The 72,089-nt window shown below is 36.8% G+C and overlaps 2 protein-coding genes, 1 non-coding gene and 3 pseudogenes across 4 annotated transcripts; 3 read left to right on the top strand and 3 right to left on the bottom strand.

Moving 5' to 3' along the window:
* Positions 1-5,608: 5,608 nt before the first annotated feature.
* On the bottom strand, positions 5,609-7,668 carry LOC143549705 (aldehyde oxidase GLOX1 pseudogene; annotated as a pseudogene).
* A 19,119-nt stretch (positions 7,669-26,787) lies between these two features.
* LOC143549299 (aldehyde oxidase GLOX pseudogene) lies at positions 26,788-28,966 on the top strand (annotated as a pseudogene).
* An 8,633-nt stretch (positions 28,967-37,599) lies between these two features.
* TRNAP-AGG (transfer RNA proline (anticodon AGG)) lies at positions 37,600-37,671 on the top strand. Its single transcript has one exon. It is a non-coding gene; the product is annotated as a tRNA-Pro (tRNA).
* An 8,268-nt stretch (positions 37,672-45,939) lies between these two features.
* Positions 45,940-47,226, bottom strand: LOC143549696 (senescence-specific cysteine protease SAG39-like). Its single transcript, XM_077040547.1, has 2 exons — positions 46,739-47,226; positions 45,940-46,651 (listed from the first exon to the last, which is right to left on the bottom strand). Exons 1-2 carry the CDS (start codon positions 47,169-47,171, stop codon positions 46,059-46,061), a joined length of 1,026 nt encoding a protein of 341 aa, XP_076896662.1. The 5' UTR covers positions 47,172-47,226; the 3' UTR covers positions 45,940-46,058.
* A 6,678-nt stretch (positions 47,227-53,904) lies between these two features.
* On the top strand, positions 53,905-62,380 carry LOC143550157 (uncharacterized; annotated as a pseudogene). The gene is made up of 14 exons (XR_013138278.1): positions 53,905-54,045; positions 54,245-54,571; positions 55,801-56,039; positions 56,156-56,312; positions 56,378-56,455; positions 57,236-57,310; positions 57,375-57,493; positions 57,569-57,724; positions 58,518-59,034; positions 59,115-59,271; positions 59,961-60,070; positions 60,181-60,293; positions 61,407-61,764; positions 61,837-62,380. The product of XR_013138278.1 is annotated as an uncharacterized LOC143550157 (transcript).
* A 6,453-nt stretch (positions 62,381-68,833) lies between these two features.
* Positions 68,834-71,097, bottom strand: LOC143549686 (auxin response factor 18-like). The gene is made up of 2 exons (XM_077040540.1): positions 69,964-71,097; positions 68,834-69,864 (listed from the first exon to the last, which is right to left on the bottom strand). The coding sequence occupies exons 1-2, from the start codon at positions 71,035-71,037 to the stop codon at positions 68,995-68,997; spliced, it is 1,944 nt and encodes a 647-aa protein (XP_076896655.1). The 5' UTR covers positions 71,038-71,097; the 3' UTR covers positions 68,834-68,994.
* Positions 71,098-72,089: the final 992 nt, after the last annotated feature.

Here is a 72,089-nt window from a genome sequence, read left to right as displayed (position 1 = left end):
GGACATGATTTTGATATAAAAAATAAGGAGTCTGGTTGGTTATTAGAGATATTTTTCTTCTGTAGGTCTATGGTTTCCTTTCTAGGGTTTCATCTCTTATTCACTTGTGTATGTTTGTGATATTGTCTAGAGATTAATTCTTGACTGTAATTTGTTTTAGATCATCACAATGATGATCTAAATTAGATGTATTTAGATTCATCTTTGGTTTTCGGATCTGTGTAATTGATTGGTTGAAGGTTTAATTGTGTTCTTAGTTTAATCTGTTACAATAAAAGAATATTTGGATTTCTGACAATAAACTTCATGCATCCATCACTAACTCTTAACAATTATCTTATAACAATAAAGACCTTTTAGTTTATACTTATAAGATTTATCTTCTTTGTCCTTAAACTCTGTTCAATTCACCCGTTGAAATTCTCGGTTTTTCATACTTAACCGTCGTCCATACATGAAATTAAGAATATATCAAGCACCTTAAGTCACATAATAAATAATTAAAAACATATGTAAGAGAGAACCATATAACAAGGAATCATCCTCAGCATGTTATAATGAGACTTTTCTCATATTTAAGACATTTAAAATCATCATCAGATTGTAAAGGTGACAACATTAAGAAGCATGACAACAATCGTAGATGATAAACCTTCGCCTAGGTTTCCCTCTTGAGGCGCCTCACATTAGCACCCAAATCTCCACTAGCCCTATCAGCATGGGTTGGTTTTACCCTTACCCTCTATTTGAACCATAGATGGAACCTTTAAGGGGCGAGGAGGGGTTCCGGCCCCCATCGTTTTTGGGCTCAGAACTTTTAAATATAGCCCATATATTTTTGATAAATATTACACATATACTTCCAATAATATTTTGGGCTTAAAAATTGTAAATTTGTAATATATGAGTTTTTGATAGCTCATACACAACCAAAAGTATTAAATAGAATTTTAAATTGAAACAGAAAAATAACTAATAACTAAAATATTAACTCCGGTCAACATAAACAAGATACCAGACTTAATTAAAATAAAGAATAAAAACCAACACTAAAAATAAAAACTAATTGTTAATAGGGATGGCAAAAAACCCCGAGCCCGACGGGTATACCCGAAACCCGAAACAAATGGGACGGGTATACTTGAAACCCGATGGGTATGGGCCGGGTTTGGGATTAGGTTTTTAAAATATTTGCGGGTACGGGCCGGGTATGGAATAGATGATACCCGACCCGATTACCCGAAAACACATACCCATTTACCCGCACTACATACCCGAATTGTATTCCCAAAAAAATCTTTGTATGTCATTGGTTGTGAAGCACATATATAAAAATATATATAAAAGTTATAATGATATTATTTATTTATTGCCACACTTTTGTATATGGAGTACATTATATTTAAATTTGTAATAATTTTTGTATGAATAAAAGGTATAAAATAAATATAATGAGTAAAAAATTGTACTTGAAAGTCTTACGAGTATACCCAATACCCGCGGGTATGCCCGAAACCCGACGGGTAATGGGCCGAGTATGGGACACGGTTTTACAAACGGGTATGGGCATGGGCATGGGATTACTAATACCTGGCCCGAACCCGACCCGTTGCCATCCCTAATTGTTAAAAGATGTTTTTCTATGGTTATTTTGTGAGTTGTATCAATTTTTTATCCCCCTTACGCATTTCCACAAGTTCGCATGCGTCATTGTATTGTAGGGTCAAACTGTAAATCCATGTAAAGTTTCATTTTGATTATGTAAGTAGAACTAATTCATATCCTAGCCAAGTTAAAATACAATACAAACAAAAGATGGTGTCGCAATTAGAAACTAAAGGATATCAATAACGCATGTTTGGGATAACTTCTGATTGTAAAACTGTACCCCCATGCTCCTCCACATAACTGTCGTGTACTTGATTACTCACTTTGTGTTTTAGGGTTTCTTTACAAGTATCCGGATCCTTGTTATCGATCTTAGGTGGAATTAGGCGAGGCTTGTGAGGCCATTATTTACTAGCAAATCAGCCACCTTAATTAGAGTTACTCTCAATATAAAGAAGATATAATGAGTAAAGTAATCATGTGTGTCTAGATTCCTTTTGGGCCTTTTTGCACTAATGTACTTCAGGATTTCTACATACTTTCTTGTTGAACTTTATTGGTTCTCCATTCGATTTTTCATATGATCATGCATTTACCAACAACTGGTATATATATACACACGTAGATTGGTGATCTTATTCCATAATCAAAACATGAGCAACCCAGAGATATACAACTGGTGAACTCCGGAGTATAACCTTCACCAATTATACAACGGTTGATGTGTGTAAAAAAATGGTTCTATATTAACCGCTATGAAATACAAGGTGTTTTATTTTAATCGCTTTTAATGAAAGTTATTTATACCAAAACAGGTTTAACATCTTTAAGCCATATTTACACCGGTTGATCAGTATGATGGGTGTGATGCACGTATTACATTAAGTGGTTTTTTTGTGTTTTTTTTTTGGTTTCATGTATAACCGCTTTAAGATAAATTTTAAACCATTTCTATGGAGAGGGTTTTTTGTTTGTTTTTTTGTTTTTTTTAACAAAACAAGTAGAGAATAACTATCCCCTAAAGAGTTATGATGATTTGTAGACTTTGACATTCTTTCAATCAACTGATTCTTATACTAAAAAATTTTTTGAAATAGGAAAATTTTAAAGAGTAAAATGGTTTTTAGGAGATAGAAAAACTGTATTAATAAAATAGGAGATTCGTCATTTGAAATGACGGATGTCAACAAACAAGTGGGGCCTGTCAGATCTTGTCTGGTGACGTGGACGACTACCACGTGTTCCGCCATTTCAAATGGCGGATCACGAATATTTTATTGGTGTTCCGCCATTTGAAATGGCGGATGTCAACTTTGGTGATCCGCCAGTTTGACTGTCAGGTCACAATTTCCAAAGTAGGCTACCATTATGTGTAAAAGTGTATTTTAAAAGATATCTGTCATTTGAAATGGAAGATGTCATCTTAACATCCGCCATTTCAAATGGGCGGATGTGAATAGTATTTCTGGCTGATTTGACATACCTTTTTGACTAATTTACCACACCACCTTTGCAAATATTATTAATTTATTATTTATTTATTTTCTTAATAACGTTTTTTTAAATAATATTATTTAACAAATAAAAAGTGTATTAACAAATAATGTTTTTAAAATTTGTTTTCTCTTTTTTATTATTTATTAGTTTTGTAAATATCAGTATTTAAAAAAATACAAAAGTTAATATTAATTTTTTTTTAATATTAAATTTTGTATTTTTTAAAACATGGTGTTTTTATTAAAAAAAAACTTTTTAATATTAAATTTTGTATTTTTTTAAATACTGATATTTAGAAAACTAATAAATAATAAAAAAGAGAAAACAAATTTTAAAAACGTTATTTGTTAATACACTTTTTATTTGTTAAATAACCTTATTTAAAACCTTTAGCCATTAATGGAGGCCGCGTACGGAGTACCCGGCGTTACTTAATTGGTTGTTAAAAAAAACGTTATTAAGAAAATAAATAAATAATAATATTTGAAAAGGTGGTGTGTCAAATCAGTTAAAAAGTATGTCAAATCAGCCAGAAATACTATTCACATCCGCCCATTTGAAATGGCGGATGTCAAGATGACATCTTCCATTTCAAATGACGAAGGTCCATTAAAATACACTTTTACACATAGGGGTAGCCTACTTTGAAAATTGTGACCTGTCAGTCAAACTGGTGGATCACCAAAGTTGACATCTGTCATTTCAAATGGCGGAACACGAATAAAATATTTGTGATCCGCCATTTGAAATGACGGAACACGTGGTAGTTGTCCACCTCACCAGACAAGATCTGATAGGCCCCACTAATTTGTTGACATCCGTCATTTCAGATGATGGATCTCCTATTTTATTAATACAATTTTTCTCTCTCCTAAAACCACTTTACTCATTAAATTTTTCCTATTTCAAATATTTTTTCTTATTATACCGGATGCAAATAACTATCTCCCACAAAGGAAGTACATACCATATTAGTTAACATTTATTTATTTAGCTTTTATTTTGTTTATTGAGCCAATGAATAATGATTGGTGCAATGCCTGGAGGTCCTGGAACAAATCTAAAGATATCTAAACTAAATCGTTATAAGGAACAAGGCAAATAAATTATTATATACTTCATTCTCATGTTTGTACGTGAGCATCAACAAGATGCATGATCTTTTTCCCATTTTTCTTTTCTCTTTTTATTAATTTCTTCTGTCTACATGGATATATAAAAACCTAATGATTCTGCATGTGACAGCACAATGCAAGAGTTCTCATGTTGGACAAACACGGATCTCCACTGATGGGTCCTAGATCCAATAAGTCCACAAGGTAGGATACGGTTACTGCTATCACGATATGAATACAATTCCTAAAGTCCAGTGACGTGAATCCTGCAAAACAGAACACCGTGAGCTCATTACGGGAAGGACAAGGGGGGGGGGTCTTTCCGTAACCACCCTCCGGCGTGAGAATAAGTACCATTATTACGAAGAGATAAAGTACTTAAGTAAATTGAGAGATTACAGTGATAGTCGATGCCTACCTCATGATGATTGAGAGGGTATTTATAGCCGGAGGATGTAAGGAAGTGATTGGGCCAGCTGTCCCTTTAGAAGATACCTTATAACCGTCTGGACGCGTGTCCTCACATGATAGGTTTAGCTTACACGCTGCATGTGCATGTATAACAACCTGGACACCTGTCACTTTTTATTGGTTGATAAGGTAACATTGGCCATGTGCACGGTTATAACGGCCTTGTCGTGTCACTAGCTAATTGGCTAAAGGGTCACGTATTACCCAAGAAAGCATATTGGCAAGTCTTCTAGAAGGTAATTGGTTATTAACAACTGTCCCGAAGCATTACCATGTAGTTATTTACGTGGAAGTGTATTCCTTCATGCGGGTGACTTTTGAGGTTGCTGTGAGGCTTCCGCATATGTTATGAGGGTGTTTCTTCCTCAGATGTTTATGCGGATGGTTTATATGTCTCGCAGGTGCCTTATGAGGGACTTCCGATTGACCCGCGGGTATTTCTCAGATGTTTATCTAACCGTATCCTACCTTGTGGACTCATTGGATCTAGGACCCATCAGTGGAGAGTAGATCCGTGTTTCTTCACATATAATGTTCATTTGAATACCAAAAAGATTTCACATAAATATCCTAGAGTACATGCATCTCGCAGAGTTAAACAAAATACGGGGTAAGCAATACATTTTTGATTAGTAATACTTGAGATTGTTAAAGCATGTTTGCTCTTAAACAATTTATTTTAGAATTTTAGCTAGTTCTGATCAGTTGTACATATTAAATGATACAAAGTCAACATTTCTCAATGTAATGATATACGCATTAATAAATTGCTAATATGCCTTTGGTAGACAAGAGTTTAAAGCCTGACATTGGAGTTGATTTTCTTTTGAAGTAGTTTGAGCCTTTGAGGAGTATGTATAGGATAGATGGGTGTGTGTAGTTAAAAAAAAGTTGCTAATATGCTCAGATGTATATGAATTATTGGTAACCAAGTGCACATCTTAAATACAATTTGCAAATTTATTAGTTCATATGAACTAAAATGCAACTTATAGTAAACTTCTACACGGATCATGTTTTACATATTACACATAAATCCCTTAAATAAATGAGAATACAATAGAGTATGATGACCACACCAAAGCAGTGGTAACTCCCTGAATTTTCTTCATTGCATTTGAACCCAAATACCTGGACTTGGGATCTCCTTGTGAACAACAAACATAAGATAGTTCCCCGCGGGAGCAATGTTGCCTGAAGGCGGAGCCCTCACAACAACTTGGTATCTTGACCTCCCTATAATCTTGGAAGCGACGCCACCATCCAGTTCCAACAATGTTTGATTCATTGAAAAAGAATGTGTGTTGAATGAAGGTGCCACCATTGTCACTGATACCGAGCTTAGATCCACATCACCCGAAACATTAAACACAATAACCAATTGTTTTCCATATCGAATTTTAGTGTTTGTCACAGGCAGGATTATTGTTGGGCGTAACATAGATGAATTCGCTTCCAAGTAAGAAGGAGAAAATGTCTCCAAACTCAGCTCGGTTGGGTAAAGGACGTTTGTGAATTCATACTTATCATGTGGGTTACTTCCACCAACAAGAACACGTCCATCTCGTAATAGAACTGCGGTGGAATGGTAAACTCTAGGCTTGGTGCTTGGATTTTGCACCTCAAATCGAGACCCTACTTGGTTATTAGGTAGGTATGCTACTGGGCTTAGAACCGGGTTCCTCCCAAGCTCCCACCCGGCAACCCCTGCTGATGCTCCATTGATTATTAAAACATGACATGTCTCCCATGACGCGAGCCAAAGGCATGGTCTCCATGAACCATTGGGGTTCAGGGTCAGATATTTTGATTCGCCCGCAGGTATCCAGTGCCCTATCAAATATCCCCTTATTTGCGTTAACAAATGCTCCTTTTGGTGCGCCCCTACATACCAATGCTTCAAACTCTGTCACAGTTTCTCCTTTTATCTTCAAAGGGAGTAGCACCGCAGATCCTGTACTTGGATAATTCCTTGGTTGACCACCGGGCATTGTTGGGTATGTCTTCAATACTAGATTCTTGGAGTAGTCGAACAAAATAGCACGATTGTTTGCAAAAATGAAGAGATTCCCATCAGGATAGAGAAACACAAATGGGTATAAGTTATTCTCAATTTTAGGGTCATTAGTTTGAACCAAAAAGGGCAAACTAGGAGTGGCCTCAGTTGGTGACATCTTCGGATAGAACTCATAGCTAAACGCCTGACGACCACCAATGATAATTTGCCTACCATCAAGCAATATATGATTGGTAGCGTACCATCTTTGTTTATTCAAGCCGTTTTGCATCTCTTGCCAATCACATAAGTCACATGACTTATAGACTCGAACAACACGATAACCCCCATCAAACCCACCGGTTTGGACTAAGCTTCCATCGGGCATTAAAGTTCCTGAGGAACACCACACGTTGAAGAGCACCATTAGAGGGCGTACGGAGTTTGATGCAATGTCATACTCAACTGAGTGTGCAGAACAATCAGTTGAGTTGGGACGGCATTTGCCTTCAGGAAGAGAGATATTTGATATTCCAAAATCTGTACGGTCATACATGACTACCCGATCGTTGGGAAGCAGTTGCATGTGCATAGCTGAGATGCCTATGCTTGGTAGGAGGACAGACCACGAACCACCTGCTGCGAGGCATCGTTGGGCATGTAGGAATATGAGAAAGAACAAAATGAGGTGATGAGAGGGAATGTAAGTAGAAAGAGCCATTGGTTTGATTTTTTGTTTCTTATTGTTTGATTAGGTTTTGGTGTGTTTTCGAAGGTCGTAGTTGTGGCTTTAAATAGAAGTCGAAGTGGTCAAAAACATTCCCTTTGTCTTCTGAATATTAGTCAACCTCAATATTATATAAATTACACTTAATCAGTTAACAACCATGAAGTATCCTGTTTTAATTTTTAAACAATAGAACAAAAAAGAAGTGGATACATTATGTGATGATCTTGTTCCATATATTCTCATGTTAACCGTAACCAATAAAACAGAACAAGTACATAATGATATGCTTGATTGGTAGTGTTTGACATTCTTTCAATCAACTGATTGGTCCTAAATACAGAGAACAAACCCCTAGAAGGAGAATGAATATACCATATTAAAAACTTTGTTCGATCAATCAAGAAAATGATTAATGATAGGTGATGAAATCCAAAAAATAGTTGGAATTCGCCTTTAAGAACATTGTTATTAAGTTATTGTATTCTTCATCCTTGTTCGAGCCGGGGGCCTCACCGGAAGCAGCCTCTCTATCCTTATGGGGTTGAGTTAAGGCTGTCTACATCTTACCCTCCTCAGACCCTACCATAGCTTTGCTATTGGTGGGATATACTGAGTACGATGATGATGATGATTCTTCATCCTCGTGTAATTATATGGTGCACGTAGTGAGTAGGAAACTTTTTGTTACTGTTGTTCCAATGCCTCGGCAGTCATATCCACGAGAAGTATGATAAATATTTTTTTTGCCAGATCAGGTCACAAAGACTTTAAATACATGCTAAATGTATAATAACAATGGTAAGCATGAGCATAAAATATGTTTGGGTTCAAGTCATGCTAAATGTATAATAACAGCTTCAAAATACTACAAATAATGTTATTTTAATTACATTTACGGAATATCACTTGTTTTGTTGATTGAATCATATAATATTTTAGAAATAGCAAAACACCCAAACCGGCCGATTTCATAAAACGTGTTAACATATAAAGATGTAAACTTATATATAATACACACATAATAAGCACTCTGTAGAGCAACATATGACCTACACTTTATAGAAAACATAACTGAAAGGAACTGATCTTGATAAATATTTAATATGCTAGATGAATAATATATACAGAAAGATAGCAGCTATTGTGGAGTAAATTTCTCCTTTTACAAAAATAAGTTACAACAATCAAAGACTAGTCAATTGAGTTTGAATTTTGAATTAATCATGATCGGCTATTACCCCCCCCCCCCCTCTTCAAGCGAACAAGTAGGGGTCCAACGCGAAGCATCGTGCGGAAACGTTCGAATAGAGGTCGAGGTAGACTCTTTGTGAAGATATCGGCTACCTTGAGCGTGGTAGGAACAAATTTTGTGTGTAGACGACCTGCAGCAACTAGTTCCCGAATAAAATGATAATCGATATCAATATGTTTTGCTCGCTTGTGTGCCACGGGATTTTGACTTAAAAATAGTGCCCTTTTGTTATCACACAATAAGGTAGGGCGGTCGGGTGGAAGAGCATATAGTTCACGCAACAGGTGAGTTAGCCAAATGATCTCGGCATCAGTTTTTGCCATAGCTCTATACTCAGACTCACAACTTGAACGAGATACAGTTGGTTGCTTATTTGCGCTCCAAGAGACTAAGTTGCCACCAAGATAGATGGAGTAACCATATGTGGATCGTCTTTTTTCAATGCACCTTGCCCAATCAGCATCCGAGTATCCTACCAAGGAAGTTTTGATGGGTCAGTCGAAAGTTAAGCCAAAAGAGAGAGTGCCTTTAACGTACCGAAGGATTCGTTTGATGAGTTGAAAATGAGCGGTGGTTGGGTTTTGGAGATATTTACTGGCTTGATTAACGGCATAAGATAGGTCTGGTCTCGTTATTGTGAGGTATTGAAGAGCACCAACTAAGGAATGATAGAAAGTAGGATCGTGAAACGGGGAGCCGGTGGAGGTGAAAGTGTCGGTGGTGGTGGTGAGTGAAGTTGCCACGGGTTTGGTATCGAGTAAACCAGCTCTAGAAAGAATATCAAAAGCATATTTAGTTTGACTTAGAAAGAGACCGGGTGAATTTTGAGTGACTTCAAGACTAAGAAAATAGTTTAATTTACCAAGGTCTTTGATTTTAAACTCCTTGTGTAAACGAACAGTGAAGTCAATGATAACTTGTGCATTATTACCAGTAATTACGATACCATCGACATAAACAAGGAGGTAAATTAGGACGTTCTCAGTTTTATAAATGAAAAGTGATGGCCAGCTCTACTACATTTAAAACCGAGAGACGTAAGAAAGGTGCTCAAACGTTGAAACCAAGCATGTGGGGCTTGTTTAAGGCCATATAAAGCACGTTTGAGTCGACATACATGATTAGGGAATTTTGGATCGATGAAACCCGGTGGTTTCTCCATGTAAACAGTTTCTGTTAAATGTCTGTTTAAGAACGCATTGTTTACATCTAGTTGACGACGTTGCCAACCGTAGATGGTGGCAAGACTTAGCGCGACTTGAATGGTAGATGCCTTTACAACGGGACTGAACGTGTGAGAGAAATCAAGTCCTGGTACTTGAGTAAAACCTTGAGCAACTAAGCGGGCTTTGTAACGATCAAGAGAACCATCCGCTTTATATTTGATACGATATATCCAGTTTGAGCCAACGACATTAGAGTTGGCGGGACGGTTGACATGTTCCCATGTATGATTATTTTTTAAGGCATCAAGTTCATCATGCATGGCACTCACCCGGTGTTGACTTTTGGAGGCTGTTTTGACTTCTTTTGGAATGTTGGTAGCAAATAGAGCATGATGGAAGTTATTTTTGGAAAAATCCGTAAGATCAGCAAAATATTTTGTCTTGGAGATTCCGGATTTGGAACGGGTGTTCATAGGGTGAATGGAGGTTGTTGGAGGATTTATGGGTAGTGTATTTGTTGTTTATGTGGGAATTGAGAATGGTTGAGTGGGTAGGGTAGGAATGGTAGAATTGAGCTGAGATGGTAATTGGGCTAGAGATGTAGGTGTAGTGTTTGATGGAGAAGATGGACTGATGGGGGCTGGAGTGATTGGGACGGTTGTGATCAGGTCATTTTGGGTTGTGGATTGGGTGGGGTTTGGTGTTATGGTTGGAGTGGGATGATGTGGACAGATAGTGCACATGGGTTTTGTTTAAGTGGAAATATTGTTTTGAGTGTTATGAGACATGGGTTGGGTAATGTCTAAGTTAATAATTGGTTGACGTATGTTGTCATCAAAGTTTGATAACAAAAGTTTTTCTTCATCAACCATGGGAATAATCCCAGTAAATGGAAACGTGTCATCATCAAACTTTGCGTGTCGTGTTATATATACCCGCGAAGTGGATGGTTCAAGGCATCGATAGCCTTTATATTTAGGACTATAACCAATAAAGATGCACGGGGCACTTCGTGGAAGAAGCTTGTGCTTGGCGTAGTCTCTTAGATACGGATACACACGACAACCAAACACCCGAAATGTAGCAAAAGAAGGTGTTTGCTTGAAAAGTACTTCAAATGGAGATTTGTTATCAAGAATAGGGGTCGGGAGACGGTTAATAATGTATGTATCGGAAGAGAAAGCATCAAGCCAAAATTTAGCTGGTGCATGAGTTAAACATCATGGCTAATCCTGTTTCGGTTATATGACGGTGTCTGCATTCGGCTCGTCCGTTTTGTTGTGGTGTATGTGGGCATGAAAGCCTATGATGAATACCGTGTTGGTGAAAAAGATTTTGAACCCTTTGATTAGTGAATTCGGTACCACCGTCACTTTGAAAAACTTTGACATTGCATGCAAATTGGTTTTGCACAAAGTTTAGAAATATGGTGAGAATATTATAGAAATCAGATTTAAATTTTAGTGGATAGAGCCAAGTGAAACGAGAATAATCATCCACAAATATAACATAATACAAATAGCCATCCGTGGATGAAATGGGTGAGGGACCCCAAAGATCACAATGAACTAAATCCAAAACATGCGATGATCGTTTATTATTCTAAACAAAAGGTAAACGATGAGCCTTAGATAATTGGCAAGCTGAACATAAACCCGGTTTGGGCAACAAAGAAGTGACAACACATGTCCAAGTTTACTTAAAACAGAAATAACATCAAACGAAACATGGCCTAAACGGTTATGCCATTTATTGAAAGATGCTCGAAGATGAGGAGCAGCAAGAGCAGCAACAAACGACTTGTGAATTTGAGAGAGAACATAAAATCCGTTTTCACATGTGCCCCTAGCGAGGACCACCGCTGTTTTTCTGTCCTGAATGTGAAAAAAATTATTAGAAAAGTAGACACCGACAGGAGAATCATTTGTTAATCTACTAATAGAAAGTAGATTTTTTGTCAGATTTGGAACAACAAGTACGTTATGAAGAGGTATGCTATTTATTTTAGTTTTACTGATTTAAGTAACAGTTATAGATTGCCCATTACTGAATGTGACAAGCATATTACCCGAATCAGCATGGGATTGATCAAGACCATCAGTGGATTGAGTCATATGAGCGGTTGCTCCGGAGTCGGCGGTCCAGTCAGGGGTGCTCTGAGCCATGTTGCATTGAGCATGAAAAGCTTGAGCAAGATTTTCATCAAGTGGGACGGCTCGCTGTGCATAACTTGAGAGATTAGGGCATGCACTCGCATAATGGCCATCGGTTCTGCATAGTTGACAGTGTGGTGGTCGCCTAGGAGGATTATTGAACGACCACGGTGGGAAGAAGAGGATCCTCGAAACCGACCTCGGGATGCGGAATGACGAGATGATTTGGAGTGAGACGGGAATCGTTGAGTTTGAGCAGATAAAACGGCTTGTGGGGTGAAGGAACCGGCTAGGGTCTGGATAAAAAGCTCATGATTTTCAGCTTGAGCGAGAAGTTCACGAAACGGTGGAGGGGGTTTGATGTTTCGTTGAGAGGTTGAAAAGTTTTCAAATGAGGAGCCAAGACCACAAAGAAACCAATGTCGTTTATCTTCGTCGGTCACCGGATAAGCGATTGCGGCTAACTGTGTAACACCCCGACCAAAGGCGGATTATACATCGGGGCGCCACATATTTTTTCATTACTCGTGACACTATTGGGTGTCAATATTTAATAAATATATTCATTCAAGCACGCGCAACGTAAACACAAGATAACATAAATCATCATAAATCAATATATTATAAGGCAAAATATTCGAACAACAATAACTTGTCTTGATACATTTTAATCTAGGTCCAAAAGTAAAAAAAACGTCCTACGTGTCCACAAGCTCCAAATGTAGCTATAGCAAACCTGAACATGTGTTAAAATAAAACGTCAAACACTTGCGTGTTGGTGAGAAATCAAGTTTAATACAATACATAGATAACAATAAATCTGCGCGCAACACGTGTATGTCTGGTGTTTAACAAGGGTGCTATCAGATTGTGATCAAGCCTAAATAGATCATAGTTCATAGTTCAATCCGTGCTCCCAATTGAGCACAAAAACAAGAAAACATCTGTGCAAGTGTAAACAAAGAAAACCGTAAACGATAGGTCTCCCGTGTTCATCCAATGGATCCATGAAAACTTCGGAATAGGCCGAACAAAGCGGTTAATGATACACACATACAAATAAACAGCCAAGTAAACGTCCTCAACACATGGGATACTGCGCGACTAAAGTTCATAAACAAGTTTAAGACTCTAAGTTTGTATGAACACATGAACATCCCAAAACATTAAAAATAAAAAGGGATTAGGTACGAGATTACTCACTTGATAAACGATGCGGTGTAAGATAAAGCAAGAACCAACTTTAAACAAGCACAAGTTATCCTATAAATAAGATTATTGTTTTTAACGATTTGTTTTAAGTCTTGATTATAAGTTAGCATAATTAATAAGTAATTTAAACAAATTATTATATATAATATATATTACCGGAAAAGCAGGGCAGAACAGGGAGGAAGACGGAGGCAGAGAGGGAGGCGGCAGAGAGAGCAAGGAGGAGGTTAAATTAAGTGTTTGTGTGTGATGTGTTAGAAAGAAAATAAGATTATTATTTATAGAGAAACCCTAGGGAACACAATCCCTAGAAAGGGGGAAAAGATCTCAAAAAGCAAAAGATTTCAAAAGCAAAAGATATCAAAAGATATGGCAGCTGCAGGGGGCAAAGGAAAAGCTGACAGGTAACAGTAAACAGGCATGGGAGGGTCAGATAAAAGTACTGGTCAAGCATGGAAAAAGCAGATCTCAAAAGATAATGTCAGTCACTTTTTCTGCCAACCAATGGGGTTGGTGCGCATGCTGCGCCGAAAGTAGCTTTTCAGACATAAGGCAGGTTAGGTCAACAGCATAGAAGATAAGACATCACAAAAGCAAACGGCTAGATTAAACAGAATAAAACTCAAAGGGGTTTAGCGCGAGAAGGCATCGAGCGCACGCGCGAGGGCGAAGGCAGACAGAGAAACAGTTCTCAGCGCGCCGCGGGAAGAACTAAAATCCTTAGCGCGTCGCGGGAAGAACCACCATTCTTAGCGCGCTGCGAGAAGAACTACAATTCTTAACGCGTCGCGGGAAGAACTTCCGTTCTTAGCGCGCTGCGAGAAGAACTACAATTCTTGGCGCGTCGCGAGAACAGTTCGCCTCGCGTATCGCAGGAACGACTGGTCTTCGCGCAGGCTTCCTTGTAAGGAGTCTGGCGCGTGGAGCTGCGCAGACAACCTTAGGCGGGAAGAAACAAAGGACACAAAAATAAGAGAAGGGGTTCAAGGCTTAAGGGCGGGACGGCGACAAGAGAGAAATGAAGGCGGAAAGAGAGAAGAAGAGGGACGGGACGGCGGAAAGGAAAAGAGAGGAAGAGGCGGGAAGGAAAATATATTATTATAAAAAAAATAAAGTATAAGTATAAATAAATATTAAATCATAAAAGAAAGAGATCGGATCGGAGAAACGGGTACCTGGGTCGGGTCGGATCGGGTCAGATGTCACAGTCTCCCCTACTTTAAGAAATTTCGTCCCGAAATTTATCTCGAAGTAGGTTGCGCAGAGAACAGGTGCGGGTACTTGATCTTCATTTGATCTTCCCTTTCCCATGTAAACTCGGCTCCGCGCTTGGACTCCCAGCGAACTTTCACGATAGGGATACGACTGCGCTTGGTTTGCTTAACCTCGCGATCCATAATCTCAACAGGCTTCTCAACGAAATGCATGGATTCGTCAACTTGAACTTCATCAAGTGGAATGTGAAGGTTCTCGTCAGCTAAACACTTCTTGAGATTGGATACATGGAACGTTGGATGCACATTGCTGAGCGCGGGCGGCAGGTCAAGTCTGTAGGCAACTTTTCCCACACGCGCGAGAATCTTGAATGGACCAACATAACGAGGAGAAAGCTTACCTTTCTTCCCAAAGCGGACAACACCTTTCCAGGGCGACACTTTGAGGAGAACAAGATCACCAACTTGAAATTCGAGAGGCTTCCGCCTACGATCTGCGTAACTCTTCTGTCGGCTTCTGGCAGTCAGCAGATGATCACGGATCTTGGCGATTTTATCGGTTGTCTCTTGAACAAGTTCTGGTCCTGTGATTTGAGCTTCACCCACTTCGCTCCAACAAATCGGGGAGCGGCACTTACGACCGTAAAGTGCTTCAAATGGGGCCATACCAATACTGGAATGATAGCTGTTATTATAAGAGAACTCGATCAAAGGCAGGTGTGAATCCCAATTACCTCCAAAATCAAGAACACAAGATCGGAGCATATCCTCAAGAGTTTGAATAGTTCGCTCAGACTGTCCGTCAGTCTGAGGATGATATGCAGTACTCATGTCCAAGCGAGTTCCTAGCGCAGATTGGAGAGATTTCCAAAAGCGAGATATAAAACGGCCATCGCGATCGGATATGATGCTCAAAGGAGTACCATGGCGGCAGACAATTTCCTTGACATAAAGCTGCGCGAGTTGCTCAACACGGTAGTTTTCACGAATGGGCAGAAAGTGAGCAGACTTAGTCAAACGATCCACTATTACCCAAATGCTATCATGTTTGCTTGCTGTCAAAGGTAACTTGGTAATAAAGTCCATCGCTATACCTTCCCATTTCCACGTAGGAATTTCTGGTTGTTCGAGCAAACCAGATGGGCGTTGATGTTCAGCTTTTACCTTAGAACAAGTCAGGCATTTAGCTACGAACACAGCAATATCCTTTTTCATACCGGGCCACCAATAAGTAATGCGCAAATCTTTGTACATTTTATCAGCGCCGGGATGAATAGAATACCGAGATTTATGCGCTTCACTCAGGATATCAGCGCGAAGATTCTCATCAAAGGGAATCCAGATGCGATTGAGATAGCAGAGAATTCCACTCAGATTAGGGACAAAGTGCGCTTCCGCGCCACACGCTAACTCGGCGCGAAGCTTACCATTACCGATGGATGCGCGCTGCGCGTCACGAATGCGCGATTCAAGGTTGCTTTGGATCGGCGCGAAGTGAAGCTGCGTGCGCGGCAAGATACAGTTAAGCTGGCAGGGTTTTCGGCTGAGCGCATCGGCTACCACATTAGCCTTACCAGGATGATACCGGATCTCACAATCGTAATCGCTGATGAGTTCGTTCCATCGGCGTTGCCTCATGTTGAGTTCCTTTTGATCAAAGATATGCTGAAGGCTTTTATGGTCGGTGTAGAGGATACACTTAGTACCATAAAGGTAGTGTCTCCAGATCTTCAAGGCAAAAACAACTGCGCCTAGTTCGAGGTCGTGAGTTGTATAATTCTTCTCGTGAACCTTGAGTTGCCTCGATGCGTAAGCGATAACCTTGCCTCGTTGCATAAGAACACAACCGAGACCTTGGTTGGAGGCATCGCAGTACACGACAAAATCATCATTACCCTCAGGTAGCGCAAGGACAGGAGCTTCACACAACAAACGCTTGAGCGTCAGAAAGGCTTCTTCTTGCTTCGAGCCCCAAATATACGGTTTACCTTTGTGCGTTAGAGCTGTTAAAGGCAATGCGATCTTTGAGAAGTTCGAAATGAAGCGCCGGTAATAACCAGCTAAGCCCAGAAAGGAACGGATCTCAGTAGGAGTGGTCGGCGTAATCCAGTTCTTGATTGCTTCAATTTTGGATGGGTCGACATGAATCCCCATCTTGTTTACAACATGGCCAAGAAACTGTACTTCATCCGACCAAAATTCACACTTGGAGAGCTTGGCAAAGAGCTGCTCGGCTCTAAGCTTTTGCAACACCAACCGAAGATGTTGCTCATGCTCGGCCTTGGTCTTAGAATAAATCAGAACGTCATCGATAAACACAATCACGAATTTATCCAAGAAAGGCCTACACACCCGATTCATTAGATCCATGAAAACGGCGGGTGCGTTGGTTAAACCGAAGGACATGACCAAGAATTCAAAATGGCCATAACGAGTTCGAAAGGCAGTCTTCGGAACATCTTCATCGCAGATGCGCAACTGGTGATAGCCAGAGCGGAGATCGATCTTGGAGAAACAAGAGGCACCTTGGAGTTGATCAAAGAGGTCGTCAATACGCGGTAAGGGATACCGGTTCTTAATGGTGAGTTTGTTCAACTCGCGGTAATCAATACACATGCGAAACGTACCATCTTTCTTTTTAACGAACAACACCGGAGCACCCCAGGGCGAAGAGCTAGGGCGAATGAATCCTTTAGCGGTCAACTCTTGAAGTTGACTTGCCAATTCTTGCATTTCAGCGGGCGCAAGACGGTAAGGAGATTTGGCTACGGGGGAAGCACCAGGGACAAGATCAATACGGAACTCGACTTCACGAGCGGGAGGGATACCAGGAAGTTCATCAGGAAAAACTTCAGGGAAATCACGCACAACAGGGATATCGCGAAGCTTCTTCCTTCCTTCATCGGGTTTAACCACATGGGCTAAAAATGCAATATACTTCTTCCGCATGAGTCTTTGGGCTTCGGCGCAAGACATAAGCTTAAGACCACTGGAGGGTTTCTCGCCATAGATGTGAAGATCACCATTTTCTCGAGGAATGCGAATCAACTTCTTGGCGCAAATAACTTCGGCGCGATTATTCGAGAGCCAGTCCATGCCAATAATAATATCAAAGCTTCCAAGAGGCATGGGGATGAGGTCGATCAGAAAATCGTTTTCGTTAAGGTTAAGCGTGCAATCTTTAATCACGGAGTTAATTAAAACAGTTTCACCATTAGCCAATTCAACTGAAAAATTTTCTTTTAAGTCGCTGCGCGGTCGCGCAAGCTTCTGCTCAAACGCGCGAGAGATAAAACTTCGATCGGCACCAGTATCAAAAAGTACAGAAGCATAAAATCCGTTAAGCAAAAATGTACCATTAACTACGTCATTATTCGCTTGCGCTTGGTGCGCGGTTATGTTAAAAGCTCGTCCGCGCGTCACTTGGTTCGAAATCTGGTTCACCGGATTCGCTTGCGTAATCTGAACTTGTATTCTCGGGCACGCGTTCCGGAAATGACTGGGATCACCGCAGTTGAAGCACGATCTGGGTCGTGGGTTTTGGTAGGTTGGTTGTGGGTTCTGCGGGTAGACTGGTGGTGTTTGCGCAATTGGATTGGTGGAAGGGACTCTACAGTACTCGGCTGAGTGACCAACGCGGCCACATCGGTTACATTGTCGACATGGGACTTGAGGTGGGTGGTGAAATCTACAGGTTGGGCAGAAGGGTTGGGTTCCTGTGTAAGGTTTCTTAGGTTGCGGGGCAGGGAGTGCGGGATTGGTTAAGGCATAGTTGTGGACTACAGGTGTTGGGTAGGTTGACAGTGGGTTAGGCGCGTATACTAGAGGTTGGTAGGCGGGTTGCTGGACTATGGGCGGGCTGGTAAGCGCATAGGCTTTGCGCCTGCGCTTGAGGTTGTTACGGTTTGAGGGTTCTGGTTTGGTTTCTGCTGGTTCAGGGGCAGTCTGGGTGGGTTTGGTCTTCTCAGTTCCCCGCAAGAACAGGGTTCCTGCTCTGACATGGTTGTCGCTGAGCACAGCGGCCAATTCGATGGCGTCAGAGAGGGTTGCTGGGTTTCTGGCCCATACAGAATCTTGAATTTCCATGGGGAGACCCCCAAGGAATTTCTCTATGGCTCGGCGGGAAGGGTTAACAAGGTGAGGGACAAGCAGGCTTAGTTCATGGAAGCGCGTCGCGTACTCGCGCGCTTCGCCACTGTATTGCTTAAGATTCCAAAATTCCTCCTCCAGGCGCTTAACTTCGTTGGGAGGGCAGAATTCTCGCGTCAGAATTTCCTTGAATTCCTCCCATGTCATGCTAGAAGCAGCTTCTGCGCCACGCGCATGGGCTACTCCATTCCACCATGTAAGCGCTCTAGATTCCAGGACACTGGAAGCATATAGGGTTCGTCTGTCTGAGGGGCATTGGGTGTGGAGGAAAGTGTTTTCAATCTTCTCGAGCCATTGGAGCATCACGGTGGCTCCTTCAAGACCTGTGAACTTTGGAGGGTTACCCGCGTTAAAGGACTTAATGTTATAACTGGAGGTATTGTTTTGGCTCAAAGCTTGGGCTATTGCGGCGGCCATTTCCTGGGAACGTTGCTGTCTACGCCTGCGCGAGGCTTCTCTCCTCTGATGACGGCGAGATAGCGGAGGCATTCTATAAAAGTTTTAATTTTAGTTAATATCTTAGCGCCAAGTATAATCTTATAAAGCTTGGTTTCGCGGAGTCAGTTACTGTCAAAAGTTAAAGTAAAATAAATGACCCTAAATGCAGACTTAATAAAGGTAACAAATTCGAATCAAGAATCGACAATTCATGTATCACCATGACTTTCCGAATTCCCAATTTAAAATATACGAGTAAACGAGTATTTGAAGATTGACGATTCATGTATCACCATGACTTTTCAATCTTTCAATATAAAATATACAAGAAAATGAATATTGGAGGTTGACAATTCATGTATCACCATGACTTTTCAAGTCTCCAACCTCAGAACATAATCGTAAATGGAATTTGAAAATCAACTATTCATGTATCACCATGACTTTTTGGATTTTCAATCCCAACAAACGAATATGTAAGTAAAATAAAAAAAAATCGAAATTCAGCAAAAATCGAAATATCGCGAAATAAAACATAAAACCATACGCTGCGTCTGCGCAAGCATATTTATAAATAACGAGTAATTAACAATAAGCGCGCAAACATGAGATTTCTCTCATGCGCGAGAAGGGACTCTTAGGTATTCTAGGCCGTTACGTCTAACCACCTATCCTAAAGTCAACGAGCTCTGATACCAATCTGTAACACCCCGACCAAAGGCGGATTATACATCGGGGCGCCACATATTGTTTCATTACTCGTGACACTATTGGGTGTCAATATTTAATAAATATATTCATTCACGCACGCGCAACGTAAACACAAGATAACATAAATCATCATAAATCAATATATTATAAGGCAAAATATTCGAACAACAATAACTTGTCTTGATACATTTTAATCTAGGTCCAAAAGTAAAAAAAACGTCCTACGTGTCCACAAGCTCCAAATGTAGCTACAGCAAACCTGAACATGTGTTAAAATAAAACGTTAAACACTTGCGTGTTGGTGAGAAATCAAGTTTAATACAATACATAGATAACAATAAATCTGCGCGCAACACGTGTATGTCTGGTGTTTAACAAGGGTGCTATCATATTGTGATCAAGCCTAAATAGATCATAGTTCATAGTTCAATCCGTGCTCCCAATTGAGCACAAAAACAAGAAAACATCTGTGCAAGTGTAAACAAAGAAAACCGTAAACGATAGGTCTCCCGTGTTCATCCAATGGATCCATGAAAACTTCGGAATAGGCCGAACAAAGCGGTTAATGATACACACATACAAATAAACAGCCAAGTAAACGTCCTCAACACATGGGATACTGCGCGACTAAAGTTCATAAACAAGTTTAAGACTCTAAGTTTGTATGAACACATAAACATCCCAAAACATTAAAAATAAAAAGGGATTAGGTACGAGATTACTCACTTGATAAACGATGCGGTGTAAGATAAAGCAAGAACCAACTTTAAACAAGCACAAGTTATCCTATAAATAAGATTATTGTTTTTAACGATTTGTTTTAAGTCTTGATTATAAGTTAGCATAATTAATAAGTAATTTAAACAAATTATTATATATAATATATATTACCGGAAAAGCAGGGCAGAACAGGGAGGAAGACGGAGGCAGAGAGGGAGGCGGCAGAGAGAGCAAGGAGGAGGTTAAATTAAGTGTTTGTGTGTGATGTGTTAGAAAGAAAATAAAATTATTATTTATAGAGAAACCCTAGGGAACACAATCCCTAGAAAAGGGGAAAAGATCTCAAAAAGCAAAAGATTCCAAAAGCAAAAGATATCAAAAGATATGGCAGCTGCAGGGGGCAAAGGAAAAGCTGACAGGTAACAGTAAACAGGCATGGGAGGGTCAGATAAAGGTACTGGTCAAGCATGGAAAAAGCAGATCTCAAAAGATAATGTCAGTCACTTTTTCTGCCAACCAATGGGGTTGGTGCGCATGCTGCGCCGAAAGTAGCTTTTCAGACATAAGGCAGGTTAGGTCAACAGCACAGAAGATAAGACATCACAAAAGCAAACGGCTAGATTAAACAGAAGAAAACTCAAAGGGGTTTAGCGCGAGAAGGCATCGAGCGCACGCGCGAGGGCGAAGGCAGACAGAGAAACAGTTCTCAGCGCGCCGCGGGAAGAACTAAAATCCTTAGCGCGTCGCGGGAAGAACCACCATTCTTAGCGCGCTGCGAGAAGAACTACAATTCTTAACGCGTCGCGGGAAGAACTTCCGTTCTTAGCGCGCTGCGAGAAGAACTACAATTCTTAGCGCGTCGCGAGAACAGTTCGCCTCGCGTATCGCAGGAACGACTGGTCTTCGCGCAGGCTTCCTTGTAAGGAGTCTGGCGCGTGGAGCTGCGCAGACAACCTTAGGCGGGAAGAAACAAAGGACACAAAAATAAGAGAAGGGGTTCAAGGCTTAAGGGCGGGACGGCGACAAGAGAGAAAAGAAGGCGGAAAGAGAGAAGAAGAGGGACGGGACGGCGGAAAGGAAAAGAGAGGAAGAGGCGGGAAGGAAAATATATTATTATAAAAAAAATAAAGTATAAGTATAAATAAATATTAAATCATAAAAGAAAGAGATCGGATCGGAGAAACGGGTACCTGGGTCGGGTCGGATCGGGTCAGATGTCACAAACTGGTCACATAGAGATTTGAATTTGTGACCAAACTCGGCGACAGGTGATGTGCCTTTTTGTAACTGACGAAGGGTATCACGGAGTGTGTGCATCCATTCAACAGATTGATGGCTGTAGGCGTGCTCAAGTGCCTGCCAAACATGGAGGCAGAGGTATGGCCAATGGCCTCTTCCATGGCTTCTTCGGTTAAGGTGGAGTGAAGGAGGAGGAGAACTTGCTGGTCAGCCTCCTTCCAAGTGATAAAGTCAGGATCGGGGATGGTTTTATTATTATCGGGTGAGGGTTGCAGGAGGGGCAACGGAAGAACCGTCAACATGATTGAGGAGGTTAAGGTAAGAGAGCACTGGTTCAACTTGATTTTTCCATAGAAGGAAGTTTGTGGAAGAGAGTTTGATGGTTATGAGGTGTAAAAGAGTATGAAGCGGGGTGGTTGTCGGATCAGAGGAGGAGTTTGAGGAAGAGCCAGTCATGGTGAAGAAGAAAGAGAAAGGTAAAAATGCTCGATGGTTGCTAGACAAGGTATACCTAGTATGATACCATGAAAAGAATTGATCTTGAATAAATATATTCATATGCTATATGAATAATATATACAGAAAGATAGCAACTATTTTGGTGTAAATTTCTCCTTTTACAAAAATAAGTTACAACCAAAGACTAGTCAATTGAGTTTGAATTTTGAATTAATCATGATCGGCTATTAATAACAGGCACTCTATAAAGCAACACATATCAGACACTTCATACATCAACACATAGACACCCCTAGACTAACACATAAAGGCCACACCTTAGAGCTACAGACAGCATCGTGGAGCTACTTGTAGCAACCACTTGGTAGAGCAATACGTTACATATTGTAGTCCATAGAAAAATACCTAACACGCACTATGTAGAGTAACACATACGTACCAAGCATTGTGTATAGCAAAACATAACATGTACTCCGTGAATTTAAAATCGTGTATGTGTAAGTTGTAAACTCATAAACTCACAAACCTTGTAAGCATGTAATCTTGTAAACTTGTAACACATAAGCTTACAAGCGTAAATTCACACACTTATAAACTTATAAAACATGTAACATTTGTAAACTTTCAAAACGTGTAAAAACATGCTTGTATAACGATACTTCAAAAACGTATCTAAAAACACTTCTAAAGAGCTTTTAAAATAAACATTAAAACAAAATATCAAACTAGTTTTTATCCCCGTATTACGGGGGGTGTTTTATATTATTTGTTTTTAATATTTAATTATTTTTTGAATTTTTATTTTTTTTATTGTACGAAAGTTAATAATATACTTATGATTTGAAGATAAATTGTTTCACAAATAAATGAAATGTTATAACTCGGTTTAAAAGCAATATGGGTATGATGAGACCTAAGACCCGTTTATTTTTTTTACTATAAATCGGTTTTTTAATTATAAATTATATATATATATATATATATCTTTTTTTAAATAAAACATTTATTAATTTTTAGTATATCTTATTTTATATGATTTTCACATCAATAAGTTGGTGATATTAATGTATAATTTAATGAGATGTTATAACCCGTTTAATGAATATATGAGTTTGGTAAGACTCATACCTGTGAATTCGGGTCAAATGCATAAAAAATCTTCATTTAAAAATCAAGCAAATCTGGTGACTTCAAAAAAGGGGGAGCGACCATATCGCGACACCTAGGATTTTTGGGTTTTCGTTTATATATATTATAGATAGATATATAATATCATAGTGTCAGGAAGAAAAAAAAGTTATCAATAGATTAGATTATTCGTACAACAAAAGAACACGAACACATTTATATATATATCTCTTGTCCGAAGCTGGTTTGATGTTTAATTTGTGAGATCGTAATCTTCCATGCATTTATCTCTTTTTCTTCGGTTCTCTTTTCCATATTTGGAGGAGGGTAATTCCTCATCTCATGTATTTTCTCAATTTTTTCTTTCTCCAAAAACATAGAATTATGATTCGTGGTTGTTGACAGACAAGGTACAATGCGTGTAACAGAAAATATTATAATTTAATGATAGTGATCTATTACGATCGGATTTGATTAATTGTAGCTAGAACAACATCTAATCATTATCTTGAGGAACCCAACCAAAGTATTAAATTACAACTAGCCGAGTGCCCGCGCAATGCAGCTAGGTGTGCACACAACTCGACATTGAACGTATAGTATGTGTCAGTATATACGTCATCTGATAACAGTGTGTACGTAGCCCGAAATTTGACACGTAACTCATGCAAAGCCAGTTGCGTGTAATCGAAGATTGAACAAACGTAACTGGCCCGGAATGCACGTTACTGACATTAAAACATGCTTAACCAACACCACGCGTGTAATTCATAACGATTACCGATGCAGGGCGCTATGTTGAGCGCTTACCAAGATTTGGTTATGTGCGTTACGTGGTGCTAAACACACGTTTATCGGCCCCAGTACATGTAAACAACGATATTTGCGTAACCGGTGACGAAAATCAAGAAGCAAACCCGAAATATACAGTACTTTCAAATAAATCACTTTTGTAAACCAACCTGTTTTGGCCCTAAACCTGTTCTGACCCTAATCCACTTGTACAAATGACCCAAGCTCACCCGAATCGACATGTTACCAGTTCTACACGGTAATCGCGTAACATGTTAACTTTTTAAAACTAAAAGACTATAGCAATACCGCTCAAATTAAAGAGAATAAAATACTCGTTTTTATGATGTAGTTATTTTAAGAAAAATATTAACGTGTGAAAAGATATGACCGTTAAAAAGTCTATGGGTAGTTGGTTTTGAATTAGGTGGCATATGTGTAATTATTATCTAAATTTACAAGAAAAGTAGTGAAGTTGAGGGACCAAAGTTATAAGAATATTTTAAAGGAATGAAAAGACTTAATTACCATTAATTTTTATATTTTTGATGCATTGTGTGTTGTACATAAAGCATTGAGTTTGGTACCTCTTAAAATTTAAGAGGTCCCTAACTCATGCTTTATATATAATAATAATAATAATAATAATAATAATAATAATAATAATGCACGTTGATATGTTGTTGGTGAGACTCGAACTCACTAACTACATTGCTTTAAAAATGTTTGTGGTTTACCAACTCAACTATGATGAATTGATGTTAGTCTTTTTTCTTTAATTGGTATAGATTCACAACATTCCATTTTGATTTCTTTTAAAATACAAAATATTATTACTAATCTATGCATTTTAGAAAATTATTTAGATCTTATGAATTCATAAGATATGTTATTATGTATATTATTAACATTAACTTTTTTGTTTTATTTTTTTAACCACTCATGTATCACATGGGCTCTATCGTATTATATAATTATTTATGGAAAGGTTTTAAAACCCAAGTTAAAGCGTCATGACACGACACGACACTGCCACGTAGACAGTGAAACTTTAACAAGCAATTCCCTTTAAAATTCCGTTGTTTAACATCATTTCCTTGTTAAAGCCCCTCTTTACCACCCCCATTAAAGCCCCAGTGGTGTTTTAACACTACCATTTTTTATTTTTTTTGTTAAAGCCTCAAGGCTGGCCCCCATCTTTTTCTCCATTACCCGCCTGTGAATACATTACTGGTTCCCCGTTACCGTCCAACCTTTAACTGCTCAGCACAGTGTGTAGAGCGTTAAATTCAAGCCAATTCACTTTACAGCCCACAACCGGCCTTATATTATTCAGTGTATACATAAATTTTTCGTTTTCAATAATATTACTAGCAAATTAACCATTAGAATTTTAAACCACCGTTCCGAATGTCAAAACACAACCAAATTACTAATAAATCCTAAATAAACATGATCATGAAGTTGATTCCCTTAGATGGGAAATGCATCTGATTAAATTATATATCAGTTTTCAGTTAATATTTAAGACTTATGTCTAAAAACATTTAAACCAGAAAAATTCTTCATATATTAAAATACGCATAACTAAGCACAACTAGCTTATTAGCCTGCGAAGCATCTTAACTATATACATGTACATATCTTTACATATATTTTAAATTATTTTAAATTAGCAGAGCCTCTAATATCAAATCCTTTTAAAGCAACTTATATACTTCAAATATATAGTTTTATATATGTGAAAACATGGGCTTCTAATCATAATATTGGTTTATGGTGACACAAGAAGAAATAAATAATGTTAAATAAGATGTAAAAAAAACTAAATACATAATGGAAGAAATGTTATATAATACCATCAAAGCTATACTTTACACACTGCAAATCAAGTAATCAGCTTGTTTATATATATAGGCTGTTTTAGTAACCAAATTATTAAGTTTGATCAAATAATTAGTAACCGAATTATTAAGTTCTATCAAATAACAAACGTTTTATATAGATACTTAAATTAAATGAAAAAAAATAACATAACCCAATAACTAAGATGTTTTATTTTCTACAGTAACAAGATCATTTTTTTTTTCATTCCATATTAACCGAATGAGATGCACATTTGACATATCCTTTGTAAATTTTTTAGGGTAACTTTGCATAATATTAAAAGTAGGTTCTCTGTTAATAGCATTAATTGTAATGACTGAAACATGTAGAAAGAATTGGTTTCTGTTTTACCAGAAGTCTTATGGTCAAATTTTAAAACAAGTCCCATTTGCATTTGTTCATCTAAAGCCACCAAGCCACTCCGACGTACACTTCTTTACCATTGTTGAATTAGCATGTATAAAACGACCATTTTTCTAAATAAATTTAATTGCTTTTAATGAATACATCTCATCTTTCTTATGCATGCATGGTTCAAGAATGTTAACACCACCTAACAAATTCTGATATTATTCTTGTAGAATAAGCGGATGCTGTTAACAATATCAATTATACTAAAGTAAAGATGACTTTATACAAATCATTGCTCAAAATGATTAAGCTGAGATGAAGCCAACATCTTATATATTTAAATACTACACACCTACTTAAAACAACAAATTACAATGTTGAAAGAAACTATTATATTTACATTGAACTCATTGGCTTTGATGATTTGGGAGCCTGTGAACTAGTATTTAAAGCAATCTCCATGCACCACATCTAACACACACAATAACCTGACAATATCATGAGCTTCTCCAACACCCTCCTTTATCACAATCTTCTCCTCTTAGTTCTCTTAATTTGTACCCCACTTTGTCCTGCTGCAGCTGCTGGTGGATCATGGTCTTTCCTCCTGCCATGCATAGGCATCTCAGCCATGCACATGCAGCTACTTCCCAACGACCGTGTTGTAATGTATGATCGTACCGACTTTGGAACCTCCAACATCTCTCTTCCTATTGGCAAATGCCGACCTAACTCCACTGATTGCTCTGCCCACTCGGTCGAGTATGATGTTGGTTCCAATACCATACGTCCACTCATGGTGCTCACCAATGTGTGGTGTTCTTCGGGAACATTAATGCCTGACGGCAGCTTGGTCCAGACCGGGGGATGGGCTGATGGCTACCTTAGGGTTAGAATTTATAAGTCGTGTAACACATATGACTGGAAAGAAATACCAAATGGATTGAACCAACAAAGATGGTATGCAACCAATCACTTATTGCCTGACGGCCGACAAATTATCATTGGCGGTCGCCAGGCATTTAACTATGAGTTCTACCCCAAGATGTCGGCCACTGAGAACTCCCCAAGCTTTCCATTTTTGGTTCAAACGAATGATCCCAATGTTGAGAATAATTTATACCCATTTGTATTTCTCTATCCTGACGGAAATTTGTTCGTTTTTGCCAATAATCGTGCCATTTTGTTCAACTACTCTAAGAACCAAGTTGTCAAGACCTACCCAACAATGCCCGGTGGACAACCACGAAACTACCCAAGCACTGGCTCCGCGGTACTACTCCCTTTGCACATAAAAAAGGAAACCGTAGATGCTGTTGAAGAGGAGCGTTCATTAATGCGAATAATGGAAGATTTGACAAAGCTCTAGATACATGTGGGAGAATTAAAATATCATACCCGAATCCTCAATGGGTCATGGAAACAATGCCTTTAGCTCGAGTCATGGGTGACATGCTGTTGCTTCCTAATGGACATGTTTTGATCATTAATGGCGCATCGGCTGGGGTTGCAGGGTGGGAACCTGGGAGGAACCCGGTTCTCAGCCCTGTAACTTATAGACCCGATAACCAAATTGGGTCACGATTTGAAGTGCAAAATCCTAGCACAAAGCCAAGAGTGTATCATTCCACAGCGGTTTTACTACGAGATGGTCGGGTTCTTTTGTGGGTGGAAGCAACCCCCAGACAAATATGTGTTCACGAACGTGCTTTATCCAACCGAACTAAGCTTGGAGGCATTTTCTCCTTCTTATTTGGATTCAAGTTCGTCTCCTTTGCGCCCAAAGGATTATATCACCGAAGACTAAAACTGTGATGCGCTATGGAAAACGTGTTGCTATTACATTCACGGTATCAGGACGTGTAGATCTGAATTTGGTCACCGTGACAATGGTGTCACCTTCATTCAATACACACTCGTGTTGGGTTTCAACGGTGGTTCGGAACGAAAACGGTCAAACTATTTTAACCCGTTTTAGTAATTATTTCGTTTCGATAAATATTAATCAACATTAATATATAAACGAACTATAAAAACGCAGTGGATAAAACGAACCAAATAAACGAACCCGAAACCCGAACTCGGATCCGGTTACAACTAATACGAGCACGATATAACGAACTAATAATCAACCATAGATAAAGTTAAAGCTTTATACCTCGGTTATCAAAATCGGGTGAGACACCGAGAGCTAACGAACCGAGCTAGGTGTACGAGACAATCAACGAGATCCGAGCTATTCCGGTAGTGGTGTAAGGCAATAGTAGCAACAAAACACAGCAGAGACAAACAACACACAACAAGAGCAGCTAATGGCGGCAGCGGCGGTGCACAGAAGGCAGCGACGGTGCCGCTCGGGTGGTGGCTGCGATGGTGTGGTGGTAAGCTGCGGTGATGATGCGAGGTTGGCAGTGTACAACAACAGCAACAATGCTGCAGCAATTAGACGGCCGGAGCAGGGGCTGCCAGAAACCCAGATAGCCGGAAACCACCTCGCCGGAAAACCGGGTTCACCGGAAAAGGTAGTTGCGGCTGGTGGGTTATGCAAGCAAGACCACCGGCGGCCAGAGAAGGGCGGCGGAGGTGGTTGCAGTGGTGAGAGGATGGCGGCACAGGTAGGAGATCGGGAGCCGGAGGTCCGGTGGCCGGAAAAACGGCTGCCGGCAGTAGCTACGTGATGAAGATGATGATATTATTATTATGTAGGGTTTTTCTATATATATGTTTATATATATTAAATAATATATTATACATATATATATAGTAAAGCTTTAGGGTTTAAACAATTTAAAGCCATTGGGCTTTAAGCCCAATTACCAAAATAAAATCTAATCCACCATCCAATCTCGCTAATTGATTGTGTCGGCCCAGTTATCGTTTAAGTGAGCTAAAGGTTCGGTACCCTCGGTGTAACTCATACCGGGTCATATTCGGGTCGGTCCGTGTTGACTTGACCCGAACCGACCATTAAATCCAACAGTCTCCCACTTGGACGGATTTGGGTCAAGTATCACAACGCTAACAGCCAGAGGCGTTCTAGCTACACATATCTGTCCCTAACCAAATATGGCAATTTTTAAATCCATAACCAAAGTATCTTGAAATACCTTATTGCAAGATAATGAATTTATGGTAATCGTTGTCATCTATCCTTTCTGTATAAGACATCAATTGAACAATGAGACATGGATCAAATCAATCTCATACAGTGTTCAATCATTGTAGTTCTCGATATATAGTCAAAGTGGTCCAATCAAACACAAAGTAAGTTTGGGTGAGGCCTCACACTTTACCAGTTTGAATCAACGAGGGCGCCAATATGTCTAACTGTTACATTTTAATGTAAGAGTACAGAATCCCATCTTGACTACATACAACTCTCACTGAACTCCAGAACATTCCCAATCAATGCCTTTATGGCTGGCAGTTACGCAACAGCGGTTGACATGATCAAAGAATATTCCTCGGTAAACGAAAGTTCTAATATGTATCTCAGGTCTTAGGATACTAAATGAGCATACTATTATCAAAACATCTTATGATCAAGATCCATGAAGATGATTTGATGCGAGTTACATCCAACGTCATTCATAATGAGGTCTGTGAGTTTGGAAGTCAACTACTTGAGTCCAAAGTCAGAATAGTCTTAATTCAGAATCGTTCCCACGAGTCTGACCGACTACGGATAATTTAGAATACAATATTCACGGATTAAACGTATTAAAATGAACACAGTTGTATTATTCAACGTTTGCATTTAACCATTAAATCAAAAGTGAACAGCGAAGTACAACTGATTAAACGTTCATACATCCAAATACTAAATCAAAATAAATCACTAGCAAGTCTAAGCCGATAGCATCTCTATGCTGATCATGCTTGTCCTGAGTCATCGACTTAGTGAACGGGTCAGCTAGATTTTGATCTGTGTCTACTTTGCTTATCATGATATCACCTCGTTCCAGTATTACTCTTACATAGTGGAACTAAAAATGTGCTTGGCCATGTGATGATAATTGGGCTCTTTGGCTTGAGCAGTAGCACCTGTGTTATCACATATCACGTCGATCATTTTCCTAAACTTGGAATTAGATCGAGGTTGGCTATGAATTTCTTCATCCAAGCAGATTATGAGCGAGAAGGATCTCGGTCATTTTGGAAGTTAGCGTCAGTGTAACATCTTACAATGAGCTCCTCTTCCACTCCTCTAAACACGCTTACGAGACGTCAGGTCTAGTGCATAATACAGCGTACATGACAGAGCCAATCGATGAAGCATATGGAATTGCTTGCATGTGCTTTGTCTCAATGTCCGTTGCCGGAGATTGCGATTTGCTAAAACAGTTACTTTAGCAATGGAACAACTCCTATCTTGGAGTTGTCCATTGAGAAGCATGTCATGACCTTGCTTATGTATGTACTATGACTTAGCCCTAGAAGTCACTTATATCTATCTCGGTAGATCTTCTATTCCCAGAATATATGTGGCTTCTCCAAGATCTTTCATTGCAAAACAAGATTCCAACCAGTTCTTAACTCCCTTAAGCATAGGAATGTTGTTTCCAATGATCAATATATCATCCACATACAAGATAAGGAATGATATAGTGCTCCCACTATCCTTTATGTAAACACAAGGCTCATATTCATTTTTGATAAAACCAAACTCTTTGATTTTCTCATCAAAGTGAAGATTCCAGCTTCGAGATGTTTGCTTAAAATCCACTTGCTCCCTATTGCCCGACCTTCGGGGGGTAGCTCAATCAAGTTCTAGACTTGATTGTCATGAATAGATTGCATCTCGGCGTTCATGGCATCTCGCCATTTCTCAGATTCCGGATCCAAGATTGCAGATATGTAGTTAGTAGCTTCGTCGCCATACTCGGCTACTAATAAGACTTCTGGACCATCCAGATGCCATAGGTATCTAGGATTAGGTGCGGGAGTCCTACTACTTATGCGAACGCTCGTGTTCATGTCTGATGTATCAGCAACAACAGCTTGTTGATCAGACACTGCAGCTTCCTCAGCGGTTGTTTGTGGTTCTTGAATTTCTTCAAGATCGACAAAATAATCTCCAGTTCCACGATCGAGAATTTCTTTCTCGAGGAAGTGGTCTTTCTTCTTGATAGGAATCATATATGTATCATGATGAATGAAGTAATAACCCCTTTGTTTGTAGTATTTGACGAATTCCGGAGGGGGTCATAAGGGCGAAACTCCAAAAGGAGTGAGGCAAGTTAGTTCTACACATAATTGATCGAACCATGTTTAGCAAAGTTCGATTCCTCCTCTCGCTCACACCATTATGTTGGGGTGTGCCAGGTGGAGTGAGTTGTGAAATAATTCCACACTCTTTTAGATGATTGATGAACTTTGAGCTGAGATACTCTCCACCTCGATCTGATCGTAGTATCTTAATGGTTTTACCAAGTCGTTTTTCCACTTCATTTTGAAACTCTTTGAACCTTTCAAAAGTTTCGTGCTTGTGTTTCATAAGATACACATAAGCGTATCGACTATAATCGTCGATAAAAGAAACAAAGTATCTTTCATGGTTTCTAGGCGTGGTTCTGAAAGGTCCACATACATCAGTATGTATGAGTCCTAACAGATCTCTTTCTCGTTCACTTTTATGAGTGAAGGAGTCTTTGACGAGTTTGCCATCTAAGCAAGACTCATAATTGTCAAAAGAGTCCGGTCATGAGGATTCAAGAATCCCTTTGGATTGGAGTCTTTTAACTCTTGCTTTGCTTATGTGGCCAAGTCGGCAATGCCATAGAAATGTATCATTGATGCCAGATCTGATACGTTTTGAAAGATTATATATACGTTATTAATAGTTTGAACATTAATCTTATATATATCATTTCAAGGTTTAGCCTCGAAATAAAAGATGTCGTTTAAGTAAGCAGAAATAGCTATGCCATTAAAACACGTACTTAAAACTTTGTTCAAACAGTAAAGAAACTGAAACGATGTTGCTGGTCCAACCAGGAGCATACAAATAATTATTCAAAAGAAAAACTAGGCTAGATGGATAAGTAAAATGAAATACTCCAGTTGCCAAAACTGGTACTCTCTTCTCATCTCCAACGATGAGTTCCATGCTGCCTTTATTCAGTTCCCTCCACTTCTCAGGCTCCTGCAAGACATTTACGATGTGGAAACCACATCCGGTATCAAATACCCATGTGTTGCTAGAGACAGTGAAAAGTTCAATAACGTATGTGGAAATACCTCGAGAAGAGCCTTCACCATTAGCTCTCTTCATTTTGATCTCAGCAAGGTACTCGGGACAGTTTCGCATCCGGTGTCCCATTTGGTTGCATCGGTAGCACTAGCGTTCCTTAGGAGGCGACGGTGGTATCTTTGGAACCCCTTTGTTAGCATTGGTGGCACGAGGGGCAACAATGGTAACATTCGTCTTGCCTTTACCCTTATAACCTCGGTTCTTGGGATTAGACTTCTTGACACCAGCAGATCGAATCATCAGAACTTGATTGTCCTAGAAGGAATGTTCATCTCAGCCATCTTGAGCATGTTATGAAGCTCCGGCACTCTCTTTACCCAGCCATTCATGTTGAAATTTATTACGAACTGGTCGTATGAGCTTGGGAGAGAGTTGAGGATGAAATCCGCTGCCATCTCATCAGACAGGGGGTAATCAAGTTTCTAGAGTTGATCGATGTGCCCCTTCATCTTAAGAACTTGCGCACTGACGGGAGACCCTTCTGCCATCTTGCAACTAATGAGTTGTTTCATGGTGTCGAATCGTTCTTGACAGGCTTGTTTCTGGAACATGCCCTTGAGTTGCTCAAGCATCTCATAGGCACCAAAGTCTTCCAAGCCTTTAGCAAGCTCAGCAGTCATGGTGGCTAGCATAATGCAGGAGACATCAGCCGAGTCATCCTTATGCTTCTCAAGAACTTTTCGAGTAGCGGTTGTGTTGTTTTCAGGCTCGGTTGGAACAGGTCCATCAAGAACATACAAGCGCTTTGCCATGGTAAGGACAAGTCTCAAGTTGCGGTGCCATTCGATGAAGTTGGTACCGTTCAGTTTATCCTTCTCAAGGATAGTCTTAAGGGCGTAGGGTGAGTTTTCGTTTGACGACATCTGATTAATTAAGCAAAAGTAAATTTAATTAGTATTTTCGACATTGTAGTCCATTATTAATGAGCCAATAACATTAATGAAATAGGAGCATGAGAATCTGGCTTCCAGTTATTAAAGGCAGCTGTAGCACACAGCATTAATAAGTGGTTAGGCAGACTGACAACGATTGCCAATTGTGAATAGAGCACAACTCTCGGTCATGAGGCCTATAGAGACAACGATTGTCCGTATAGATACGTTTAGCCTCATCTTTGCCCACTTTAAGTCTCCAGACAGCTTTGGCATGTAACAGGAGAGTAAAGTAATAGTTGTCCTAGTACAGTGACGTGTGAAAGGGCCGGATGTGTCAACGAAATTCTTTCACCTTGATGGGATAGGCTAGAAAACAAGTGCGGTGCTATAGCTCCAAACACTCGAAATTTCGCAGTATGCCTCAAGTGTGACTTGTAGTAGGATTGGCATAAACTATTGGTTTTAAATTGGGATTAATTTTAAAATTACCAAATAGAGTAAAAGTCAAATTTTACTGTATTTATTATCGGGACGAATTGATGAACCCTTTCATCTCTCAGGACACTTAGTTTTAAATAACATATTAAAACTAATTTTGTCGCGATAAGGCTAACCAATTTTAAGTTAATAGAAAACTATTAAGTTATTAGTTTTGGAAATCAAAATGCTTTTTAATTTGCAAAACATAATTGGTTAATAAAATGTTTATTTTCAAATTTATTTGGTATTAGGTCGGTGATATTATAATCCTATTATAAACAATCCAAGCAACCACAATAGCAAATAATAATATGTAAATCCTTATGGCCAAAAGGTGATCGGTCTCGCTAGAGCCAATTAGGGAGACCGATCGGGTCAAGGGGTTCACAACACAAAACAACCATAAGGATGGACTTCTTCGTGCATCCCGTCATCTTGCCCGAACTCCTACTAACTCCAAGAAGTCCTTGAGCTCGTCCTCGGTTATCTTCGCGTCTTCTTAATTACAAATTTATAAACTAACAACAATTTGCCCTATTACAAATTTGAACCATCTTTATGGCCAAAAGAAAACCGAAAAATAAATAATAACCGTTTACAACTTTTGAAGCAACCAAATGGCCAAAACAAGCTCAAGAATCAAACACAACCAAAACAACACATAGGTCGGGGCCGGATTTACATATTCAAAATAAATAAAATTTCGGGTCGTTTTGACTTGGTCAAATAAAATAAACAAAACTTTGACCAAATCAAAATCACCCGAAAATAAATCTAGATCAAAACTTTAGACGATTTAAAGTTTAAGATGTAGATCTGGTTTTAAACGAACCGGTATCGACTCGTACGTTGTAACCGCGGCTCTGATACCACTGTTGGGTTTCAACGGTGGTTCGGAACGAAAACGGTCAAACTATTTTAACCCGTTTTAGTAATTATTTCGTTTCGATAAATATTAATCAATATTAATATATAAACGAACTATAAAAACGTAGCGGATAAAACGAACCAAATAAACGAACCCGAAACCCAAACTCGGATCCGGTTACAACTAATACGAGCACGATATAACGAACTAATAATCAACCATAGATAAAGTTAAAGCTTTATACCTCGGTTATCAAAACCGGGTGAGACACCGAGAGCTAACGAACCGAGCTAGGTGTACGAGACAATCAACGAGATCCGAGCTATTCCGGTAGTGGTGTACGGCAACAGTAGCAACAAAACACAGCAGAGACAAACAACACACAACAAGAGCAGCTAATGGCGGCAGCGGCGGTGCACAGAAGGCAGCGACGGTGCCGCTCGGGTGGTGGCTGCGATGGTGTGGTGGTAAGCTGCGGTGGTGATGCGAGGTTGGCAGTGTACAACAACAGCAATTAGACGGCCGGAGCAGGGGCTGCCAGAAACCCAGATAGCCGGAAAACCGGGTTCACCGGAAAAGGTAGTTGCGGCTGGTGGGTTATGCAAGAAAGACCACCGGCGGCCAGAGAAGGGCGGCGGAGGTGGTTGCAGTGGTGAGAGGATGGCGGCACAGGTAGGAGATCGGGAGCTGGAGGTCCGGTGGCCGGAAAAACGGACTTCTTCGTGCATCCCGTCCTTTTCTTTGTAACCTTATTAATATTGATTCATATGTTCTAATGTTATTTCATTGACAATTTACCGACGAATGAACTGTATCAATTGGCATATGTGGCATGTTGTCTATGGCAAATTTCCCGACGAATGGACTGTTTCAATGTTATTTCATTGACAAATTGCCGACAAATGAACTGTATCAGTTGGCTCTCTACTTGATAGTTGCATCGGCTAGTCAGTTGGCATTTGTGGCATGTCATCTATCGCAAAGACACGAGTAAAGGAATCTTATATGGCATAATTTAGTTTTTTTTATTGTCTAATTGTAGCGACAAGTTGGGTTTATATTAGGGATGACAATAAAACCTAAACCGATGAAAAAAACCGAAACTCGACATAAATGGGATGGTTAACACTCGACCAATTAGGGTTTGAGGCGGGTTTGGGATTAGTTTTGAAATTGTTCACTGGTTTGGGATGGGTTGGGATTTTTAATATACCCAATTACCCAGTAATATAGACCCATTTACCTTATTATATACCTGATGTACCCGATATAGCTTATTATATTATATATATACTAGATTTCAAATATATTATATGTCGAAAGCTTTTTATGTCAATTATTTGATATATTTTATCTTTATGATAATCATTTTTGTAATCGATTAGTTATTTTAGTGACAAGTTGGGTTTATATTGATAATTTCTACGACCTTGTCCCTGATCAGTTCCTTGGCCAATTCAAGCCTAAGAAATCCTGACCAAGAATAACTATAATGGGTTTACAAGCTCCTATAGAAACAAAAATAAACTTAATCCTAACACAATTCAAAGTTTTAAACTCTATTTAACTAACTAAATAAACTAACCTTTTAAAGTAGAACAGTTCAAACCGAAACAATTTTTAACTTTGACAATCGCATCTTCAAATCCTCTTGAATTATGAATTATCACATGTGAATTGAACTTTCTTTTCACTTTCGATCCTTATTCAAATACCGCCAACATATACGTCCATTACATTATTAAATCGATACGAAGAAAATTAATCATACTCATCCAAATTATCCATAATGTCAACTTACAGTCATTGATTGAAACTAATACAAATAAGCATTCCATCCTTAAATGTTGATGGTTATGGGTGTTGATTTAAGGATTGGATTCGGTGCCTGCCAAATAAGAATACATTTTTAAAATTGAATATAGGAAACAGTCTAACAAATAGTTCGATTGATAAACCTTACATAGAGGGTTGTGATTTTGAACAATTAGACCAAAGGTTCATCTCAAGCCTCGTGTCCGGGTTGAGCAGCGGGTTGGTATTCATTATTCAAAGACTTTTACAACTTTCTTCGCGTATGTAACATGATATTTATACCTTAATTTAGAACTTAATCCGACATCAATATACATTATGTTTCATGATGACCTTTGTGAAGAGTTGACACGTACTTTGATAGAGGTTGAATTTCTCACGGTCCATTTGTATTAATCGGCAACAACGACTACAATCACTGATTTATGGGTTCAATCAAATTTTTCTAACGCTTTCGATCATTTTCCGGGTTCAATATCTTATATTATGGTTTGCGTTTCCAATTTAAGGTACAAATCCGCCTTGTCCTACATATAAGTTTGATTTTGCTTCTAGTCACATTCAACTTGTTGGTTCAGTTCTATTAAAATGTAATTTGTTAAACTATTTCCGTTTCATCTCGAATACAAGAGGTTTGATTTTGACATCATGTTGTTTTATATCGATGTTAGCAACTTCGTAAAGAAAAATAGTAGAAGTGTAAGGTATTTTGGGTCTTCAAATATGAATTTGGTCTAGTTCTAATTTCTTATATTATATTTATATTTTTGGTTTTTGGCTTGTTTGAACCGAACTGAACCACAAAAAGAAACACATAGAAACTAAAAACAATTACGCCGATTCCAGTCACAGATTTACAAGCAGTTGTTAATGACCATTGAACATTCCTGTATGTTATCATATATATCACAACATGATAATGGTTTTAATTTTTTTCAAACCAGTACCATGGTGTGATAACTATTGATAACTATTAACGTTTCTTTGATAGTTTATATATTTAAAGGTAATAAGCATAATGGGCATTTGGTCTAGTGGTATGATTCTCGCTTAGGGTGCGAGAGGTCCCGAGTTCAATTCTCGGAATGCCCCGATATTTTGAATATTTTTGCCGACTTGTTTCATCTGTTGGTAAGTTGCTTTTTTAAGTTTCATTTTGTATAAACAAATTTTAAAAGAACAACAGCTCATAATAAGAAGAAACAAATCATAATAAATTAATAAAATATGACAACAAAGACATCGTGTGTTGTATCTAGCTCATCCCGTCGTCCATCTAAACTCGAGATGACAGACAAAGAAAGGTTTATAACGATCATGAAGATCATCAGGTAATGGCTCAACAAACAAACTTTTGCGGCCGGCATGCAGGCATGGACCTCGTATGGGATTAGTTCTATAAAATTCGCGAGCATGCGAGTGGCATGGTATTAGGTGAAACTCGGTTCGAATGCACGATTACCCAAAACATGCATACCTATTTACCCGAACTATACCTGTAACAATTTTTTTTTTCATGTTATCTTTGGGTAATAGAATAATTTACTAATTGTAGTTTTTATTATTCTAATTAATTGGGTAAAATTACTAGTAGTTAATTTTTTTTTAACCAAAAGCATTAGATCAAATTATAAATAGCATAGACAATTACAGACTAACGGCAGATAGACGGGCAATAAGCTGCGCCGCTACCCCCTTCTGAATAGCAAACCCTACCCTACTAAACACAACGTTCCCCTTAGCATGAGCGGAGTTACTGCTGACCACCTGCTGAACCCGCTTAAGGAACCGAACCGCGTCAGGGCCGAGAGCGCCAAAGGTGTCAAAAGCAAACGGTACGAACACGTGCTGATTCTCAAGGCAAGCTTTCTCGTGCTTAGCTACTTTACCCGCCTCAGCCTTGTTTATCGCATGACCCACCACAAACCCGTGGTCCCATAGCCCAACGAGGGGGGACACACCTGTCAAATCAACGCACGCGTGCTTACCTCCTTCCCATCCGAAAACAAGAATGTCAGCGGGTCGTAGGGTTGATCTCCCATCTAAAGGGTCGGTCAAGAAGTTCACCGGGGCTTCCTTTTTTGCCGAGATCCCGGCCCGCTTAAGGACGTCGTAAAGCACATCTCGAACTAGATCATGTCGATATTTAAAGCCCGGTAATTCTTTGCAATGGACTGCATGCTCCCCAAAAGAATCCAAACAAGCCTTCCGACATTGGGTAATAAAATTAAAAATGTATTTGGAAATATCAACATGTAGTTTTATACAAACTAATGGATATACTCGATATCTGTATAGGTAATTATTCGATAAATACCCGACGGTATAGGCCAGTTAAGGGACATGGTTTTATAATAAGGCATTATACTGGGGCTATCTATATCCGCCTTATTATCATCCCTAGTTCCTCCAAGCTCCATCTACTCACCTCTTTTTTATTAACTTTGTTATAACATACATTACTTGAGTCAATACATAGTATTTGAGTGTCACGTTAAAGCACAATTTATTTTGTAAACTCACTTGAAAATTATGTGACAAAACCACATGATATATAGATAGGTTTTGTAATACTCGTTTGCAGATAAATATATGTTAAGAGATCAAGCTGAAGCACTTTAAGGTATATTTTGAAATGCAATATAAATAGCTATGTGTGTATATATAAGCCATGCAGTCGATATCGTCGATATATCACCGATATATCAGTGATATATCGGTTATCGGTCCTTGCCGATATATAAATCAGAATATCGGTACCGATAATATCAATGATATTGACCGATATTTGACTAATATTTGACCGATATATCACCGATACTCCCTGTTGAAAACAAATGGATTTAAACCTTAAAACTAAATTGTGTTCTTTGAATACTAATGAAAACGGAAACGTCGAAGTCGACCATGGACTTTTAAATCGGCTAGGAATTGTGGGGTTATATGAAAGAATATTTAACAGTATGATGATGCTTTTTAATAACTGAGATCGGAAGCAGGTGGTTGTTAAACCTCAACAACTTCTTTAAAACTTTTCTCTCTTTTCTCTTATTAATATAATGAAAACAACTCAAGTATTTATAAACCTAACAATCACACTTTGACTAGAACTAGGAAACTGAAAAGATAAACATAAACATTTAAATAAATAAAACTTAAATAATAAATATATTTGAATTTTGATCTCCTCCTTATCCTCTCCATGAGATCAACCTAGCCATCCCTCGGTTTATCTTTAACGAATCGGGATTAAACATATCATTCACCCCCTTAATCTTGATTCGTTCCTTTCAAGTCTTCAATCCCGGGCAATTTCCTCATCTCTTCAAACTTTATCTTCGGTAGTGCTTTTGTAAGAATATCCGCCTTTTGTTTCTCTTCACTAATGTGCTCAACTTGGACTTCACCACGTTCAATACATTCATGAATGAAGTGAAATCTAATATCAATATGCTTAATTCTTCCATGAAACACGAGATTCTTCATCAGATCAATAGCAGATCTATTATCCACATGTAAAGTCACCACCTTTTCTTCGTGCCCGGTCAACTCGCTTAACAATCCCCTTAACCATATAGCTTGACAAGCTGCGGTTGCTGCTGCCATGTATTCAGATTCACATGATGACAAGGCTACGGTTTGTTGTTTTTGTGAGAGCCATGAGATCAATGCACCACCATAATAAAATGCCATTCCGGTGGTACCTCGTCCATCCGTTTGATCCATACCATAACTACTATCACAAAAACCAATCAAGTCTCTACTACCGCATCCATACGTTAAACCATATCCACTCGTGCCTTGTACGTATCTTAATATATACTTTAGAATCTATGGGATTGTTTTGGTTCTTGCATGAACCTACTAGCAACTCCAACTGAGTAGCTCAAATCGGGCCTCGTGTGTGTCAAATACCTTAAGCTACCGATTATTCTTCGATATTCGGTTGCATCAACGGGTTCTCCTTCTTCATATTTCGTCACTTGCAACCGATGTTTCATAGGAAATCGAGTCGGGTTGCACTCGCTTAAACCTGCACTCATTAAAATATTATTAGCATAAGCTTCTTGTTTCAACTTTATCTCATGCTTCTTTTGGGCTACTTCAATGCCCAAGTAATATGATAACATTCCGAGATCTTGCATCTCGAACTCATTCTTCATTTGACTTTTGAATTTCGCAATCTCGGCTTGACTCGAACCAGTCACGATAAGATCATCGACATATACACCAACAATGAGAATGTCGGTTCTCGTATTCCCCTTGTACATCGTGGGTTCACTTGGGCATCGAGTAAAATCCAAACCTTTCAACGTCTTGTCGAGTTTTTCGTTCCAAGCTCGTGGGGCTTGGCGAAGACCGTATAAAGCCTTTCGTAACTTATAAACCATACCGTGTTTCCCGGGAACTTCAAAACCACCAGGTTGTTTTACGTAAACTTCTTCCTTCAACTCGCCATTTAAGAACGTTGATTTAACGTTCAAATGGTAAACGAACCAACCATAATTCGCTGCAATTGCTAAAATCAAGCGTACGGTTTCCATTCTCGCCACCGGGGCAAAAACCTCATCAAAGTCTACCCCGTGCTTTTGCACGTACCCCTTCGCGACTAGTCGTGCTTTGTACTTTGTTATTGACCCGTCTGCATCACGTTTGGTTTTAAACACCCACTTCAAACCAATCGCCTTGTGACCCACTGGTAGGTTACATAAGTCCCACGTATTGTTTTGTTCAATCGAGACTAATTCAGATCTCATTGCTTCTCGCCATTTCTTTGAATTCTTTGCCTCTTCAAAGGTAGTTGTCTCTTCATCTAGGAGAAGACATTCTCCTTCACTCAACATTACATAATCTTCAAATCTTTTCGGTACCAGTTCTTCGCAACTCAGGTTCGGGATTTTCTTCCGGTTGGTCTTCAAATTCAGGCTCGTTGAGGCTCGTTGGGTCTTCGTTTTCGACAGGAATTTCTTGTTGAACTTCTTCTTGAACATGCTCGATTATAAATTCAACCCATTCATGTCTGGATCTGACTTGAAACGAGTCGGTATGTCGAGACCAGTCAAAATTTTGACTTTCTTCGAAACGGACATCCCAGCTCACATAAATACGGTTTTGAGCCGGGTCGTACAATCTATAAGCTTTTGATCCCAGTTCGGTTCCGAGATGTACAACCTCCATACTCCGATCATCTAACTTTTGAAGGTTGACGTTGGGTATCTTCATGTACGTTAAGCACCCAAACACTCGTAAGTGTGTTATGTTGGGCTTTCGACCCATCAAGGCTTCATAGGGGGTTACCGTCTTCAACGCTTTAGTTGGTACCCGATTCAATACGTAAACCGAGTGTCTCACTGTTTCTCCCCATAAATTTTGTAGAAGGTCCATAGCTTTCATCATACTTCTTGTTGCATTTAGGACAGTTCGGTTTCGCCTTTCGACTACACCGTTTTGTTGAGGAGAGTAAGGAGCCGTAAACATTCTTTTTATTCCTTCTTGATCACAATATTCGGTGAAGAGTTTGTTGAGAAACTCGCCACCTCGATCACTTCTTAGAGCTTTAACCTTTAACGAATGCTCTAACTCCACTTCTTTTTTAAACTTTTTGAAAATACCCAAAGCATCATTCTTATTTTTAATGGTATAAACCCACATGTACCTCGTATAATCATCTACAAGAAGCATAAAATACCGATTTCCTCCCAAGGTAGGAGGTGAGATTGGTCCACATAAATCAGTGTGAACCAACTCGAATGGTCTCGTGGCATGAAACATGGTGGTTTTAGGAAACGGGTTTCTACTATGTTTACCTAGCATACATGCATTGCAAACATGCTCACCATGCAAAGTTTGAATATCACCACGTACCATATTTTTAGACTTCATGTTAGTTAATGTTTCAAAATTAACATGACCAAGTCTAGCATGCCATAGCCATCCTTGGTCTTTAATGGAAGCTAAAAGACATACCGGGGTTCTGATTCTAAGCTCGATCTTATAAAGATGGTTTGGACTTCTCGGGACTCTCATTAGCAAGCGATCTCCTTCCTCGTATAACCACAAGTGGTCGTTTGCTATCCAAACCTTACACCCTTCTTCGGTTAATTGACCGATGCTCAATATGTTGCTACATAAGTCGGGTATGTAATAAACATCATTCATAACCCGCTGCTCACCATTCTTGCAATAGAAAATAATGGAACCTCTCCCTTTAATATTCACTTTGGACCCGTCTCCAAATTTCACCAAACCGCTAACTCGATAATCAATTTGTGCAAAGTGGGTTTCACAACCGGTCATGTGATTAGACGCCCCATTATCTAAATACCAAATTGAATCGCTTACCGAGTCGTTTGCGTAACGGATTGGATGAAACTTCTCTTTGTTTAACATAACTTGTTCTTTATCAACTTCAACCGATGCCATCATAAGAGTTGGCAGCTTAGCCTCGGCTTGGTTAAGATTCGCTTCTTGAGTCGGTGGACTCGGGCATTCCCACGCAAAGTGGCCCAAAACATTGCAATTATAACACCGAACACCGCTTTTATCTCTACCATGATTTTGATTGTTACCTTGATTGCCATCTCTGCCTTGGTTGTTCATGTTCGGTTGGTTACCGTCTCTTCGGTTATCACTGTTTTGATTAAACCGACCCCGTCCTCTACTCGAACCTCAACCACGGCCTCTTCCACGGCCCCGTTGGTCATAACCCGAGGAACCACGACCCCGAGCATAATTTTTCCGGTCATGATCGGTGTCCTTTTTTCCTTGATTATCGTTTTTGGCATACAATAATTTTCCCATCTCGGCCAAAGCTTCCTTGCCTTTGATTCTCTCTTCAAAAGCTTTTAACCTTGCTATACAATCTTCAAACACCATAGTGTTAAGATCGGCCCATTGTTCGATATTTGCTACAATAGCAATAAAACGGTACGGAACGCTATCGAGCAATTTTTTTACGAGTTGATGTTCTTCCATCGGACTACCCAAACTATCAAATTGCAGGGCGTATTCCGTTACCTTCCCGGCAAAGACTTCAACGGATTCTTTTTCTCCCATCTTCAACTGATTAAAATCTCGCTTTAACGATCGTAAGCGAGCTTGTTGAACTCGATCAGCACCGAGAAATCTAACCCGTAGTGATTCCCAAATCTCATGAGCATCACGAGTTCTTGCAACTTGCATCAACACGTTTTCCGGCAAGGCTTGAAAAATAATAGCCCTAGCCACCTTTTTTTTCTCTCGTCTAGGGCTTCTCCGGACACCACCTCCTATAATCCTTGAGCATCAAGGATCGATTCCATAATTACAACCCATGTGCTGTAGTTAGTTTTTGTTAACTTCGGATACTGCAACGAAGTTGAACTTGGTTCCCTTGGTTGCACAACTTGGTTCGCACCCAATATCGCGTCTCCCATAGTCACCGTCTTCTTCGTTGATTGATCGGAAAAACGTGAGCCGTACTCCTTACGGCTATATTATTTCCCGTCAGTCGGATGTGGTTATTCACCCCACACCGCTCTTTCCCAAAGATCGTAGATCACCTACGCTCTGATACCAATTGTTAGAAACAAATGGATTTAAACCTTAAAACTAAATTGTGTTCTTTGAATAATAATGAAAACGGAAACGTCGAAGTCGACGATGGACTTTTAAATCGGCTAGGAATTGTGGGGTTATGTGAAAGAATATTTAACAGGATGATGATGCTTTTTAATAACTGAGATTGGAAGCAGGTGGTTGTTAAACCTCAACAACTTCTTTAAAACTTTTCTCTCTTTTCTCTTATTAATATAATGAAAACAACTCAAGTATTTATAAACCTAACAATCACACTTTGACTATAACTAGGAAACTGAAAAGATAAACATAAACATTTAAATAAATAAAACTTAAATAATAAATATATTTGATTTTTGATCTCCTCGTTATCCTCCCCATGAGATCAACCTAGCCATCCATCGGTTTATCTTTAACGAATCGGGATTAAACATATCACTCCCGATATTAGTTTTTTAAGTCTTAAGTATCAACTTTTAGTGTTCAGTGTTAGTGTTTTAAGTCTTAATCAATTCTTACTTTGCTAACATTGTTAGTGTTTTTCAATTTGCAAAAGGTTAATTTGTTTATGGTAGGAGACTGTACTGAATTATTAGTGTTAAATTGATATATATATATATATATATATAAATTTTACATGATATTAAAATTAATGATATCCCACCGATATCTCACTGCGATAACCGATATTCGATATTTTTCCGCATTAACTGCTTAGTATATGAGACATAAGAAATAGTTTACATTTATAACGAGCTAAGTTAAAGTTTAATTTGATAATAAACAATGTTAAGTGTCATTAACTATGGAGAAACCAGTAAGGGACATTTTATATGGTGTTCTTATCCCTCTTCTAGCAAAAAAATCACTATAAAAACAAACTACAAAAGGTATTTGTCCTATTTAGTTTTGGATAAAGGTAGTATACCAAACAGCACATATCCCGTGTGAATTACGGATCTTCAAATGCAAAGAATGCCTAACTTTTAGTAATCGTATTACAAGTATACAGTTTTAACTATGAGTGACATTAGCTTGTACTCGGCCAGCATCCGACTCATGTAGGCTCATGGCTTGATAAGCTGGCTTGTTTCCCTCAATTTAGATTTTTTTATGTTTCAAAAAAAAAATAGATTAACACCAATAACAACATCAAACATATTTCTCTAATTGTTGGTTCACTTGCTTTGTTGTGTTTGTATTTCATGTAACATCAAGGATAGCTTTGTTGTGTTTGTATTTCATGTAACATCAAGGATAATGGATATCTTGACCAATTATTTGATTTTTGGCTAAAGATGCAGCATATTGGTAACTAGTCAAGTCCTAATATTTAGATTATATTTTTCTTGCCATGAAACCCTTTAAACTATATTTTGAAGTTTGGAATGTTTAGGTTGAAATGTTATGTCTAATTCTGATGCAATAGTCCCATTTATGATAATAAGCAAACTGTTATATTACCATTTTAACCTTAGACCTCACAAATAGAACCATAGGGGAACATGAAGGTCTGCTATTAAGAGATGTGTAAATAAGTCAATGTTTTCATAATAAAGCGGCATATGTGCTCCAGGTTTGTTATAGATATCGTTGGCTCTCATATGCAGTGTTATTTGTGTGACACTGTGAAATCGTCCCGTTTCTGTTGTGCAACATTTTTAATAATGTTTTAGTTATGCAATGTAGACCATTTCAGTTATGCAATGTATTATTAGTACTTGTAATGAATGATGTTGCAGAAACTATTCCATATTAGCTATTCCTATATACCTGAAAACATCAAATACGCACAATTTTGATTTTTACAAACAAGCCCAGTATTTCACAACTGAAAACATATGTACATGATAATTAAAGGGGACAAGTTACATATATTCAACTTCTTGTTTTGTGCACATGTATAATTATATTTACAAGTATCAAGCCGTTGGATAAGAAGCCATCATAGCAATACCACACAACCCTTCCTTAGCTTCAACATCTCTCTGCATCCTAATGTAACCTTCTTCACCCCAAACCGTACCCCATGAGTTCTTCACGAGCCAATATTTGAGGCCCTCATCAGTGGTTCCATATCCAATAGCTGTCACCCCATGGTCCAATTCAGTACCACAACTTCCGTTAAAAACACCACTTGAATAAAACTGGAAGTCAGACTCCCCAGCATCAATGGCAACTGAAACAGGCTGCATAGCCACAGCCTTCAGTAGCGCCGACTCACTGTTGACGGGCACATCCTCGTGTTCGGTGATCTTGGCTGCAGCAACTCCTTCTTTCTTTGTATTGCAAGTGGCATCTACTGCTTTGTAAGGATACGCAACCTCCGTGTTGATCCCTTTGTTTTTAACAATAAAGTCAAACCCGCCATCCATGTATCCGCCTTCACATCCTTGGTCTTCACCACTCCTGTCACAATCCATAAGTTCTTGCTCAGATAGTGAAATCAGTTTCCCTGTGGTTATTCCTGTAATTCCTTCGGTAGCAGCGATTGTCGAAAATGCCCAACAACTTCCTGTTGATTTTAAAACAAATAATATTTAAAAAAGACAAAGCATAGCAGAAAAAGGTGTTTTAAGTTTGAAATTTGTGATGGGCTTACCGCATTGACCTTGATCCTTGACCGGGGTAACGGCTCCTTTCTTCCTCCAGTCAATGCTAGATGGAACCGCGGTCACGTTTTCATACTTGAATGGCGTGGTTTGTCCTGATCTTGGTGTAGATGGAAACTTGAACCCATTACGAGTAGCCTTAAACTCTTGATTTGTTTGGTCTGCAAATTCATTGACACTCAACTTGTAAGCACGATTTCCAGCGTTGAACGCTTCTATGTAGGCCACATTGTTCTTGAATATATTGAAACGTGCTTCTTTCTCCAAATCATCTTTATACACACGTCCATAACGAGCCATCCATTGTTCATGCCTTTGTATCATGTTCTCTTCTTTTAGTGTACGAGATGTGACCTGCCCTCCCCACATACAAAAAACAAACAATGCTATTACTATGATTAATGTATTGTGTGATAAACCCATGTTTTTTCTACTTCGAAGAGTATAATGATTCTTAATAAGTTAGTAGATGTTGAGGTATTCTCGAATTTATGAATGTGGTCTATATATAGAGCATGAATATGTAGAAAATGGTCATGTTTGATTAATTAAGTAGATCACTACGTGGTTGGCATGGCAAGGCAACATTAGTTTCCCAAAATGTTGAATCTTGATTTGTTTTTTCTTCCTTGTTATTGTCCTTATCATATAGGTTATTCTACGTTCATATGTAGATGATTATTTGATTGGGATATTCTTTTTGAAATATCTTTTGTCTCCACATCTTGATCTAGTTAGTTTGTCATTTAATTTGTTTTTCAAATAACTTTGTGGTATTACGAGGTTGTTTTACATTATTCGTTTATAATATTTATATATTTTTTTGGATTTTATTGTTATTTATTGTAAGAAAGTTAATAATGTAATTAAGATTTGATGATGAAAGGGTTTCACAAATAAATGGGATGTTTTAACCCGTTTTAAAAGTTATATGTGTTTGGTAAGACCCATGATCCGCTGATTTTTTTTACTATAAAATTTTATTCTAGTTATAAACAAAATTTTTTTTAAAAAATAGGATATTAATTTTTACTATATTTCTATTTTATAGGAATTTTCATATCAAATATTTGTGAGATTAATTTTTAATTTAATGAGACGTTATAATCCGTTTAAGGGCTATCTGGGTTTGGTGAAACCCATACCTGTGAATTCAAGTCAAATGCATAAGGAGAAAAAATTTTATTTAGTGAGATGTTATAACCCGTTTAAGGGCTATTTGGGTTTGGTGAGTCTCATACTCGTGAATTCGGGTTAAATGCATGAGAAGCCTTCATTTACAAATAAAGTAATCTGGTGGCTTGAGAAAAAATAAGGAGCAACCAGAGAGCTTATGGGGGTTCGTTTTATATTATTTGTTTTTAATATTTATTTATTTTTTGAAATTTTATTTTGTTTATTGTATGAAATTTAATAATATACTTATGGTTTGATGATAAATTGTTTCACAAATAAATGAGATATTATAACCCGGTTTAAAAGTTATATGAATTTGATGAGACCTAAGACCCGTTTATTTATTTTACTATAAAATTGGTTTTTTTAATTATAAATTATATATATATATATATATATATTTTTTTTAAATAAATCAGATATTAATTTTTAGTATATATCCTTAAATTATAGAATTTGTATATCAAATATTTGGTGAGATAAGTTTTTAATTTAGTGAGATGTTATAACCCGTATAAGAAATATCTGGGTTTAATGAGACCCATAACCTTGAATTCGGGACAAATGCATGGTTAGCCTCCATTTAAAAATCAAGTAAATCTGGTGACTCCAAAAAAAGGGGGAGCGACCACATAGCGACACGTAAGATTTTTATGTCTTCGTTTATATATATTATAGATTATTTTAAAGATTTCGTTTATATATATTACTATATTTTTTCCTCTGTATTACGATGGTTGTTTTATATTGTTCGTTTTTAGTCTTAAATATATTTTTTGGGATTTTAATTTTATTTATTGTAAGGATTTTAATAATATACTTAGGGTTTGATTATGAAAGATTTCCACAAATAAATGATATGCTATAACCCGGTTTAAAAGATATATGGGTTTGGTGAGGCCAAGGACTCGCTTATTTTTTTTTACTATAAAATTGTTTCTTAATTATAAAAAATATATATTTTTAAATCGGATATTAATTTCTAGTGTATCCATATTTTATAGGATTTTCATGTCAAATATTTGGCGAGATTAACTTTTAATTTAATGAAATGTTATAACTCGTTTAAAGGCTATCTGGGATTTGGTAAGACTTATACCCCCGTGTTATGGGGTTATTTATATTATTCGTTTCTAATATTTATATATATTTTTTGGATTTTAATTTTATTGTAATGAAGTTAATAATATACTTAGATATTGATGACGAAAGGGTTCACAAATAAATGAAAGAAAAGTACCCGCAAATGTTTATTACGGATTCTTTCTAATTTCGGGACGAAATTTCTTAAAGTAGGGAAGACTTTGACATCCATCATTTTCGGTTTAACTTGTATTTGTTTTTGTATTAGAAACCTGACCCGTTTTGGTCTTTTGGATCCATCGTTGTTAATAAAATTTTGGGTTTTATGTTCATTTATGCTACACAAATTTCGGATCAAGAAAACATCCTTTTCGGTACATTAAAACACCTCTTTATGACTAAAAACGACTTAAAACAAACTTAAAGGACTCATTGTGTCAAACACCTCTTGTTGTTTTGTGCATTGTTTGACCATTTTTAACCAATGAAATGCAAGTATACCCCTTATGAGTAAACTATATTTTTTCCACTATAAAAACAAGTCCCATGCACCTATTTTGGTTTGCTCTTTCTTCTCCAAACTCTCTCAATCTAAGATCCAAGTATTTCATTCTTCAAGTTCTTGATAGTTTGACTCTTCAAGGTCAAACTAATATTAATTTTTGTTTCTAACTATTTTTTGTTAATTAAAGCTTGTTATTATAACTTGTCTAAAACGTACTCCCCTTGTTTCCTTGGCTTTCCCTTCTCCGGCCATGTCGGTTTAGGTGTATTGCTAGACAAGGCTTTATAGAGGACTATTATAGTCTTTGTTAGTTATGCAAGCTTACTAATGTTGTTTAGTTTCTAATTACTTTAATTTCCAAATAATTTTAATGAGTTCTACGGTATTGGGTATGTGGCCACCATTCTCGGTTTCATCCCTAGTCAAGAGCCGGACAAAAACCGAACTTTTGTTTAAATACTTTATTGTTAATATATTGCATGTAAGACTTGAGTATTATCATTGCTAATTTTGTTCTAATGAGTTCTATGGTATTGGGTATGTGGTAACCATCCTCGGTCTTATTCCGAGTCAAGGACCGAACCAAGACCGAACTCTCGTTTAGATGCTTTATATTTAAAATGATGTAATAATATGTTACATGTAAGATGTGTATATTATAAATTCTAAGTTCATTTTAATAAGTTCTATGGTATTAGGTATGTGATAACCATCCTCGATCTTATTCTGAGTTAAGGACCGAACCAATACCGAACTAAACCGATTTCACTCGCTTAAGACACACTAGTTGTGTTTTGGGCCACCGAATCTCGTATTTTTCTCTAATTTCTCTAAAACTATATTATAAACTAATTTTAATTATTTTCTCAAAATACTTGGCATGTCGGATCCAACTTGATCTCATAACAAGTTTGGACCGACAAAACCAAACACTCGTTTAACGGACGTCGAGGTTCTCCTAAATAGAACTACACACTTGGCTGAGTTTCTTTTTATTTCATTGAGTTATCTCATAACATTTATTACTTTGGAATCTTGGCTTCGGGCTTGACCAATTATCAAGACTCGAACTGACAAATCCGAACACTCGTAAAAGCTCGTTTTGGTATCTATCTATCAAAGGATCTTGCAATATTGCAACCTTACCCAAAAATTTACTTAACAAAGGTTAAGTAAAACTAATGAATAGAATAATGAGACCCGATTTTGAGTAAACTTATTTTTTTAAAACCATTACTTTTATTCTTATGTATTTACACTTTAACTCTCAAACTTTAATTATTTATTTTACTTGTCAAGTTATTTTACTTTAAAGCTTTTAAAACCATCTACTAACTCAAGACCCTTTTTAATCTAGGTCTTGTCCGTTAAACTTACCCTTCCCCGTTTTATCGAAAACTATCATTCAAGTTACTTATTTCACGTGAGTACATTTCATCCCCCGTTTTCTTTCTATACTTTGAAGGTAACATGCATACTTATTCAAAACAAGAATAATTTATAACACTCTATCCTCAAACCATAAAACTCTAGGGTGTATGATACTTAGAATACGTGCTCTATTGTGTGCTATATGTTTCATATGTTTTACGTGCACGAGTGTTTATTTTTATGTTGTTGTGGAGCCTCAATAAGTATGATCATACGCACCCGTAACTACTTTAGCCTTGTGCTAGTAGAATAGGGCCTCATTATCCGAGTATGTCGGTTGTTACCGATTAGAAAGGATCTCATTTACTTATGATTTATATACCACAATTGTTGCTTTTATTTGTAGTCTTATATACGTTTGTGGATTTCGTCTCATATTATATATACTCAGAACTATGAAATTGCTCACCAACATTCATGTTGACAAATATTATTTTATGCATTATTACAGGTTTAATTATTGGTTGATTGGAGTTTGAAGATGCTATCTTATTTGAGACCGTTTAGGTTATTAGAAGAATGAACAATTAAATTCTTATATTTGGTGTTATCTGTATGAACAAGATGTGTACTTTTGGTGATTGAATGAAATTAATAGTTGTTTAAATATTGTCACTTTAATAGTGTCTTGTGTTCATGGACAATCCGTTGCACCCCGGCATGTTCCGCCGCCTTTGATCGAGGTGTGACGGGTGAGACCCATGACCCGCTTATTTTTTTACTATAAAATTGTTTTTAATTATAAATAATATATATCCTTTTTAAAGAAATAAGATATTATCTTTAGTATATCCCTATTTTATGAGATTTTCAAATCATAGAATTTTGGTGAGATTCAGTTTTAATTTAATAAGATGCTATACCCGTTTAAGGATTACATGGGTTTGGTGAGACCAATCAGGTCAAATGCATGAGAATCATCTATTTACAAATAATGCAATATGATGGCTTGAGATAATGTAGGGAGCAACAAGAGAGCTTTTAAATGTTTTGTTTATATATATATATATATATATATATATATATATACACTAGTTTTTATCCCCCGTATTACGGGAGTTGTTTTATATTATTTGTTTCTAATATTTATTTAATTTTTGAATTTTTATTTTTTTATTGTATAAAAGTTAATAATATACTTATGGTTTGATGATAAATTGTTTCTCAAATAAATGAGATGCTATAACCCGGTTTAAAAGTTATATGGGTTTGATGAGACCCAAGACCCGTTTATTTTTTTACTAAAAAATTGTTTTTTTTAATTATATATAATATACATCTTTTTTTAAATAAATAAAATATTAATTTTTAGTATATCCCTACTTTATAGGATTTTTAAATCAAATATTTGGTGAGATTATTTTTTAATTTAATGAGATGTTATAACTCGTTTAAGAAATATCTGGGTTTGATGAGACTCATACCCGTGAATTCGGGTCAGATGCATGAGAAGCCTCTATTTAAAAATCAAGCAAATCTGGTGACTCCAAAAAAATGGGAAGCGACCACATCACGACACGTAGGATTTTTATGTTTTCGTTTACCCCGTATTATGGGGTCTGTTTTACATTACTCGTTTTTAATATTATATACTTTTTTAGGTTTAATTTTATTTATTGTAATGAAAATTTTAATATACTTAGAGTTTGATGATAAAAAGTTTTCACAAATAACTAAGATGTTATAACCCGGTTTAAAAGTTATCTGAGTTTGGTAAGACCCAATACCTGCTTATTTTTTTTTACTATAAAATTGTTTCTTAATTATAAATAATATTTTTTTAAAAAAAATAATATAATAATTTTTAGTATATCCTATTTTATAGGATTTTCACATCAATAATTTGGTGAGAATAAATTTTAATTTAATAAGATGTTATAACCCGTTTAAGGAATATCTGGGTTTGGTAAGACCCGTACCCGTGAATTCGTGTCAAATGCATGAGAAGCCTCCATTTAAAAATCAAGCAAATCTTATGACTCCAAAAAAAGAGGGAGTGACCACATTACGACACGTAGGATTTTTATGTTTTCGTTTATATATATATATATATTATATATATATAGTTTATTTGGGATAGATTTCCTATGATTGTTGGGTTGGTTTTGGTCTTCATATATGAGAGAAGAAAGAGGGTAGGATTTGATCACTTCTCGTCGACATCTGGTTCATCATTGTCTCGATCATCATTGTCTCAATCACCATTGTCTTGATCAATCTTCATCAGTTAGTAACAACATCAAACCGCTTCTTCATTATTGGTTACCATCTTGTCTATTTTTGTTTTTTCTGATCAATTTGTATATGTTCCTTTCTATTTCTTGAATCTTTTGTCTTCGTTGGTTGTTTCGCTTGATGAAACACTCAACTGAGTTTCAGTAACAATTGTCCATACCGTTGTTTGAATGATTCCGAGTTTTTATTTTTTTGTTACGAAATTAATAAAAGATATAATTTCCTGTTTATGGCAAAGTTAAATTATGCGAGCCAAATCAGCTCGGGATTCTATACATAATAAGCTACTTGGATTACATGAGAGTCGTGTAGCACTTTAACATTGAAATAATTTAATCGTTCACTCGTTTTCTAAATACTTAATCGGATAAAACTCATACGAGATCAGAATTTCAAATGTAGTGTGAAAATGAAAGATTGAACCAGAGTGGACGAACATAAACAATCAAATGTATACGTAAGATCAGGGTTTGGAAACTGTTAATTACAGTTATCCATTTAAACTTCGAATTCAATTAAATCTGAAAATTCCCTTTTTATTTAATTATTATTAACATAGCAATAATTATCCACCGCTGCCCGAAAATAAATCTTGTCTACTTTAAAATAATAAATATATGATTTTACATTTATTGAGAGTTGGGGGCGTTGTAGTCATTTACTAAAAGTAAGCACACACTCATCCAATCACATTACGTCACTTGCAACTGCTTATTATTATTGAGTAAAAGTCAAAACCTTTGCCAATCCTTGTTCATATTTTCCCCCAATTTACCCTCCAAACAAGATAGATAGATAGATAATTGATTCTATCCCATCTTCTATGCTCAATTCTCATACAATTAAAGGAATCAAGCATCAAAAGAGGTTCATTTTTCACTTATTTAATGATACCCATCAATTATACATGTGTTAATTCTTGTTGTCACAGTCAATTATGATCAATTTCATTGAATTATCACCTGGGTTATGTTTATATATGTTTATATATCTTTATATATTTTAGTGGTAGTTAACAAAAGTAAAAAAGGACTGTTAATTTATCTTTATGATTGTTGCACACCAGGTGTTCGACCTATTGCTTGAGTGAAAAACAATGAGAAATAGGTCAAAGAATCATTCTTTAACATCAAGGGATGAAAGTGATGAAAAGATTAAGAATGTGGTTACTGCAAAGAGATCGGGTTATGTTATTCTGGCCGCGTTTATCTTGATCACGCAAGGGATGTGGGCGGTTCACCATTATCAGTTTGAGCGGTTGCCCGACCCGCTTACATCCCAACAGGTGGGGAAAAGAGGGTTTTCGGAGGAAGAGGCAATGAAGCATGTTGAAGAGTTGACTCAGTTGGGTCCTCATCCTGTTGGTTCTGAAAAATTAGACCTTGGGTTGCAGGTGTGAATTATAATATATGTTAGGGATAATCAAAGTTCACAAAAATATCCATTTTGACCGAAAATATTAACCAAATAGCTTTGACTTTTTAAAATTACTAATCAATGAGAGCGCGACAAGTGTCTTTTAGCAGAGTGGTTTTCAATCTGGTGCAACAGATTGGATTCTTTGGTGCAGAGTCGATTATTTTGGCTCACAGGAGATTCAAAAATGGCGTACGTGATTTCACTCTAGTACATGAGATTTTTATCGAAGGTCTAATCCATCAGTGATTGCTGACATGTGTTCTCCTGTGATTGGTGGAAATCATTAGAAACTAGAAATAAAAAGGTCAATCGGCTATTTTTGTAATTTCAAAAAATCAAGTTTATTTTGTTTATATCCCCGGTCAGAATGGATATTTTCATGATTTTCCCTATATGTTAACAGGTTACATGACACACAAATGCATATGTGTATCTGTTATCATGTCATAACTTTAGTCGAAGGATGCCTTGTTCGTGTTTGTTCATTAAGCTTTTATCGGGCAAAAGAACGTCCGTGAACACTTAACCAAACAAGATTGCGCATTTGTGTTCATTCGTTTGGGAAATGCTTTTGTTCATATTCGGTCATTCACTTTTTAAACGACCATAAACGAACACAGACACAAACCTACATAAACGAACATATAGTGAGTTAAGTTAGTAAAATAATAAAAATAAAAACTATAAAAGGTTTAAATCTTTGGATGATAAACTAAAAAAATATAAAATATAAAATATAAAAAGCCTTTAATGAACAAGCATAAACAAACGAATGTAAAGGAATGAACATAAACGAACATGTTACCAAACATTCACAAACATAAATGAACGAACGCAACCTTTTTTCATGTTTGTTCGTTTAGTTAATCGAACAGAACTTGATGTTTACGTCCGCCTGCTTCTTAAACAAACGTATGTAAACGAACTTCTTGCTAAACGGTTTGCTTAACATCTGGTTCTTTTACAACCCTACCCTAGGTTATATTATCCTAGAAATGCAGCCCTAATAGCACTATAGAAGTATGGTGGTAGTAAACAATATCCTAACTAGCTACTTGCAATAATAAGGAAACAAAGCAAAAGGATACACTTTATCTCTAAATAATAGTCACCCATTTTCAGTTTTGTGCATTTCCAATAAAATTTGTTCGTGTGCCATTAATATTCATATTCATTATTCCCATTATCTTATTGTTTTTGTAGTATGTTTTAAGAACAGCTGAGAATATAAAGAAAACCGCTCACTGGGAAGTTGATGTTGAAGTTGATCTTTTCCATGCAAGCTCGGGTGCTAATATTCTGGTCAACGGACTTTTTAAAGGAAAAACACTTGCTTATTCAGATCTCAAACGTATTGTTTTAAGAATCTCACCAAAATATGTTTCAGAAGCAACCAATAGTGCTATTCTGGTCTCTTCTCACATAGATACTGTTTACTCTGCGTACGTTACCTATTTTTAATTCAATAAATTTGAATTTAATAACTTTGGGATTTTATTTATTTGAAAAATGATAATGAAGTTATAAAACTTAATGTTTGTGTTGATATAGGGATTAGGGAAGGAGCTGGGGACTGCAGTTCTTGTGTTGCGGTGATGCTAGAGCTTGCTCGAGGGGTCTCTCATTGGGCCCACGGTTTTAAAAATTCTGTTATTTTTTTGTTTAATACGGGCGAGGAAGAGGGTTTAAATGGTGCACATAGCTTTATAACTCAGGTATAATAATTATAATTTTGATATTATATTTAATATTAAGTGATGATGTGTAAATATTTTTGCAGCATCCGTGGAGTAACACCATAATTATGGCTATTGATTTGGAAGCCATGGGCATTGGAGGTGCATCTGCTATATTTCAGGTAATCACTACCATAAAGTATTGCCTTTAAACTGAAAAATAGGGGTGTAAATGAGTCAAGCCGCTAGTGAGCTAATTGAGTTCAGCTTGAATCGAGCTGAGCTACAAGCTTGTTTTATAAATGAGTCTGACCTCAAGCTTCACTTATTGAGCTCGAGCTGGCTCACAAGCCTAAATGAGCCTACTATTTATATAACTTCTATATAAAATATTAAATATATACGTGTATAATAATTGTTATTAAAGTTGAAATGGAACTAGTCAGAAGTAAAAATTGCGAAGGTGAAGCCTGGAACCGGACTGCAGTGCAACGACATACATTAAAAATAATTATAAATGTATATAAATTAATTATTAATAAGTAATAAACGAGCCGATCTCAAGCTTGAAAAGCTACCCACGAGCCAAGCTCGAGTCTGTAGTAAGTTAAACAAGCTAGCTTGAGCTTTAGTATGTTAAATGAGCGTAGCTCAAGCCCCTAGTATGTTAAACGAGTAAGCTCGAGCCTCTAGTATGTTAAATGAGCTGAGCTTGGCTCGGCTCACTTACACCTGTATGGCTTTTCAAATCTTGTGAAAAGCCAAACAAAAATTCATGAAAGTTAAGTCAACATTCGGTCAACCGTGGTACCTTGTTCATTTTGGCAGGCGGGTCCTGATCCATGGGCTATTGAGAACTTTGCATTGGTAGCAAAATACCCATCGATTTGAAAAGCCAAACAAAAATTCATGAAAGTTAAGTCAACATTCGGTCAACCGTGGTACCTTGTTCATTTTGGCAGGCGGGTCCTGATCCATGGGCTATTGAGAACTTTGCATTGGTAGCAAAATACCCATCGGGCCAAATTATTGCTCAGGTGTGTATTATTTTCTATTCTTAAATTAATTATTTGATTCTAGATTTTTAAGTTCCATTTGCAGGATCTTTTCACTTCGGGTGTTATAAAATCTGCTACTGATTTTCAAGCGTATAAGAAGTTGCGGGTCTTTCTGGTCTTGACTTTGCTTATGCAGATAATACTGCTGTATATCACACAAAGGTATTGTTTAAATTCGTAACATCTTTAGTTTGACTATTGTTGACCAAGTTAAAGTGATCATATATTTGTATGCAGAATGACAAGTTGAAGCTTTTAAAACCTGGTTTGCTGCAACATCTTGGTGAAAATATGCTTGCTTTTCTGCTTCATACTGCTGCATCTTCTCAGCTTTCAAAAGTCAAAGTCAATGAGAAAACTGATACTGATGCTGCCATATATTTTGACATCTTGGTACTTTATGTTTATGTTTTCTTGATTATAAAGTTTGATTTATTGACTTTTGAGATCAAATTGCATAGAAAGGTAACCAAATTTTGATAAAAAGAACCTCAAACGTTCAAAATTTTAATATTTAAGATAATCTGAGCCGGTTATATTGTCAAAATGATTATGTGGTTGGTGATGTGTCGGAAACTTTGATCATGTTGATGTTCTTTCAAGGTTACTCTAATTAAAAACCTCTGATTTGGGCCTTTTTGTAAGTGCAAATAAATCTTCTTATCTAATGCAAAAATCAGACCACGTTGGTTACCTTTTAATGTAAATAGTTCATATATGTTCGTTTATTAAATAAATGAACGAACATGAACACATTTTTTTTGTTCATTTAGTTAAATGAACGAATGTAAACACACGTCTCGTTTGTTCGTCTATGTTCATGAACTTCGTTTATGTTCGTTTGTTTACGTTCATTTATGTTCATAAGTTTTAGTTCGTTTACATTTGTTAACATGTAGTTGATATTTTTGGACGCATTACATTTTAGTCCGGTTTTAATAACCTTTTAGGCCCAACACATTGTTGTTCACGTATACTTTTAACTGATTCTAGCTTAGTTATGTTCGTTCGTTTACCCAACCATTCGTTTATACTGATAACGAACATGAACACACTCATTTTCTTAACAAACACGAAGAAGAAACCCTGTTCGTTTGGTTATTCGTGTCCTGTCGTTTGCTCAATTTAATTTAAACGAACAAACATAAACATATTTTTAACAATCCAATTTAATGTGACAATTCAGGGAACATACATGATCGTATTTCGTCAACGATTCGCCAACATGCTCTACAATTCAGTCATAATGCAATCCATCATGATATGGGTCACATCACTCGTTATGGGGGGACAACCTGCTGCTATTTCATTATCCTTATCATTTTTAAGCATAATATTAATGTGGATATTCTCATTAATATTATCGACTGCCGTTGCTTTCATTCTACCACTCGTTTCATCGTCACCAGTCCCCTTTGTTTCAAACCCATGGCTCATTTTAGGTTTATTTGCTTCCCCAGCTTTGCTCGGGGCATTGATTGGTCAACACATCGGTTATATTATTCTAAAAGGTTACATTTCACGTGTGCTTTCCAAGAAAATGGACCCTGTGGTTCAATCCAATTGGGCTAAATTGGAAGCTGAAAGGTCATTATATAAAAGTGGTTTGCTGCAATGGCTTATATTACTAATTGTTGGTCATTATTTTAAAGTGGGTTCTTCCTATATTGCCCTTGTATGGCTAGCTTCCCCGGCTTTTGCTTGTAAGTTTGACTTTGTGAAAAATAATATCTTTATTTGGTCGAAGGTGTATGCTGAGTGATGTAACTTCCTGATTCTGTAGATGGATTGCTTGAAGCAACTTTATCTCCCGCGCGTGCACCGAAGGCACTCAAAACAATAACTTTAATATTTGGTCTTTTTGTACCGTTTCTAATATCGGGTGGCATGTTTATTCGGTTAGCAGGAACCGTTGCTGGTATGGTTGTTCGTCTTGACAGGTATTACAAGGCGTTTATGCCGTTTAGTTAAACGAATGAACATGAACACATGTCTTGGTCGTTCATTTATGTTTTGTTCATTTAAACTTGCTTATGTTTGTTCCTTTATGTTCATTTAGTTTGTGCTTTGTTAATGTCGCTCATTTACGTTCGTTAATTTATTAGGCTCATTACAACCTAGTTTAGTTGCAATAACCTTTTAGGCCCAGTGCATTGTTGTTCTCATGTACTCTGGATTGGTATCAATTCAGTTATGTTCATTTATCTATGTTCAGTTATGTTCTTTCATGAATAGCTCGTTTACACTGTTAATGAACGAACATACACGAACACGAACAAGAAAACCCTGTTCGTTTGATTGTTTGTGTTTGATTGTTTGTTTGGTTAAAGTTAAAAGAATGAACAAGAAAATGCTTGGTTCGTGTTTGTTAATCTATGCTCAGTTATGTTCATCCGTTAACCGTCCGTTTATGCTGGATAACGAACGAACATAAACGAACACGAACAAGAAAACCCCGTTTGTTTAATTGTTCATGTTTGATCATCTGTTCAGTTAAAGTTAAATGAACAGTTAAAGTTAAATGAACGAACACGAAGTCATAGGCTGATGCATTTTAATTCTTATCACTTGCTACTTTTAATATTTAAAAATGGTCTCTAGTTTTAGTGTTGACTTTATATTGATGCAGGAATCCTGGAGGCACTCCCGAGTGGTTGGCGAGTGTAGCGGTTGCTGTGTACGTATCGGCTGCCATATGTCTTTCAATGGTGTATCTTCTTTCATACATCCACATATCAGGTTTGACTTAATTTGACTTTTGTAAGTTGCAGCCTTTGCAGTTTTCTTAAACTTAGTTGACTATCAAAAGTAAAATACAGACTTTTTTACTTACATATTATTGTTTTAAGGTGCCAAAAAATTAATCGCAATTGCAAGTTTTATTGTGTGCGGTCTTTCACTAACGGTGGTTATATCTGGAATCATCCCACCATTCACCGAAGATGTTTCAAGAGCCGTAAATGTAAGATTCCGTTTGTTTTGTTCATTCTACATTTATAAATTTGTGAAGGATGAACTAGTGTAGGAAAATGATAAATTAATCAATATTTATATTTTTCTACTTTTACTTATTATAAAGATTAATTTGTCATCAATTCTTTTCACAAATTAAGTATCTTCACAAATTTTAAAATAAAAAAAACAGACCATATGATTACTCAATGTCAATTTTAGAGGTGACAACTCTGACCCATTTAAGCTTGTTTACGTTCTTTTATATTCATTTATGTTCGTTGGTTTATGCATTTTTAAGTTTTTTTATGTCTGTTTATATATTCTGTTAAATTTAGTCTACCTTTTCTAGTTTTTAAGGCCTTACAGATTGATGTTCAAGTTTAATTTTAATTGGTGTTCGTTCATTATGCTAGTTCATCTATGTTCAATTATGTATGTTAAGCTCGTTTATATATTCAGTTAAATTTAGTCTTACTTTTTCTAGTTTTTAAGACCTTACAGATTGATGTTCACGTTTAATTTTAATTGGTGTTCGTTCGGTTATGCTAGTTCATCTATGTTCAACTATGTGTTTTTATTTATGTTTGTGAACCATTCGTTAAGGCTATTAACAAACGAACACAAACGCGCTCATTCTCTTAACGGGTGAATACAAACAAGAAAACCCCCTTCGTTTAACTATTTGTGTACGATCGTCTGTTCGGTTAAGGTTAACGCACGAACACGAACTAGATAACCCCGTTTGTTTAACTGTTTGTGTTAAATCGTTTGCTCAGTTAAAGTTAAACAAACGAACATGAACATTTCTCATTCATGTTTGTTCGGTTCGTTTACAGACCTATTTATCTTTAACAGGTCAAATGAAAAAAGTTAGTTAAAAGGGAAATGAGTTGAATAAATTTAATTTCTAAACCGTACAACCTTCTAAATGATTTTGTTCAAAGATCGGTGATTATTAATCTGTTTTTGTAACAATAGTGTTTATGAAATCATAATTAACGCATTGATCTTTTATGTCTAAAAACGACCTGTTTGGAGTTTGGACCTGTAGCCAACCTGCCATACTTTTAGTTTAATACAAGTGGATTTGCTTTACCTATGAAATCTTGATGATTCCTAGGTTGTTCATGTTGTGGAAGCTTCTGGAAGAAATGTGGACCACAAAGAACCGATCTCGTATATTTCTTTATTTTCAACTACCCCCGGGAAGTTAACCAAGGAGATTGAACATATTGATGAAGGGTTTACGTGTGGAACTGAAAATAAAACTGATTTTGTCACTTTCACCACTTCGTACAGCTGTTTGACCAATAGCGATTCGGTCAACGGATGGACCGAAAGCGACATCCCAACACTAAACGTTGAAACCGATTCAAAAACAGATGAAAGATTCACACACGTCACAATCGACACCAAACTTTCAACACGCTGGTCTCTTTCGATCAATACTAATAAAATACAAGATTTCAGACTCAAAGGTACCATTTTTATTTTTTAGTTACATTCAATATATTTACAGTAGTAATTATTTATTAATGTTATCATTTCAGATGATGAAAATGGTGAAGAATTAATTCAAATTGGCGCGAAAGGTAGTGTAGATGGATGGCATAATATTCAGTTTTCTGGAGGGAAAAATGCTCCAAAAAGATTTGGTTTGACTCTTTATTGGGTCAACAATCATACTCAAGTGACAGATGATGACGACGATAATGGTTTATTGTTGAAATTAAGAACGGACGTTGACCGATTGACTCCAAAAGTCAAAAGGGTTCTTGAGAAGCTTCCTTCATGGTGTTCATTGTTTGGGAAGTCTACATCTCCCTATACCTTAGCTTTTTTGAATAATTTACGCGTTGATTTCTAATTTAAGGAGATTCATACGAACTCTTACATACGTGTTCTAAACATTTATATTGGTTTTTTGTATGTGTTTGGTTTGGATATTAGCTTTGAGGTGATAGAACAAGTTGTAGATTAGCAAATAATTAATTTATGGTTTGATTCAAAGTTGTTTTTTGCTTAACTCTAGCAAAGGATATCAAATCTGACATTGTTAATGGGATTCTTGATTATGATGAAAGTTTATGATCTTTAACTTTATTTGTTTATGATACTTTCATTTATATGGTATCATAGCTAAGCTTTTACTCAATTGGCTAAGTCTAATTTTGGGTTTTCAACTCAAGTCTCAAGCAAAAGGTTTGATTATTATTGTTAATTTGTTATTACAGAGTTAAATAATTAATTAAACATAAGGAATTGATTTGATACACTACCAAGTACCAACTTGTAATTTGTATCTAGACATATAGAAATTGGGTTTTTATCACAAACTGGTTTGGGTTTGGAGACAAGAATGTTCAGCCCTATCGAATCGGTTTGAATCGGGTTGGAACCGGTTTTGGTTAAAAAAAAGACAGTTGTTTTGACATGTTTTATCATATCGGTTGGGTCCAAACCAGTTTTACAGAACAAGATGATGAACTGGTTACGAACTAGCGGGTTGGGTTGGGTTCAAAACGGTTTGGGTCAAATCGATTTTTTTGTTGAACTGGGTTGGATTAAGTGGTTCATTTTCCACCACTAATTGTATCTTTTGTTGTTAATTGGGCTTGAATTTAAGCATGTGATGTGTGAGTGAGATGAGCAACCGTACATAGAGGTTCACAAATAGGGTTTTTTAACCGGGTATGGAACCAGGTTCGAGTATGATAGGGACTGGAAAATCGGGTATTGGTAATACCTGGTTCGGGTTCAGGTTCGGGTCAGGGTATTGTCTCTAAAAACCATACCATATGCATTAGGTTCGGGTCAGGTATACCGGGTATTTGAATACCCTATTTTCGGGTATTGAAAATACCCTATTTTTGGGTTATTCGGGTTTTTTTCCGGGTATAGATTGGATTTTTTAAGAGGTTGCACTTTTTATGAGTATTTTTTGGGCATTTTTAAGGTATTATTCGGGTACAGTTTCGGGTATTGGAAAAACCCGGTTCCGGGTATGGAACAAGTTCGGGTTTTCAAGTATTATTTGGTACAAACTGGGTCCAGTTCGGGTTCAAGTTTTAGTACCGAAATGCATACCCTATCCATACCTTACGGGTAGGGTACGGGTATTAAAAACCCGAGTATAATAAAAGCGATTCCAAGTTTTTTTTTTCGGGTCTAGTTTTGAATTCGGTTTTTTATTTCACCTCTAATCTACAAGGCTACTGTTTGGGCCCTAAATGTATAAAACATTCTTGTAACTTGTAAGTATATTCTCCAAAAATAATAAGAATCAATAAAAACCAATTTACACGTCTACCTTACATTACTATAGGCACATTTTATTTTAACACTTTTACATATATTAATAACTAAAGTATTCACAATATAATAAAAATTTCATGTTTCTATATCTACTACTCTAATAAAAGAATACTACTATGTGCCACTTATCATACTCTCCAACCATCCTCACATTTTAAACCCATTTTGTTATTTGAATCCCTTGTGGGTCATTACTCAACCCAAAATAGTCTTATTCTTATTTATATATAAAGCAAGTGTGTTAATTTTTATCTATTTCTTTCTTTTTTTCTTTTTATATTTTAACGTCATGTTTATCCTTAAGTAATAAAATGAAACAATTTAGCTATAGAAAAAGAACATGCCAAATGAGATTGAAGTGGTCGGAACATTGCTTTATTATTATTTTTTTAGTATTTTTAGGTATATAAAATAAAAGTCAATTAAAATACTTTCTTCTTTAAAAATTTTCATAATATCATAAATTTGTTTATCGACATACTAACCATTTAAATTTATTCTTTTGGTTTGTTTTAGAATGCTAGAATCATGTTCTTCTTTTCTTAGCTATCATATATATATATATATATAACTAGCTTTTATTCCCTGTAATACGGGATTGTTTTATATTATTCATTGCTAATATTAATATATTTTTTAGGATTTTAATTTTATCTATTGTAAGGAAGTTATTAATATACTTAGGATTTGATGATGAAAGGGTTTCATAAATAAATGAGATGTTATAACCCGATTTAAAAAAGCTACATGTGTTTGGTGAGACCTATGACCCGTCTTTTTACTATAAATAAATAAATGAGATGTTATAACCCGATTTAAAAAAGCTACATGTGTTTGGTGAGACCTATGACCCGTCTTTTTACTATAAAATTGTTTCTTAATTATAAATAGTATCTTTAAAAAAACCGGATACTAATTTTTAGTATATCCCTATTTTATAGGATTTTCATATAAAATATTTAATGAGATTAATTTTTAATATAATGAGATGTTATAATCCGTTTAAAAGGCTATCTGGGTTTGGTGAGACCCATACCCGTGAATTCAGTTTAAATGCATGATAAACCTTCATTTATAAATAAAACAATCTGGTGGGTTGAGAGAATTTAAGAAGATTTCGTTTATATATATATTTAAGATTAAGATTTAATACATAATTTTGTTTTATTATATATTGTTGGCTTGTACTTGAAAGAACCCGTATTTTCACATGGACATCTATATCGCTTTGTCAAGATTTACAGGCAGACATTGACTAATTTTGATTATTGATAAACTAGATATATTGATCAACACAACCGCAAACGTATTGTACAAGTAATTTTTTCTTATTAGTAAATATTTGCGTAATGTTTCTTTAGTAATTCCTATAATTTTAATATAAATTGTAATTTTATTCACAATATACGATAATTGTGATGTCGATTGTATTTTGATTAATGTTCAAATTTTAAAATGTTTATCAATTCCCCGTGTAATACACGGGGCTTAAACTAGTTATATATATATATAACAATTGGAAAGGTTTTAGTGCATAATGAGTTGTACATTATGCATTAGGTTTTTTTTTTCAATTTTTTCTTTATTTTTCATTATATACTTTTCATATTTTATCTTACGTCCTGATATTTTTATTTTTTACAAGTTTGTCACAAAGTACATTTCATTATTAGTTTCAACAATTTTCTACTTTCAACTTTGCTCTCTAATACTTTTCATCTTTTACAAAATTTTCATTTATCGTTTTAGTCTAAATTTTGCAAATTTACACGCTGCAACACGCATGTGTTTTTCAACGTTCTTACGTCTATCTTCCCCATTCAACTTTTCGGTCATAAGACGATTTATTTATTATCTTTTTTTTTATTTATTTTTAAAGTGTTAACAAACTGCAACAAATGGCTATGATTGGACGTTTTTAGGTCTACTTTTCGTTCGGTTTAACAATCCCACCACAAAGCACGGGTTCGACGCTCCCGACCCATCAACACACGGGTTCGATAAATATTTCAAGGTAACTTTTTTTAGTGGTTTTCGGCCCCCACCGCAACGCGATGGGGCTTAATACTAGTTTGTAATTATAACACAAGTTCATTGAAATCATGAGAAATCCATTTTGTTAATGTTGTATTGTCAAGTAATTAAATTGCGTGGTTTATATTACATCGTCCATTATTGTTGTTAGATGTATAAATTAATAATATGTATACCTAATAAATCAACCTAAAAGATATGTCTCAATCTGTTTTATACATTTTCTTAGATTTAAATGTTTAATATCTATTCTATATCTATACCAGGTTTACACACATATTCTCAATACGGATTTAGCCTTTGACTTTTAAAACTTTCATCTTGACATTTTGTGTTTGAGTACAACTTTCTAGAACTAAAATTACTTAATAAGAATTAATTACAGCCATTATTGGAGTCATAAAAAAACTGAAAAACAAGAAGTCCGACAAATATGGGTATAGAACTTTCATGGTTGACTTTTTGACCGAATCTCATGTCTAGGATCTCGAGATAAATCTTTGAACATTACTCAATTTCTGTTTAATGCTATTAATCTTACAAGTATTTCAAGTTTGTTAAATGCATAAATTTCAGTAACCATTGTTAAACTATGCCTTGGTATGTGGTTTTTTGTTCTTAATTTAATTATATGGTTATTGTTAAAAATATTAATGCTTTTAGTTTACTTCTATAATTCTAGTTAAAGCCATAATCTCTATGGGTATAAACAAACCGTTTGTGACCTACTCGAGATTGCTTTCTAAAAGCTCGAATCAAGCCAACCTTAATTGACTCCAAACTTGAGTCTAAACTGAAACAAGTTTAATAAATGTGTTCAAACCAGAGTTTCATATGGCAAGCTTCATTAGCCTTAGAAGTAGACCTGCAAATGAACCAAACGTTCGGTGAAATGTTCGTGAACCGTTTGGCGGAAAGTTCGTTTATGTTTGTTTATTTATTAAACGAACGAACACGAACAAAAAATTTGTGTTCGTTTAATTAAACGAACGAACATGAACACATGTTCCGTTCGTTCATTTATGTTCATGAACGTTCGTTTATGTTCATTTATTTATGTTTGTTTATTTGTGTTCGTATAGCATTAATATTAAATAATTAACTATTATCTGGATGACTCATCTAATTAAAGGTTTTATATTTTATTAATTCGTGTTCATTGAAGCCTTTTCATTTATGTTCGTTTATGTTTGTTGTGTTCACTTACATTTGTTCATCTATATTCATTTATGTTCGTTTATCTTTGTTTAGTTATGTTCCCTTAGATTAGATTATAAACAAATGAATATAAACGAACACACATGTTCTTTTTTTAAATAAACGAAAAGGAACATAAATATTTGCTCGATTAAGAGTTCGTATTCGTTTAAAGTTAAATGAACGAACACGAATATGCCCTTGTTTGTGTTTGTTCGATTCGTTTACATGCTTTCATTATTCACATTGATGAAAACGTCGGTCTCAATCTCTAGACTCTGTTGATTTTATTTGTGTTCGCTTGTTTTCGTGAACCGTTCGTGAACACATTCATTTCCTTAATGAACGAACATGAACATAAAATCTCGTTCGGTAAGTGTTTGTGAACCGTTCGTGAACACATTATTTCCTTAATGAACGAACACGAACAAGACCTTGTTCGTGTTCGTTCGGTTCATTTCCAGCCCTACTTAGAAGGCTAAACCAAGCTCAAGCTTTGAATATATATACTGCTCGAGAGTCAATCTCAAGCTTAAACAACTAAACAAGCTCAAGTCGCAATGACTGTTGTTTTAGAGTAATTATTTTTATTTTATTTTTTTTGTTATAATTTTTAAAAATCTTTAGAGAAGTAATTTAAAAATGACTTTTCTTCATCTAAAACTAAAAGTGAAGAGAGCAGATCGATATCGGTGATAGTAAAATCGATGGTAAAGAGTTAAAACACCATTTCACATTTAAAAAAGTATTTATTTAATATAAAAATGAACATTTTATTTATAAATAGTACTATAATGTTTTAATAAATAATTAATGGAGGGGACAAATTGCATAATTATATGGCATTAATTGGTGTGTGCGTAGGATAACGAAGTCGTCCCAACCATCGAAACGGCGCAACTCTTGTTACGCAGTTAAACATGGCTTCTTTAATAAACATCTTTAATACATTATATCCTTATTTTAATTATTAATTATATATTACTTTTTTTTCATTAAACAAATTTAAACTATTTTCTAATAAACTTAATTACTTGTAATTTATGAGATAATTAAATTTGAAAATAATTTAATAAATTTATAAGGAAAATTTTTTTTATGCGAATTAGTAATTATGAAAAAAAAAACAACAATTGATTAGGTCGAAGCATCAAAACAAACGTAAACCAAACCAGCCGCACGTGAGCAAGCTGTCTTTTCCTAATCCCACTACACCTTGGGATTAATGTTGTTGTGGGACTTTTTTTTAAATTTATGGAATTAATATTGTCATGACAGCAATATTAAGTTATTAGTAATATTTTCTCTCATTTTACTTTCATTTTTAATTTTATCAAATCGACATGTGTAGAGAGGTGTTGACGGTAGTCTTTACACGGCTAATGCCTAATTAGTATTACTTGCTTTTGAAATTATTTAAGGGATTTTCAATTTTGTGGACTAAAACAATGTATTTCAAACTGCTAAGAAGCTCTTAACCTTGCTCATGTTCAAAATGAGAAACTCATAAGCTATATATATATCACTGAAACTATAGGTTAATTAAGAGAACTAGCATTCTCCCGGTTTGTGGTTTAGGATCGAGTCTTGAAGTGTCGGGATAGTAATGAGAATCTTTCCAGTTTAATTCGTTTCCTTGAGGGTAGTCATGACCCCCAAGAGAAGCGGACCCTTATGACAAAATGACAAATCTTATGTTTGTTGTAATCATAGAGACGTTGAGTGATAAGCATGATAGGCATCAATATCACAAGCACATTTTGAACAAAAACAAGACAAGAAATATATGTTTTAAGCTTGTTTGAAAGATGTTCACGATGCATGATTGACATTCTAATATATATGTCTTTACTAAAGATAACATGAGACACAACAAACAATATATATATACTTTAATGTTTACACATAAGTGAACTTAGGATCATGTATATTTCTCATTAGTTCAACCATATATGTGAAATATCATATTCATGACACACGAAATGTAAGTGCAACAATTGGTATAATACAGTTGAATAGACTAATAGCCATTGTCAAATAAGAAATGAAAAACATAAAGCATAACCAACCTAGTTCTTACAGAATAAAATGTCTTACAATAGAAAAAAAAAAAATCATAAGTACCCAACTGTACAAATTAACCAGAAGAAATCGATTATTCTCTAACATCCTGCTTTGCCCTTGGGCGAATCTGTTAGAATCGTTAACTTTCTCGCCACCTTCAAGAACTCACTGTAACGGAAACAATAACAAAATGATAAATTAAGCATAAAAGTTAAAGAGCATACGAACTTTGTTAACATGTTGTAAAACAAATACCTAAACGGTTCGTCTCCGGTGTGTTTTATTACCCCATTTGCGTTTCGATAGATCAAATTGGCTGAAGCGTTGGATTTCTCTAAACCAAACATGCTAGCAAGCGCTACGTACAATTCTTCATACGATCCCAAAGTCGTGAGGTCAAAGGTTCGACCCACGTCCTCTGACTCCATAAAAACCTTACAATGCCCAGTCTCGACCCATAGATCATCCTCCTCAGATGATTCAAGGGCCGGACTACTCGTATCACAAGAAGCACTCTTGCATAGTTGTTGTTCAGTCAGAATCGGTTGACCAAACAAAACAAATATTGGTTTTTTCTTATCATTTACATCCTTCTCATCATTTTTCCTTTTCAAACTTGGGTTAGGGTTTTGGTTCCCTATTGTTAACATACACGAAAGATTTTCATCACGCTCTTGGAACGGAAACCGGCTCATTGGGCCGTGACCACCCATGAACCCTTGTGGGAACGGGTTCATTGGGTTGAACCGCAAATGCTGGTCCAACCCAAATTGTGTGCTATGCCTGGCTCCCTGGATGCTCGGTGGGATTGTAAGCAAAGGGAAATCGGGTGGTTGTGGGAAGCGAAGCTTCTTCCTTGGAGGCGAAAATGGTGTAAGATGAATCGCGGGCATACTTGCTACTAACTCAACTAACCACGGGTTAACTCGTTTCACATTTTGTAGCAATTCGGGTTCATCCCAAGTTACCTATATGTTTGCACACAACACAATGTCAAAATCAATAACGCGGTGATACTTATTTGTTTAGTAGTGAACAAAATCAACAAATTTATATAAAATTAATACCTGAAGAAGCCTCCATGGAGAATTAGGCCAATTGATTTGATCATCTACTTGAACCAAAGCAATGGTACCCATAAACCAACTAATTCTTGATGAATCTTCAGTTTCAAAGGCCATTTTGAATCTCATTCCAGGACACCATTGGATTCTCATGGCGGCTTTCACGGTAGCCGCCTTAACACAAAACTCAGGGGTGCTCGCACGCGGGTAATAAACAACCTCAAACGGTTGACCCGCAGCCGCAAGATTCGCGGCTTCAACCACCGCCTCCGCATCCGCTTTCCCATTCACATTCTCATTTTCTGGTCGGAACCTGGCGAGCCCCCCTCCATACAACGAGGAACCGGTGGGGAGTTCATGAAACCCCCCACCGATTCCTCGCTTGGCTCGCCTGATCCCGACACAAAGATCCCCATTATCCGCCCGTAAAAACACGACCGAGTCGCCCGCCACGAGCTTCTTATGGTTAACAAAATTACTCCACCCGGTTGTCAACAAATGCCGCCGCGGCGTCCCGCGGTAAATGTGGCGGAACTTCCAAATCTGGCCGTGAACATCCTTCACCGTAATAATCTGAACCGGGGGCTCCGCGGTGTAATCCAACCGCGGAAAAATAGTTTCCGCGCAGTACCGCGGAACTGAGAAGCCCCCACCGTTATTCGCGTCAGACTGAGTCAAAGTCTTAGCGAATGAGGTGGGTTTCTCTTTATTTTCATTTCGGTCAAACCGTAAACCAAACCCTAGGTCATCTTCATCCTCATTAGAGTCAAAGAAGCAAGGGTTTTTAACCGGAATAAGTGATATTTTAGCATACACTTCATCTGTGTCAGGGTCCGCCATGAACTTAACTGCGGACACTTCGCACATAATGTACGGAGGAATCCTGCGGGGGTTAGTGAACACGGTGCTGTTTCCAGTTCCGGAGTGTTCAGCATGTCCTTGTGGAAAGTACAAAACCCTAGAGTTTAATGGTGGCATTTGCACCATCCCGCCCGCACACGCATGCCATAACTGCGAGTCTAAGCTTTTTTCCATGGTGTTAGAAGGTTTCTTCACATGATTCATTACAGTTATCATTGCTAACTCAAGTGATTCTGTAATAAAAACAACAAATCATATTATAAGGGTTCATCAACATAAATTAACGGCCGCTTATAACACACTCAGACAATCGTTTTAACTAAAACAGTTGCACTTTGAAAATTATTGATCAGAACAACCGTTTAAATATTATCATGATTCATGGCTGCTTTTTTAACCATAAAAACTTTGAAAATTATTAGTCAGACACGCTATTTAGCCAATATCCATAGGGCCGTTTTGACCATAGCCTGACTAACTTTATAATTTTGATCAAAATGGCCATTTAAACTCTATCCAAATGGTCATTAATTAGAAATGGTGTCGGATTAGATGTCAGAAGGTATGTGTATAGCTGGCTAGAAACAACATCAATCAAAGAACATAAATACATACCTATATCGGATAAGATCAAAAGTCTGTTAAAACTGAAGTTCCATTAATAATAGTTGAAGTGTCAAATCAAGCAACTTTGAGTTCCTTTGGCTTCCTGCAGCACAAGTTGAATATATTGAGAGTGAAATAAATAAAAATATAGACATATATATATAGAGAACATAATAGAATAGAATGTAGTTGCAAGTGTGAGAGAGAAGTGGTGAAATACCTGAAGGTTCGTTGCCGACCGGACGGTGGCATACAACACACAGATACGTACAGATATGTGTGTACTCAACATGTATGTATGTATAAGTTGAGAGATTTTTTCAGGGTTTGTTGTTGATTCCACTGCTTTTTCGCTCTGTAACCTGGAATATAGAACCGTTCAACAACACCCCCTTCACCTATTTACCTTAAACTTAAATACACCTTCATGCTGTATTATTAAATTATTAATCCCTTAGCATTTTTATCGTGTCTAAAAAGGCATGACGTTAGTCGTCATGATATTTAGGGATGAGCAAATGGTACCGGCTATGGTACTGTGCCAAGTACTTTCAGTACTAATACCGGTACTTGTTTTTGAATATTTGGATACTAGTGTTTTCTTTTTTACATTTATTATCAAAAGTAATTTCTTTTTTTAGTTTTGAAGAGTGAGTATTATA

The sequence above is a fragment of the Bidens hawaiensis genome, unplaced genomic scaffold (assembly GCF_021521415.1).
Source record: "Bidens hawaiensis isolate Kalapana, Puna unplaced genomic scaffold, B.hawaiensis_p1.1 tig00000978_1, whole genome shotgun sequence".
NCBI classification, from domain to species: domain Eukaryota; kingdom Viridiplantae; phylum Streptophyta; class Magnoliopsida; order Asterales; family Asteraceae; genus Bidens; species Bidens hawaiensis.
The sequence above is the reverse complement of the archived record's forward strand: the minus strand, read 5'-3'. Positions and strand labels throughout refer to the sequence as shown.

Bases quoted from the DNA above. Each gene is read 5' to 3' on its own strand.
- LOC143549696 (XM_077040547.1), bottom strand. From the start codon at position 47,171: ATGGGTTTATCACACAATACATTAATCATAGTAATAGCATTGTTTGTT. The intron at 46,652-46,738 runs GTAAGCCCATCA...TAAAATCAACAG, and splicing joins CAAGGATCAAGGTCAATGCG to GAAGTTGTTGGGCATTTTCG.
- LOC143549686 (XM_077040540.1), bottom strand. From the start codon at position 71,037: ATGATAACTGTAATGAATCATGTGAAGAAACCTTCTAACACCATGGAA. The intron at 69,865-69,963 runs GTATTAATTTTA...GCAAACATATAG, and splicing joins CTCCATGGAGGCTTCTTCAG to GTAACTTGGGATGAACCCGA.